This window comes from Clupea harengus, chromosome 26 (assembly GCF_900700415.2).
Source record: "Clupea harengus chromosome 26, Ch_v2.0.2, whole genome shotgun sequence".
Lineage (NCBI taxonomy): Eukaryota > Metazoa > Chordata > Actinopteri > Clupeiformes > Clupeidae > Clupea > Clupea harengus.
This window is the reverse complement of record NC_045177.1, coordinates 9252560-9315059: the sequence shown is the minus strand read 5'-3', so window position 1 is coordinate 9315059 and position 62500 is coordinate 9252560. Positions and strand designations below refer to the sequence as shown.

The following is a 62500-nucleotide window of genomic DNA, read 5'->3' as shown; positions in this document are numbered from 1 at the left end:
GTCAACAGTTACTTTAGCGTATACATGGCCAGACAATGATTCTGTCACTATGTGTTTGTGTGTGTGTCATGTTGTGTTGTGTGTCATGTTGTGTGTGTTTGTGTTGTGTTGTGTGTGTGATGTGTGTTGTGTGTGGTGTTAATGTGTGTGTTGTGTGTGTGTGTGTGTGCTGTGTTAATGTGTGTGTTGTGTGTTGTGTTGTGTGTTGTGTTATGTTTTGTTTTGTTTCTTGTTTGTGTGTGTGCTGTGTGTTGTGTTGTGTTGTGTGTTTGTGTGTGTGTGTGTGTGTTGTGTGTTTGTGTGTGTTGTATCATTTGTGTCAAGGCTCTAGTGTGCGTGAACACGATCATGAAAACATAAGTGCCATGGTTCAGATACAGTGGTAACAACATGGCAGCTGGCTTGGCAGACACTGTGGAGAATGTAGGCCTCAGGGCATCTATCCTGTGTACATTTCCCTGCGCAGATAAAAAGCTTGTTATTGAGCCGATACAAATCTCGGTGTCGGCTAATAATCCCCGGCTATTTCTGCCCGCGTCACACCCACCATCGCCACGGCGCTGTCTAATCACCCCCCACTGTGCTCTGTCAGCATGGCTGGAGGCCACTCTTAACATTTCAGCCAGACCCCCACTCACTCTCCCCTTCACTTTCTCCTTCTCTCTCTCTCTCTCTCTCTCTGTCTCTCTCTCTCTCTTTCTCTCTTTCTGCCTGTCTCTCATGCGCACACTGAGCCTGTGTCCGTGAGAATGGGGGCTCAATGGCATTGATAGCTACAGGGCTTGGAGTGGTGTGGGCTTGGGTGCCGAAAAAGAGCAGATGGACATTTCTCTTAGTGTCCCTCTGATTTGTTTGGAGCTAGCCCTCCTTCCTCTGTGTTTCTCTCTCCCTGGTTGGCATTTCAATACGAGTCGTATCGTTCTTATCGTTCTGATACATGATATCAGTGTGAGCCATTGACAAACCAGTACTTCAGCATTAATCCACAAATACTTCACTGAGTGCCACTAGAATGAATGTGGATGATATGATATGATAAAACTACATGTGATATGAAAGTAAGTCTGAAATAGCCTTTATTATTAGACTCTGTACCCAGAAAAAAAGTGTATTTGATTTATGGTGACCCAAACCCCATCTTTTTAAATCATACAGCAATGTAATTTATTGAGGAAGTCCACTGTAGACATACGTGGAAGATGAGCTGAGGAGATGTAAACCCCTCACCGGGGCAAAGTCCACGTTTTTAAACTGAGGAATCGATTAAATATGGAGTTGAAAGAGAGCAAACGTCAGGAGGAAGGACAAATAAGCCCAAAGCATTGTCAATATTCCAACTGATTAACCTTTGAAGAGTGGATGGAAAACAGGCTGAGTCTGCATCAAAGAACAGAGAGAAAGAAAGAGATAAAGAGAGAGAGAGAGAGAGAGAGAGACGAGAGAGAGAGAGTGCAACTGCATGAGAGAAAGAGAAAAGGACCAATGCATTTGTATGACAGGGTGGAGAAGAAAGCAGAATTTTCCGCGATGACTCATCAATACCCGTGGCCATTGTTCAATAGTCATGAGTATTACCTGCCATCGATGCACACTGGGCTCTAAGATACACTCCACATTAAGCAGCCGTCTCTTCCGAGAGCTGTGGTGATCCACACTGACGCCAGTGCTTTTATGCTCGCCCTGTTTCGAGACGAGCGGTCGTGACTGCAGAGAACAGAGGCTCCAGGAGGAGACCTGCACTGGCTGCTCTCGCTACGCACGCCTGTCTGTCTGTCTCTCTCTCCGCACGCCTGTCTGTCTGTCTCTCTCTCCGCACGCCTGTCTGTCTCTCTCTCCGCACGACAGTCTGTCTCTCTCTCCGCACGCCTGTCTGTCTCTCTCTCTGCACGCCTGTCTGTCTCTCTCCACAGCTCAACACAGTCACACAACCACTGCTGTGCTCTTTGGCTGGTTGGCAAAATAATCATCGCTATGGTGATTCATATATGTTCATACCCAAAAGGGTATAGCCTGCGGTATAGTCGCAGATCCAATGTATAACATTCTCAGCAAATCGAAATACTCGATGGGATTTTTTCAAATCAGATTTCATCTCATCACACACAAGAATCTTTTGAAAATTCCCATTCAGACAGAATCATTTCCAGAGTAGCCGATAAGACCACTGCATAGGTAAAGAAAACAAAATAGTCCCAGGAAACCCACATGTGACCAGCAAGCTCAATTGACCAAGGTTCTACAATGATAAATACTGGCGTTTTGAACAAGCTCACTATATGACCCTGACTTACAGATTTCCAGTCAGTATACATGCACTAAGTGATTACAACATGGGGTAGTTCCTTGTTAGACTGCACTGGAGTCAGCTTCCAGGAAATCAGCAGCTCGCTTTTCAAGGAAACTGAACTGGCATTCTGCCTTTCTTGATAAAAAAAGGCAAAAACTATTTTCTGCTGAATGGGTCTGAATGGGATGCTGATGTGCAACATCTTGTCATGACCTGTTTCAGAACACAACATGAGCTCGCCTGGTTCCTTTCTAACCTGAGCTGCCAGTGCGGATCAACTGCAAGACTGTATGTGGTACTGTCTGATAGCAGTGGGGCTTACAGGTCATCAGCACCATCCAGAAAGAAAATTCAACTTTGACCATTTGAACAAGTGGCTGAGTAGCACACAACGCTTGAGGAAGACTGGTGTCAAAGGGGAAACCTTACAGCAGTATGATGGCTAAGGATTATGCATGAATGAATAGGCATGACACTGGTTTTTCCCTCAGCTACATTTAGATTTCCATCCCCATAACAAGAAATCTGCATAATGTCTAAAATACCCATATCTAATGTGGATCTAAGATAACTCAAAAAAGTTTCTATATGGCTCTCCAGTCCTCTCACAGTTCCACCACAGAGCTGTGGTTGTTATTCACGACAAATATGAACCGAAAAAAATGTGTTCCTCATACCTAGCCCATGACCACCATTACGGACATATTTTTTTAATGTGAGCAAATAGTTCCTCATTCCCAGCTATTGTATCTCAGAAATCCATGGCAAACATGTGGAAGTTTTAGGATTTAATGAATGCACATCCATGACAGTTCACATTCATGAATGTGTGTATATTCTGTACATAAACCTTTCAGTAATTCCCTTTAAAAACCTCAAACCCTTGCAAGACACAAATTTTCCTGTTGACATCAATACTGCTCAAGAAATATTCTATTCTTGTCTGTAGAACAGTGTGGTGGGTGTGAATTCATGACTGCATCTCATGTCAACCAATTAAAATTAAAATTATCAATCCTCTTCTCAGTAGTGTATAAATGTGTATTATAGGCACATCACATAAGTATTCCTATCACCACAAAACTCACTAAAAACCTCTGTCCTCACAGAGCAAATGACATTTCTCTAACTCTAGCATTTCTCTAACTGGGTTTTAGGAGTATAACTTTTTAATTTGTATATTATTAACCTGCAAAATAAAAAAGAAAGAAAAGAAAACGAACATAAACGCCACTGTCTTCAGCAGATAGAGACTGTTTCTGGAAGAGGCTGAAATATCTAAATCGCACAAATGCTCTGTAAATGCTTGTGGATGGTATATCAAGGTAAAACCGTTCGCGTTTAACACGTGAATAATTGTGAAGAGGCTTCTTTTAAGGGTTGATACAGTGGACTTGTTTAGCTGTAGGTTATACAATTTCGTGGATCAGTTTTGGTGAGAACAGACAGTTTTAAAAATATTGTTGGTGACAACTTCTCCAGCTCACAGCCTCGGAAATGTGAAGGCACCGTCGCTGGTACCTTTAAAGATAGGCTACTTAAATGACCGCGGAAGAGTGTGTGACTTCATAAGTCTCAAAATGATTGTTAAATAGCCGTCCTTTAGTGACGGAATGTCACGATTCCTGAAAAGGAAATGTAAGCTAAGGTTTTGGTCTCCCTTCATACGGACTCCTTTGGTAAGGAGTGAAGGAAAAAATGTGGTTGGTTTAGTGCAGGGGAAGACTAACAGGTAGGTACTGGCATCGAAGACAGGTGCTGTACCTCCACTTGTTGTGTGAGTTGTTACCTTCACATTTAGATTACTCAACGTGTATCAAGGATCCAACTAAATTTAACCTGACAAACAGATTTTTAATTGTGTTCCCTCAATCCCCAAAATACTTCACCACTTTCGTGAGCTTTGTCAAACCCCCCTGTCATACACACGGATAGCCCCCGTACATGACCTAAACGGTACAACTTACTGTGCTTTGTTACCTGAGCCCTTGAGTTATTACATTTGCAAGTGGATTACTACATTGATGTGGCAAACACTGACTGAACGGTGGATTGTTGTTAGATTATTTGACGGTTATTCCCTTGAGAGAATCTATGTTAAATCAGTGTGAAAGTGTTGTGCCAGAAGCACGTGCATAGTGTTCTGTCAAACCTCAACACACGTGAGCATCGTACCCTGCTGTAGAGTGGTGAAAAAATAGTTTCAGAGGTGTCCATTTTAGAAATCGTGTTACCATAGTCTGCCACAGCGCCATTAGAGGCTGCGTTTTGCTCCTCGCCATAAAACCTTGAAAGATCGCACCAAGGCAATGTTTTAACACTGATATTTAATGTACGCTACAAGTCATCTGCTGGGGTATTTTATTCACTGAGTTGCGCATTTTAAAGGTCAAGTGAAGGGAAAACAGACTCGTTTTGATTAACTGATTTCAAATGATATTTCAGGCATATTAATTTCCTGTCTTATTTGACCAGTTTTGTATTAGGGTCTGCAATCTTTGTAACCTTCTAAATCAATGTACAATGGTTAGACATGTTGCAATTCTGTTGCACTGGAACACTGCGACGTCGAGTGTCAAGCTACGTCTTTTAAAGGAAGAGGTTGCTCATGAATATCTTCATTAGTGTATTTACCAACTCCCAACCCTACAGACAGTAACTCTCCAAGCAACAGTAAAATGCAAAGTCGGTTGTGCCGTTAAGAAGATTTCATCAGATATTTCACAGCCGTTTTCTGTTTATTACCTTATAAGGAAAGGCAGTCGTGCCTGATTGCAATAGGCTGAGGATTGCCGCCTGAATAGTCGGTGGTAGTTTAACCCCTAAAGTGCTGAATTTTATTGAAAACGGGATCATTCTCGTTCGTGTCGTTGGTTATTTTCCGTCATCTTGCTATTCAAACTGATCTCCAAACATACACATTGTAGAGACATGGCTTTTGACAAGTACGTGACTGTTTTACAGTCGGCCTTAACTAGAGACTGCCTCGCTCGAGTGTGTGAAGGATAGTGGTGAGCGGACCAGCCAAGGTTTTATGGAAGAGTGCAAGCCTTCATAAAGGCTGCCTGCCTAGTTAGTGTTTCATGGTTTGGCGATAATATGACAATGACAAGGTCCTTTTGCAACGTGTAGAAAGTGCATCGGGCAGAATGAAATTAATCGGAGGGACATCGCCTCAAGGTGTTCGTGCGCCAAGCTGCGACTGAGGCAGTATTGCCAAGTGCTAAACCAGCTGGTGCCCGTCAGGATTCAGATGGCAGAAATAAACGCGCTTTAGGAAATGCCAGTGGGTTTACAGACCAACTAATATGACCTACATATCCTTCAATCCACGGCTCTATAGTCAAGCCAAGACCACTATTCTTCTTTGGTTGGGGATTTGATAGGCACAGTATAAGTTATGGAGAAATTAAAGCGGTAGACCTATTTCACTCCTAATTGTCTTTCCATATGAATATATATGTATATATATACACAGTATATTCGTTATATATATTCCCAACCTGGTATACCCTACCCTACCCTACCCTACCTATGAAACACCTAATTAAAGACACACTATTTAATAGTGTAGAGCCTTTCACGACCTATGTTGCAAAAGACATGCACGACTAGGCTATACGTCAGATCTGTTTGTAGCAAAATACATATAACACTTATAACTGTCCAAATTCATGAAAGTAGTTCATGATAGTAGCCTAGGCTATTTGGACATTAACTACAGAAGTACGTGATAGGCCTATCCTACCTGGGAAAACAATCCTTAGAAGGTGAACAGCTTTTAAAATTGGACTTTGTAGACTACAGGGTAGTCCTTATTCAGTTACACTTCGGCACTAAGAAAGGTGTAGGTGCCAAGACTAAAACGCACTTAAGTGTAGATTCTGAACCCTATGAATGCCTCGATTGTCGTTTGAAGAGGGGGCTGACCGTGAGATTAAAAAATAGATTCATTGTGTATTTACGCGTTGGGCTGGATATCGTCATTTGGTTATAAAGGGGATCCCTGTCTGATTCAGTAATATGTCTTGGTCTATCAAAACCTTACAATTTGGCCGGTTCATGTATCTCAGTAAGGTTGCATATAATGCAACATCGTATCACTTAGATAAAAAAAAAAACACTAAATCTTCCAACCATCGAACCTCCCTCCTCTATCTGACGTCACGCTAATGGTTATTTGCATGAACTGTTTTCCACAGCCTTGCCTATTCCACAGTCCACACTGTGTCTCGCGGAGAGGAGGTAGTGCTACGCGATCCAAGGAGGGGGACCAAGAGGAGTCACACCAAAAGCGTACACATGTTTTGTTTCAAGGAGGAGGGAAATAGCGATCGAGTCGTTTGAGCAGCCGTTCCAGCCTTCCTTCACCAAGCATTGCAAGCGTATCGAAAATGGAGTTACCCGCCGCGGGAGAACACGTCTTTGCGGTGGAGAGCATCGAGAAGAGAAGGATCAGAAAGGTTTGAAAATGCACAATATGTTAGCCTATTAGGACCATGACTACTTCACACCGTACAGTATGTAGCCTACCATGATCGCTAATCTACTGTATAGTTATTTTTCGGAGGTACTTTCGACAAGGAATACAGCAGGGCATAACATAACTGGAAAGCTTGAAAGAACCGTTTTCCAAAGTTTTTTTTCTCTCCAATTAACACCCCTCTGTCATCGTTTCTACAGGGTCGTTTCGAGTACCTGGTCAAGTGGAGAGGTTGGTCTCCGAAGTAAGTTGTTGTGTTTTTCCAGTATTGTATGCATTTATAGAGTATTGATGTTTGCGTTCACGAGAAAGCATTTCTACCATGGCGACGTGGATTTACAGGATTTACATTACATAGCGCGCGGGTGTGTGTGTGTGTGTGTGTACGCACGCGACATAACGCGCAAGTGTATGCATAATATGAAATGCCATCACTTAGTTACTTTTGTCCCTTCTAGTCGCGATAACCTTTCAACTGAAAAACATTACTTTTTCAATAACAACGTGTAACATTTCATATAACGGCACTGGGCTACGTTCTTCCAGGCGCCATGTGTATTGTGTATTTCACCATCGTCAATGTTTTGCTCATTTGTGCAGCGCACATGTAGGCTAGACATATGATACATGAAATAGCCCATTCAGTATCACACATAAACAAGCCGTACGTCAGTGTTCTGATACATTCCAAACAATCCATTAACCTTTTAGATGACAGCAGCCGCAGTAGGTGTATTTCGGTTGGTAGAGAGAGCGATTGTTGCTGACATTCATGCTCCTCTGCCTCGCTCTCGTGCTCCCCCTCCCTAATCTATTCTCTCCCTCTCTCCCTTTTTCTTCTATCTTTTTCTTTTAATAGATATAACACGTGGGAGCCAGAGGAAAACATTCTCGACCCGCGACTTCTTGTCGCTTTCCAAGACAGGTGAGACGGTTACACGGACTCGACTATTTGCACTGACCTTGTAGTCAAGCGAGGAGGGGTGACGCTGTCAAGGCTACGCTCGCTCTCTCTCTCGCTCTCACATGCAGAGGGGATGCACGTGCGCATGCGTATAGTAAATATGACTGAATTTAATGGTGTTGCTGTGCCAAGGAGACTCGGTCTTTCTCTTTCTAATCATGAGCTAAAGAGTAAGTGTAAACACATTCAAATCAAATGCCCTGCACGTAGAAGCAGCTGCATTGATCAAGCAAACACCAGATACCACTTAAAGTTATTTTAGTGATGTAATTTATTTGGCCCATAACGACCAGTGTTATAGCTTGAGGGCTGAATAAAAAGGCAAATCCCCTGTTAAGTGACCCACATACAACACCTCACATGAAAGTGCCTCAATATGTTTATTTGTTATGCTTTAAAGTTAAAAAGCATTTTCTCTCCAGTTGTCGGTGCTTTATTGTTTCATGTCAGAGGGGGGGGGGGGGGGGGACAGGCAAGGAATTCCATTTCAAGATCTAAATGAAAATGGTTTGCGTGCCCTTGCATCTCATCCACGGTGATAGTTATTCTATCCTGCAGATGACAGTTCAGTTAGTATTTTGTTCCTGATGGGACCAGTGAACTAAGCCTTAAGTAAATTGGCCGGTCTTACGTTCTTGGGAAAGAGGCAGTGTGTATTTCCTGATGGGAATTCCCTGCTTGACGAGTGTGGAAGTCTCACGGTGTTATCTAGTATGTTGACACTTGTACTTACTTCCTTCCCACGCACAACTGAACTGTTCATGCATGGTCTGTCTTTTTCACCATTAAATTGGCCAAGACAGCATTTTGTTGTGGCTAATTACCTTTCTCCCTTGGGAGTTTAAGGACACACTTAAGGAAATATTCATGTCAGCCTAATTAGCTTATGGCTATGATTTGATGGTATGATTTTATGATTTACCAGTAGGAAATTAAGAAATTGACTTTTTAAAAGATTTTCACGAAAATATGAATGTGCTTCAAATGTCCACTGATGTAGGCCACATTTTCTGTTTGTCACCCAATAGGTTAGGTACAATATATCCGGCCTTTATGTCAATGTTACAAAATACGCTTTTGGTTTTTAACTTGAACATCGATCCTTCATATTCTTTCTGATATTAACTGAGAAGGCCAGTGTGAGTGTAGTTTATTTGATGAATTGTCTGTGAGTGGTTTGCCCAGACCATAGTAGTCACATTGTGAGTCATAGTATTTATGTTTTTCACAGGGAGCGACAAGAACAGCTGACAGGATACCGCAAGAGAGGCCCAAAACCGAAGCACTTATTGGTTCAGGTAAGATTCCTCCCCTCCTGCACCTCTGAACAAGGAGCTAAAGACTGATTGCTTAGATATCTGATCACAGACAATACATATATTTAAGATGCAATTGTCCATTTTGTCAGGCAATTTAGCACTTCATGCACAGTTTGCAGGCAAATATTTTTCACAATACAAAACAATATTATATGAACGAAAGAATTGTTGTGGCTGATTGATATTTTTTCTTGTTTCAGCTTCCCTCTTTTGCTCGGAGATCAAGTGTCCTCTCAGGCCTTCAGGAGACATCTATGGACGATGTCAAGCTGCACAAGGTGGAGCCGGTGCAGACGCAGCAGTACCAGCTCAACAGCAAGAAGCACCATCAGTACCAGCCGCACAGTAAGGAGAGCCACCAGGCGGAGCAGCAGGTCAACAGCAAAAAGAAGTTCTACTACCAGCTCAACAGCAAGAAGCACCACCACTACCAGCCTGATCCCAAAATGTATGACTCTCAGTTCCAAAAGGCCAAAGTGCCAGAAACATCCCCACCCAGCACTGGCTGGAGTCTGCCCGCACCCCTGAAGCAGAAATGGGTCCAGGACAAAGACTCTGGGTGTCTAAGTAAAGTGAAGGACATAACCATGGAGCTCAAAAAGCTCCCAGCAAGCCTGGACAGCGGCAGGGTGACTGAGGTGAACTCGTGCACCAAGGAGGACCCGCCGCCCAGTGGAATTAGCGGCAAGCTGAAGATTGTCAAGAACAAAAACAAAAACGGACGCATTGTCATTGTCATGAGCAAGTACATGGAGAACGGCACCCAAGCGGCCCGCATTAAGAGCGGGGAAGGAGACGCCGACAAATTGTCTCCGGACCACAGGGTGGAGAACTCGACAGAAAAGAAAAAGGCCGTGCAGAGGCAAGGGTCAGACCATACTCACAGAAAGGACAGTAAGGACAAGGGCCACGAGAGCCACGCATCGGGGACAATCAATGGCCAGTCCACACAGAAAGACTCTTTAGCAGACAAGTCAGCGGCAGTGGAGACAAACGAATCACAAAGGGTGAAGGGCGGACAGGATCTCTCTGAAGATCAGCCTCTACAGTTGACCACTAAGCCCAGGTCAAGCCCTTGGCTGCTCCAGAATAAGGTTGCATCCTGCCTGGATGGAGCTTATACAGAGCCCCCCCAAAAGCCCTCCTTGTCCAACAAGCGCCGCCACTCTGAGCACAATGAGGACCAGGGTGGGGGGAAAAGGTTCCTGAGCTCCAGGAGCATCAGCGCTCCGAGTACTGTGACCTCTCCCGCCCAGAACCATTCCATGGATCTAACTGGCCCCCAGTATCCCAGCAACGGGCATGACTTTAACTTCCTGGGCGCTAACCCAGAGGAGCCCATAGATTTGAGCTGCGTGCGATCCAGAGAGGAGAGAAATGAGGTTGCAAAGATCCAGACCACCACTCCAGAGGAACTGGAGCCTATGTCAACAGCAGCAGGATTACTTCCTACATCAGCACCATCATCAGGACCTACGTCAGGAGCTACGTCAGCACCATCATCAGGACCTACGTCAGGAGCTACGTCAGCACCATCATCAGGACCTACGTCAGGACCTACGTCAGCACCAGCATCAGTACCAGCATCAGGACCAGCACAGGAGGATCCTGCTCCTGCTTTTAGGCCTTTCCTTGGAAACATTATCATCACTGATGTCACGGCCAACTGTCTCACTGTGACTTTTAAGGAATACGTTACAATTTGAGGCATGAATTTCAGGACTAGAAGACTACTGACTGATTTTATAAATATGTATAAATGTATATCGGCCTTGAATTCCTGAGAAGAATTATTGAGATATTTTCAGAAGCTTTTGGTTATAATGTTAAAAAAAAATCTTGTTAGTATTCATACTTTGGGGTTTATATTGATTAGTTTTTTAATTCACCCTGCCTGTAATCACAATGTAGACGACTGAAAAAGTTGTTTTCTTACCCGGTCATCTCCCGTCTCCTTATTAGTTAGGCTGCTGGAGGTGCAATCTAAACGTTAAGCACTTACTCATGTAAAGAGTTGTGTAATATTTGTATCTTAACTCCGTTTTGTGTTACATCTTTACTATATTTATATCAGATGTCATCAGAAAGGAGCAAGGTGTGGATTGCTTCATTCACTCTGTCTTTCTGTATGAGAGAGAGAGAGAGAGAGAGAGATAATGGGGTTGTTTGTGTGTGTGTCTGTGTGTGTGTTGTGAGCATGCTTGTGTGTGGACACTTGCATATGTGTGTATGTAGTTGAGCAGGGAAAAGCAGTGAAGATGCAGAGTAGCGATGCGAAACCTGAAAGCTTTGTGTTGCAGGGACAGATCAAGCAGTAAGAGAGAGGGACCATGGAATTAAAGCTTCTTGTCAGATGCACAAGTTAATGTGAAGGATCTTGGTATCAAAATGCACTTTGCACTGTTCTTCTAAGGTTAGAGAGTGGATGATTAAAGTGGTTATCAAGCAGTGAAGTAAAGTTATATGTTGACATGTTAAATGTTTGTCAAAGTTCAAACAGCCCACTTACAGATGAAAATGCTGTTTTAGATGCAGAAGTGACCAGAGGTTAGATGCTTCCATTGACCCCCAGAGAGCATTGTAATATTACCATGTCATTTTTTGTATTTATTTTTCTTTCTACAGTATAAAAATCTTGAAAGCTTCTAATTTAAAAGAGTTTTTGTTCATTGCTATCATAGTCCAACTATAACTTCAGTTTGCTTAAGTTGTAGATGTGAATTTTTTAAAGCAGCGTTACTCCCTTTATATAACATGTCTGCTTTAGTTACAAGTACGTTTAAAGATGCAGTACGCGATTCTGGCGAAAGGTTGTTGATATTTCTGTTCAGTTCAATGAGGTTGCACTCTCCTTTCCGTGCTCCTGAAGCAACGTGTCGATTGGCTGGAATTGTTTAAAGCTCGGTCCGAGCCACGATCTTTGTTTCCCATTTACAGTACCAGGACTGTGTACGAACACCGGAGTTTTTGTTGTTGTTGTTGAGCGCACGCACTCAGCGGAGAGCCGATGAGGACCATGTGGAGCAACTTGTTGAATTTGATGAAAAGTCTATTGGATTAGAATCGCGGACTGACCTTTAACTCAAGTAGTAACAGTGCCTTAATTTGACTTTCAAAGGTAAACATAACGCATAAACATAAGCTGTGCATTCTGTTGCTTGAAGTGTGTTGTATAAGGTCCTTTTACAGGGTCTGCAATGTTAAAAACGTGTTATGTTCTCCGCTTCGCCCCAAGATCAACAAATTCCCATGTTGATGCTCTGTTTGATATGGTATCTCCGCGTGGAACTTGGATCATCAAAGGCAACGTTTCGGCGTTTGTTTTCCTTGCCGGAGCGTGTCTACGCAACCAAATTTTTTCAGGTCTTTTGGCTCTGGCAGTTGTCAGCACCTGGTAAATAAGAGGAATTGTAACTGATTCTGGTTTGGAGGGGGTGAATACTTTTTGTTCTGTTGAACAAATAATAGTAGGCCTAGGCTAAAATCCCCATCTGTAACATAATTTGCAATAAAAACTACGACAATAGCAATTTGTCTGTTACTACATATCCCATGGGCCCACCAAGACTTAAAACCACGAGACTGTTTTGCACTTTTACACGTGGCCAACTGAACTCACACACTCTCTCTCTCCCTCTCTCTCTCCCCCCATAGCTGTATGTGCGTGCAGCTAAGGTGCAACCAGTTCTTTTGAGACGTCCAAATTAGGCATTGAATGATGTTTGAAAGCTTAATTCAGAAATGATTATTGAACGGCCTGTGTATCACAATCTAAATGGCTCTTTGGCTTTTTCGCGCAGCACTGATGCTCTTGACCTGCGGGAAGGCTTTCTTAATGGTCATAGTTTTTAATTGAATCTATGCCTATATTAATTTGGCTACTGGCTTATGTCTATCTATTCCCCTCACATTTCTTTGCATTATCCGCATATGTCAGATAGATCCGTGGTTTTGCAAATTCATGTTGACATTAGTCATTATTATATAGGCCTAATTGGTCTGTACGAATTATCGTAAGAATTTTGGTTCCAAAAAATAAGCAACATTCAAGTTATTAGCCTAAAGCAAATGCAAGCTAGCACATACAACATATATCTGTAGATTACTCTATAGTTAGGGCTATAGTTTAATTAAAATGCTCTGAAGTTGCTGTAATAGGCCTACTTCTTCGCACTACAAGTCTTCATAGCCTACATTAAACCAATGAATGGTCCACGTAGGCTATAACTAACGTGGTAGTCAACTGATTGTCAGATAGTCAAAAGGCACCCTTAAAAACCAAACTGTTGCATTCCTGAAATTGGCATTAGGTTCTAGGACATACAGGCTAAATGGCCAACAGGCAATCCACTTCTTTGTTCGTAAAACGCCTTGCAATTTTGCTTAGTGATGATAACGATGGTGACACTCCTAGGAGTTGATCGTAGAATGCATCTAGGGAAAAGACTGACGACTGACGACAGTTAAATAATGCGCTTAATACAAAAAACTCACCCAACAGTTTGCAGTGGCTACTTCAGTGGTGGTATAATCTCTAGAGTAATCAAGCCTCAACTCATTGTCCAGTTGAAGTATCCTAACTAATATTCTACCAAAATATCAGCGCAGTCATGACGACCGTAAAGTAACATAACTGCAAAAAAAAGTCCTCGATGTTTGTTGAAAACAAATTCCTGACAGAAAAAAACCAGAGGGACTCAAGATTCCCTTTATTTTACATTGACCAAGGGATTGTGCAGCATAGCTTATGATGTCTTTTACAGTATGCTAAATAGATCAGTGTAACAAGTTATTGGCAGGGCTACCTCAAACTTCTTGGTTGGATAAACCAAGCGAGGCTTCAATGACTAACTTCAAATTAGTATAACAAACTAACATGGCGGACGAGAGCGATGTCTTCGTCGTAATAACCAAACTGCCAAGATGTTGTCTAAATTCGAAAATGCCGTAAGACATTCGTATTGGACCGGAGCCTACAGTGTGATGAAAGCTCGAAACCACCGCAGAGGAAACTTCATCGACCATTTCCTTTCGCAACAGTCGCGCAACTGCATTCGATAACTATGTTATTCTGCTCGGAGACGAGGGAAAATGGCTGTCTCGAATAGCCTATCCAGCTTTTTTGTGATCGTAGTATAAGACCCGCAGGGACTGTCATTGTGGAACCTTCTCACCCCAGTCACGATCATATCGCTGAAGTCTATATATATTAAATTAATACAATTATATTTGGATATGACACTGAGCCATTCAGGTCATCAGAAAAAATGGATTGCGTAATTTCATATTGTTTCCTATAATCAACTCATAGGCTGATATTTGTAGGCTATACTTCGATAAATTCTACAGGCAGATAGCGTATGTCTGTAGAGCATTTAGCCTATGATTAAATAAGCATTAGTTTAAAAAATATATATCTTTGTTTATGTCTTTCTTTTTCTTTCTTTCCCGCATTCTTTTACTTACTCTATTTCTTTCGTTCTTTCTCTCTTTCCTTCTTGCTTCCTTCCTTTCTTCCTCTTTTTTTCTATTTGACACCATTTGTTTTTGCTCTCTTTCATTCTTTCTTTTTTCTGTCTCTCTCTCTCTCGGCCTTTGCATGATCAATTCCTTTACATAATAGTGTTTTTTCTGTATTGTCATTTTCTGTCTATATTTGTTGTCGGGCCATATAACAATGTTTAGGCGCCATAAAGAGCAGTGGCTTGAAAGGTAATTACAAACTCACATACAGGAGACATCTCAGATGTGTTCACACATCAATGTCATACTTAGAACTGTCAATTCGGGTCGAAGTCGATGAACCTCGCACTGTCCATGAATTTCATATCCGAGCATAGCATTAACTTTTGAGAGGGATATGGGAAAGTGGGAGTGGAGGATGATCAAACCTCTAAGCTGTGAAATGAAGACCCTGATAGTGAATTTTGCGTAAGGAATCACATAATCTGCAGGCTTATTCAGTTCTGTGTAAATCTTGATTTGCCCCATACAGCATGAATAAATGGCCAAGTACGATGCAAAATAATTTAGACAGGTCAGTGTACCCATCCCTAAGAACAGTGGAGCGAGGCGTGAGGCGAGGTAGATTTTCTGTTGACGATGCAAATTGTGACTGCACGGCTAGGCTTATATATGCGCGTGTATTGTGCACGTTTTGTGTAAACTACACAAACACATTCTCTCTCTCTCTTTCTCTCTCTTTGTGTGCGCCCGCGCGCGAGTGAGTGTGTGCGTGCGTGCGTGCGTGTGTGTGTGTGTGTGTGTGATATAAGAGGGGAGAGTTGAGGGCAAGAGAGCGAGCGAGCCTGCAGTTCGCTGCTCGCTGTCTCAGATGTTGTGTATTTCCGTTTATAAATCGTGCTCCTCTTCTGCTTGCTTTGCTTGCAGGCTATGGGTAATGGCGGTTGCCCAGAAACGAGAGAACCAATAATCTTCCAACATGTCGACCGCGCGCACCCATATACGGCTGTAACCAGTACTGCACTGCAGACGTGCCGAAACCAATAGCGCACCACACCATAAAAGGACTCCCGCAGCTTCGCCCCAGTTGACTGTGCACGAAATTCATTACTGTATTTCCCCCCCTGCACATGACAAAATATATCATCCAAAGCATAAATGAATATAATCTATCTTTAACCACTGGTACAACGCGGTCAGAAATGTGATGGAAAGGTGTTTATTCGAGCACGGCGCGAAGTACATGACGTTCCTTTGTCTTTCGACGTGTTCTTGCAGGCTTCATGACCGACTGCTTTCCAGTTGTTGAAATGCAAGGCCATGCATAATAGAGTTACCTATGACCATATGAAAATTATTCCTATAGCTTATTCAGACGAATTTGTGGGCTTTTTATTGCAACAAAAGGTAAGGTGAGAATTCATATAAAATCCCGTCTCATCTATCTTTCAAAACGCAACTGGCTAGGCAAATCTGAAAGCGTATGCAACAGTCTACATTCACTTAATCCCGAGTGTATCGTCAATAAAACACTATTACAGAGCAATCTCAAAACAACAAAAAGTGAAAGGTCTACAAAAATGATCCCACTGCTGGCTATTCATCAATCTAAATATGCCGTAAAGGACTGGTAGGCTGAAGTTGTAATTATCTTACCATCTTTGCTGATAATCACTATAAAAAGCGCTTAAGATGTACACGTGAAAAAAACTGGAATTAAGTGAGCTACTGCGTGTTCAAGAAATGGAAGCATTATCATATTTTTCATTAAGATCAATATATTCATAAATTCGTCCTTTTCAAGAAAATGAATGTGAATCAATTGGGATAACTTAATTTTGCCTGATGCAGTCTTTTCCCACTGAATAATCGAAATATGCTACCAAAATTCTATACATTTTGTATGGACACATTTATGAATTATTTTCTAGTGTTTTCTAAGCTTTGTGACGTAAACCAATTCATCCTGCCTCAAATTGCTCGTTTTGACCAAGTTTGTATCCAACTTTATAGCCCTCATGTCAACACTCTAGTCTCTGGGCCTGAAATATCTGAAGTGAATGTAGCCTAGAGGTATTGTCAATCTTGTACAAATTAGGCTGAATGACCATTTGGTCTTTAACTGACATTAACAACAAGCCTATGACCAAAGACAGAATATGTGCATGAATCATTATTATATCTAAATTAAATTATCATATGGTACATTCTTACATACATATTAATATGTAATACTAACATATCATTATTGCTATTATTATTATTGTTGTTATTGTTGTTAATTAGTATTATATTATTATATCTCGGATATTCCATAGCCTATACCATTTCCTGAAAATTCTGGTGCATCGTAGCCTAGGCCTAACTCTCACAATAATATAGGCAAATATTGGCATTTGCCAAACAAGCCATTTGAAACCAATGACTATGTTTTTACATTTTAATTCTTGCGGTTTAGCCTATTTTACGTCATCAAATCTTTTTTAAGGTAACCTAACGGGGAAAACGGTTTGAATAGTATATTTAATATTATTACTATTAGTATTATTATGATTGTTGTTGTTGTCACGATTTATTTGTGTATAGGCTAGTATTGTTTTCCAGAGGTTGATGCTTACGAGATAATCGTTCATTCTTTGAGCCAAACCCTACAATGCATTCATGCACATCCTGATGTGATCTAAAATGATAAGGATAGCCTTATAGCCTAAAATAGCCTCAGCTATAGCCTTAGGTGGTTAACCGTCTCATACAACTTAGCAATCGAATATTTTTCCTTCCCTACCTAGGTGATTTCTCACCTTTAGTGTCCTTAAATAATACGATCGGTCACTTGCTTTGAACATTTCCAAACAAATTTGCTCTTGTAAATAGGATTAGATTACATTAGGCGAAATTCAACTATGAATCACTAGTTCACTGAGTTTTATGTCTCCATCGAAAAAAAAGATAGAATATCCCGTTTCAGATCCCTAGCCACTTTACCTTGATTTAAGAGGTTACAGCTTAGTGGGTAAACCATGCCTAGGGTTAGGGTTAGTAGGCTTTAGTCAAGCGGCAGCCTGTATTGCGCAGCCTATAGGAACGGAACATTGCTAACTAGAACCATAACTTTTCAACACGTTATTTCCACTAGGTTGTGAGTCATGTTTCAACAAACTGCGCTGTAGCCTAGCTGTTGGCGTAGGCGGTACATATTTATTTTCCCATTTTTTAAACCTTGATGACAGAAGGATGAAGAAAAGTTAACCTTAGAACCTAACCTCAGAACTTCTGTACTGCAATAAGCCTTGGAAATGTGCCCAATATTATTGAATGTCTTAGCCTCAAGTAGAATGGTGGAGCGTTTTCTTTCTCATATTGCTCTTAAGAGTTAAACTTAACTTGACGTGCGGCTCAGGCGTAAACTTGAAGGAACAGGTAGCCCAGAGGAAGTCAGAATTAAGTTAAATTTAACATGTTTCTTGTAGCCTACCTCCATGTGAATACAAATAAATCATGAAAAAAACGATGTATATAATAAACAGTATTAAATAATAAACATATTTTTCCCCATATTTATATAGTCATTATAAACACCCTGGACTCTACACCGAACATTCCACAGACGCACTTAGAACGTGCTTTCCACTAACCCATTTCCCTCCTGTCAAGAATGTTGAGCAGAGATGCTCCTCCCTCTCACTTAGCAACCCCGAGCACGTAGCAACAGCTAAGCCAATGGCCTTTCATTAAACGGTTCCACCGACAGTGCTGCCTCGGCAACATATTAAAGAACGTAGTGACGTCTTTGCTGCTCGTGAGTATTATGGGCTGTCTGGAATTCTGAACCGAGTGGAGAGAAAAATATCCATCCAGCAAGCTACCAAGCTGTCTACCAAACTAACGGTGGGGAGACGTAAACATGGAACTGTCGGCTGTTGGTGAGAGGGTATTTGCTGCAGAATCTATCATCAAACGGAGAATTCGAAGAGTAGGTGTACACAGAACTATCTCGTTGTTTTGCCTTGAACGCTCATCTTCCATACCAATGTTGCATCGCTAACGAAGTATTATTTTTCCTTTTCTGACGATACGTAGGGTCGAATGGAGTACCTTGTGAAATGGAAGGGCTGGTCACCGAAGTAAGTAACGTTAATGCTAACGTTAGCCAGCTAGCCTCTTATCTCCTTAGCCCTGTCGGTTTCTGTGGTAGATGTCAGCTTGCTTTTCGTTTGCGGATACCCAACGCACTGTGTATGGCAGCATGGACGAAGTAACAACCCACCGGGCCAAATCACAGGCTGATGGCAAATGTATCGCTAGCTCACATGCTAGCGCTAACGGGGTTGGCAACCAACCCAGTTAACAAGCTGGCAACGATTCCAGGTCTTGTTTACTGGCGGGCGTGCAATGCACAGTTGAGAACGTGGAATTTGTGAAAATGGTGAAGAATTGTGCAATGTAAACATCCTCTCCTTCCACTTAGGTACAGCACATGGGAACCAGAAGAAAATATTTTGGACTCCCGCCTCTTTGTCGCGTTTGATGAAAGGTAAATGCCATGTTCCAGCAATAAAACTGACGGACCGTGTGTTAAAACACAAAATACAGCATATGCCTAGGGTTGGTAGCTTGTCTGCTGGTAACATGCAAATGCTCGTACCCCGCCTTTACAGAGAACGCGAGAGAGAGCTTTACGGGCCAAAAAAGAGGGGTCCCAAACCGAAGACATTCCTTCTTCGGGTGAGTAAATCCATTACTGTCTGTATGTAGAACCAGACCTATGTACGGTCATGTCAGGCAGTTGGGTGTAAGGCAACAGCAAGCACAGATAAAACATTCTGGGCATCATTCCAAGCATGTGGCATGTTAACAGCTTGACTGACCACACCGCACCCACATGTGTTGTGAGGAATCCAACCTCTAGAGTTTAATTTGGTTTCTCAACAAAACAGTGCTATAGTCCTTGCCTGCATGAAAAACAGTTGTGGAATTAATTCCACCTGTCATACGTATGCCTGTAGCCTACATCATGAGCTACACCATTCACTTCATGGACATAAACACATTTCACATTCAAGATTAGTAGCCTAAGGCTAAATACTCACTTATTTCTGTAGGCTTGCGTTGTCGTTTAAACACAAAATATATACCTCGACAAGAGTTCTACAAAATAATGCTAAGCCATCAGGACTGGAGAGTCAAGTTATTATTTGTTCGGCCCCAATTGGTCAACCACTTCGGTGAAGAAGTTTTTACTATTTGATTCTGCTCTGGCAAATTTCACCTGCTTTATTGCGAAAGCACTCAAAGAGATGCTATCCTATGTAGCTTCTTACCTTTGATCCCGCCAAGTGTGAGGGTTTCGGAATTCATTTCTGTGTCGGTTCCATATAGCTGAAGACTAAAGCTGATGAATTCAAAGTCATCTCATTTGTTATATTTTAATAATATTGTATCATCTATATTTAATAAAAGTGCAACATGTTTTACCTCTCCAAACCGAATACATGAAACATGAAACATTTCTGTTATTATTTTGCTCAATAATGAGCCAGAGCTTGAAATGTCTCCTTATTAATGATGTGAATCATTTCTGTGGCTTCAGGCACAGGCAAAGGAAAAAGGCAAAACCTATGAATTCAGGAGTGAGGCAAACAGGGGAATCCATGTCACCTATCCCAGCCCAGAGCCTGTGGTGACCCCCAGAGCCAGGGAGGGCCTGAGAGCTGTCGTGCCTACAATCTTCCCGCCCAGCACCGTCAACCGAGGGGAGAGCGTACGAGTCCGACAGCCAGAGCCCGCGCACGAACGCCGCCTTCCTCCTGCACTCTCACGGCCCACGGGGGACGGTTTCGCACCCATCCCAAAGAAGAGAGGCCCCAAACCCAAGCTGCGCTTCAAAGACGGCCTGCTCACGGGTCCTCCTAGGGAACAGCGCCTCAAAGACGGCCTGCTCACTGGTCCTCCTAGAGAACAGCGCTTCAAAGACGGCCTGCTCACTGGTCCTCCTAGGGAACACCGTTTCAAAGACGGCCTGCTCACTGGTCCTCCTAGAGAACACCGTTTCAAAGACGGCCTGCTCACTGGTCCTCCTAGGGAACACCGTTTCAAAGACGGCCTGCTCACTGGTCCTCCTAGAGAACAGCGCCTCAAAGACGGCCTGCTCACTGGTCCTCCTAGAGAACTGACCAAAAGGAGAGCCGAGGAGCCCCCGGTGTATGGCGCCTCCAAACTGGCCAAACACGCTTTGGCAGATGGCCAGGACAGGGACTCCGAAATGAGGGTGATCAAGCTGGCTCACCGGCCTCTCCAGGGACCGCCCAGTTACCCCCCAAAGCCCCCCACGCGGCTTATGCCAGCAGGCGGCAGCCGGCAGCACTGCCCAACAGGCCGCAGCAGCTTGCATTCGCACCGGCCAGGCCTAGATGCTCATGGCAGTAGGACTACGGACTGCCTGGTCCGTCAGACCCCCACGCACTTAAAGCACTTGGCACACTCCAGCCTCCAGAGGGAGGACGCTCCAGCTCAGCGCCAGCCCACACTGATCGCCAAAATCCCGATATCCCACCTCTTGGACGGGCCGGAGGAGGACGCCCGCTGGAACCCGTGCCTCACTAACCTGGAGAAGGTGGTGGTGACAGATGTGACCACAAACTTTTTGACAGTGACCATCAAGGAGAGCAGCACAGATCAAGGATTCTTTAAGGGCAAAAGATGATTCGCCTTGCATTTGACCAAGAAGACCCTGCCTGGTCATATTATCATTTTCAAGAATCAGTTCTTTATAGTGTCCCCTGTCATTTCCACATTTTTTACATAGTGTATATAAAGAGTTTACCAGATTATGTGTTTTGTGCATAACTCTTCTATATGTATTTAATTTATAGTAATGCAACTGTTTGAAATTTTCAAGAATTACATGTACCAAACATGTACAGATATATATTTATGTATAGAGTGCTTAGGTAATTCCTTCTCAAGCACCTGAATTTGCTGGCCATTTTGTGCAGATTGTTGTGTCCTGAAGCAGTAAGAGGCCGTTATTTAAAATTCGAATTATAGATATGTTTGGCTCTTTGCAATTCAGTCTCTCTAATGCCATGTATTGCTACGTTGCCTACATGGGCATTTTAAGAAATAAATGTACTTATGACATGTGTGAGGGGGGATACCGCAGACATCGCTATGAGCAGAGACCCTTGATCATGTCGGCTTCTCGTCGTTATACCGTGTCCAGTCACCGATATGAAAAATACTATTGTAAATGTAAAAATACAAATACTGACACTACGGCCTATGTAAAGTTGTAATACGTGTTTTGGTCTCGCTTGGCCTGCAGATTTCCATGGGAATTCGGTTAAACATATTTTTCTTTCTGTCGCCTAATGTGGCCTCTAACAAATGGTCTAACAATGACGTCTGTATCTGTTACTTAACAGCTTGCAACATTTTCTGTATGTGTGAGTTTGCATTCACCCTTCAGTAAACTGACAGGCAAAACTGTTTTGAAACTGCTTTTTTGTCTTTTTGGAGGTTTAAAGGTGACGTGTTAAGTTGAGTCTACTTCAATATAAAGACTTGTGTGAAGACAACGATTGGACTATTCTTGCCTTAATGTTGTTAAAAACGTATCAGGAAATGATAATATATTATCGATCCACGCAGTGCACATTACTTAGGTTAGACATGCCATAGCAGAACTAGATCTTTGTTCAATCAAACTTTATATAATGTCTATTTTTTCTTCGGTCCTCTTTTAAATGGTAGACTTGCGCATTTCGTTAAGCTAATAATCAAAGACATGTCTATTAACACAGCAGAAAATAAACTAATTACAGCATTTTTATCAGATGAGATTTTATATATTGGTGTTGGAGCGCAATTTATCATGAAATTACTATATTTTGAATCGACTTCCTATGAAGAAATGCATATTCAGTTTTTTTCTGAAGCAACTTAGCTCTGTAGTCAAATGTCTTGCACTAGGAGTCTTAACTCAAACTGAATTTTTTGAAACTTTTGTCAACAAGTTAAAGCAAACATATAGCTTATATAACATGAAAAACAATACAAGATGAGTATTTTTGCTTCGCAGCTATAGGAATTTAAATTGCATTGGAGGATAATGCTTCAATTTATGATTAAAGGACTGGCTTGGAAACGAAACCGACACATTTCTATATGAATCATATGGGCGTTTTCGTTATTTCCCTTTGAGAAACACACGGGAAACGCAACACAAGACTTTTTAGCACGTCTTGTTTTCTTTTTATGTTCCACCATGACAAATAGATTAACCTATATAGGCTAACTCAAGTATGGCCCTTATCGTGAATTGATTTTTAAAGTTATAAGGCAAATTCGGGTTTTTGTGAGAGACGTAGGCTTTAGTCAAACGGAGAACTGGCAAATATTCTCAGACCAAACACAAAACCGTTTGGCCATTCTTTTAGCCTTTGTCTTTTCTTCCCAACTCAAGTCCCAGCAACTTACCAACGACCAAAGAACGCACACATTGAATTATTTTTATTTGTTTTCCAACATGCTTTTTTTTTATTTATAACCATACAAAGTTTACTTTTTCAAAATCAGATCCATCACAATTTGCTTGAAGGTCTATTGTGGCGTCAAGAGAGCCGATACAATTCTACAAGTACTCTAGGCTAAAGATGGCATAAGCTGATTTAACAAAAGTCTTTATTTAAGGATTGCAAATTCCCCGTAGAGGCCCTTCAGCGGACATCTCAATGAATGAGGCATGGAGTGAGCAAGATAGCTTCTGCCTTGCTTCTCTCCTCTCACCGTCATCCCCTTAGCGTTACAGTCGTCATGAATATCACAATCAGTCTTTCACCGCTGTAAATTAGAGCACAAGAAAGAAAGTTACATTTGTTTTATCTGATATAACGTAACTGCATTTTCATTTCTTGACATAGATTAAGGCTGTGATATGATCATCGATACTTTGACCGTTTCATTTTTATTTTTATTTTTTTTCAGACGGAATGTGAGAGATTTTCTTTTCTTTGAGTGACTCCCGTCACCCCCTTCGTGAGCATAACGTGGCAATATTGTATTGAAAATGCTTGTTGGTAGGTGGGAGTTAGGAGTTACGCACTGAGAGATGGTTAGACCTGGTAGCCGTAGTTGCGGTCACAGCGTGGGAAGCAGTTGGGGTTGAGCCAGTGCTCCAGGTTGGTCTCACGGGCCCTCTGCTCCAGTCGCTGCATATGCAACATGTGTTCCTGAGAGTGTGTGTGTGTGTGTGAGAGACAGAGAGAGAGAGAGAGAGAGAGAGAGAGAACGAGAACATGAAAGAAAGAAATTAAAAGTTTGTCTAAGGATATATCTGACCAAAGTCAGTCAGTCAGTCAAATCTTCAGAGTTGCACAAATATGCTATAATGCAAAGCTGTAAGCTGTTTTTTAATTATTGTTATTTAATTGTTTTACTTATATGATGATTATACGTTTCATTTACAAACTGCAATAACCCCTCCTCTGCTGCACCATTAGACAGACAGAGGTTGATGAAGCTGCTGTGTAATATCTTGCATTTTTAATCAAACATCCTCCCACATTTCCCCACCCGCATAGGCTCATCAGGGTGTCCAGCCTTCATGGGACGCTCCTGTCTCTTGGTGCGAAGAAGCTGTTTGGCAAAGCTCTCTTTGATGACTGGAGAAGCATCTGCTGGAGCACAGAGGGGCATGCGTGTTAGTCTTGGTAAGATGCATCACTGGGTGCTGGTTCCTCTGGACCCATGAGCACTCGACCCATGTTCTGTTGGCATTTTCTTATGAGCCGTGCGGTTTCAACCTGTCATGAATTTGCCATTTATTATGAAACTGTGATTTACATTTACATTTACATTTACATTTAGTCATTTAGCAGACGCTTTTGTCCAAAGCGACGTACAAGGGAGAGAATATTCAAGCTACGAGCAATAGAACCTGGTGTAACAATAAATAAATACTACTTTGTAGCCTCTTGAATGGTATTTGTCAATTGACATGACAAAATGACAAAAGGACATTTATTAAGAGGGTTCACTGATAGTCATCCATCAACTGACCTTTGATATTGTGAGGCCAAATAAATGATTGATTTTAGATTTAGCAGAGCGGGAACAAAGCGTCCACACATCCATGTGTGTTATGCCAATGAGAAGCTATATTATGAGGACAAAATAATTAACATAATATTTATTTTCCTTTTTTTTATGAATTTTACTCAATGCATACAGCAATGTTAGGAATTAGCTTTCCCAATCAACTTTATGCATTTTGCCTGTTTTAGTTCCGAGTCTTCAGATTTTAAGCAGTGGGAGACTAAAGTGAGACACCTGATCATTTCATTCATGGCTAGGACTTTATTTGTTACTTAGATGAGGTGCTTTAAATCATGTCATTAATACTTTCAAGTAAGAGATACAGAGGCAAACCATTCATGCCTCCAGACCTTCCATATGCACGTATGCATGTGAACCAGTGTTCTCTCTCCCTCTCTCTCCTTCCCTGTCAATCTCTCTTTTTCTCTCGCTCTGTCTTTGTCTCTGTCCTTTTTTCTGTTTGTGCGTTTCACACTCTTGTGAGAGCAAAAGCCAGAGGTACTTTCTCTCTCTCTCTCTCTCTCTCTCTCTCTCTCTCTCTCTCTCTCTCTCTACCCCCCGCCCCACTCTCTCACACACACACTCTTGGTGTGTCCCTCTCTGCCTGCACGTCACTAACCAGAATGCCATTAGAGGCTGTTTTTTGAGGGAGCAACAAAGTGCCCATTCATTCGCCCCTCTCCCCAGGGAGTCTGCCTGGGCCAGCATGTGACCCAGAGGGCCAACCTGCAAGGGGGTATGAAAATGAACTCGGCTCGGTCAATACAGCCAGTGCTCACAGAGCAACGTGGCACAGCAGCTTAACACACATTTATTTTGCAAATAGCTCATGTGTACCCTTTTTGTACTGTTTTTTTTTTTTGTGCAAGGTACTTCAAGTATCTCTCAATGAGTGTTGATTTGCAAAATTGAATACATAAAATAATGCACAAGCATTAGGTCTTAAATCAGTTCTGAGATCTCTATGAAATATATAAATAGACCATAAATAAACATGAACACTGTATAGGCTATTAAAGGATACATTCAACGTAGAAAGCTTCATTCAGAAATGAAAACAGACAAATATTAAACATATACTTTGGAGCAACAGCGCTGAAACACCACTGGATCGTTCAAAACGAAATTTGTACTTTTTATTGTACATTATAAGTGCGTTTGGTTTGGGGGTAGCGGCCAACTGACAATTACTTTCCGCATCAATATAAATCATTTAAAAAACACTCCTGCCGGCCTGTGATACATTTCAGGGGTACTATTTTAGTTTACAGTAGGTAATATCGTCTTAGATTTTAACTTTGTATTTTTTGCAGAACAGTAGCCTATTTCCTAAATATTTCACGTTTCTCTCGAGTTATTTGTAACTCTCAATGTAGCCTGTGGATTTAATACAATGTACAATTATTGCAATTGAATTACTTACCCGTAAGTGAGGTCAGAAGGACCAAACAAAAAAGATAGACCACAAACTTCATGTTTCGTCTTGCCTCTTCTCTCGGCGCAACCCCTGCACTGAACTGCTGTAAGGAATAGGTAGGGGTATAGGTTCACCTCTTGCGTCATCACATCGGAAATTGACACACAACTGCAAAAACATCTGTTTAAGGTCACAAGCAACCATGCGCAACAAAATGTCTATTTAATGTAAGACCATCTGGTATACTGACGACCATCTAAAATTGGCCGAGACAATTTCATTTTATTGTAAAACTTATTACAGAGCATTATAGAGGATCGTGTCTGAACACGAGATTAAAATTCCATTAAATTATAACTCTGAACTGCTCAAAAAGCCACTAGGGGGCGCGCGAATGCCGTTTGTCACAAGGCATTGTTGTCTTCAAATGCTGCTGTGTCTGAGAAACAGACTCAAACCCTAGTGTGCACACAGGATATTTGTGCATCCCTAAATTATTTAGAATAATCATGGTCATGCTATAAAAAACGAAAACGCAATTCCACAGCATACACTTCTGCATATTAATGTGAAGGCAAAACAACTTCGACATTTTTGTTGTCTCCACTGATGTATATAGGCCGCTATGTCAAGGGACAGGCCTAAGGCTCAATTCGAATGAGCAGCTGTTTGAAAACCATAATTTATTGTATTAAGTTACATGGGCAATGTACCGTATTTATCTGGCCTCGTCAAACAATCCAATAGCAAATTCATGGACTGGAAATGGAAAATGTTTGAACTATCTTCCTAGGGACGTTGCAAACATCTGGGAAATAGGCCCATATTAATGCATAGATGAATTGGTGCCCAAGACAAACAAAGGCATATTTCCTTTTTTTGGTTACGCTAATACTATTTTACACAGAGAGTGGTCATGACTTTGCAGATGTCAATATATCCGACTCATTATTTTTTGCATATAGCACGAGATGCCCCTGATGCGACTTGTGACCAGGTTCTGATGTATGTCGGCAGAACTTACACAGATGACACAGATGAGCGTAAACAAACTACGTCATCATTTCCGTTTCCGCACAGTGGTAGCTTTGACAGAAACAGCCAGAGCAGTTCGGTTAGCTATGGGGTCCGCCTATGCTCTAGTGTCTCATGTTTAGAATCAGTACAGCACAGCACAAGTACGGTATCAGATATGCAATAGATGTTATAGTCAAGTATTCAGTGGTGCTCATGTTTTTATCGGTCTGAGTTTAGCGGAGGTGATGGTGAGAGCTGCCTGTTGAGACTAAGTTAGCTAACGAAGATGAACTGCTCATTTTAGAGAAGCTATACTGGCTAGCACTATCGAATTTGGCAGTTTCCAGTGTATTCCAATTGAAAAAATATAGTTTACGGCAATCTATGTGTAGGTTTATGTTATGTGCCGGGTTTCGCCTGTGGCTGCGAGTGGAAACCATAGCGTTACAAGCCAAATATGCATTGTAGATAAATGACCAATGTTGAAAGCAGTATTTCGTTTGACATCATTTATTTTAAATAAGCACTGTGTCACGCCAGTATTTTTATAACCGCTAAACCAAGCGATATGTTTACGGCGTTGATGTATTTAATCCCTTGAAATCACGCCGGTTAAAACCAGTGTTTACATAATATTGCAAGCGTTCAGTGTCGCGAACACTCCCCACATACAGTTTCGATGGAGACGGAGGAGGAAAGTGTCAGCGGGCAGCTTGATACCACCGGGAGGCGGGAGGAATGGACACTGCTCATTTGGACCTCCCTGGCCGTTCTGGTACCGGTGGTTATCACGCTGTGGTGCAGTGCTCAACGCTCCAAACGGAAGGTGTACATGAAGGACTTCTTACGCAAAAGCAAACATGGATGGCACTACACTGATCTCTTCAACAAACCCACCTACTGCTGCGTATGCTCTCAGCACATACTCCAGGGAGCATTCTGTGACGGCTGTGGTATCTGCGCCGACGAGCAATGCTTACGACGGGCCGACCGCACCATGTTGTGCAAAGAGATTATGACTCCGGCTCAATCGGACGGGACTCTAAACCATCGTTGGGTGCGTGGAAACGTCCCCCTTTGCAGCTGCTGTGTGGTCTGCAAACAGCAGTGCGGCACTCAGCCAAAGCTGTGCGACTACAGGTAATCCATGACTTTCAGTTGGGTTTATCCTCAAAGTACCCATGCTAGCTACCATTCCCTTAGCGGCAGAATGACAGACCTGTTGTTAAGAGCCTTAGCAGAACCATCAATTAATCTGTCATTAATTGTCAAGAGTATGATTAAAAACTGTACTGAGGGGAAGGATAGGTTCTCTGACAGTGTCACAGAACACCAGGGAGATTTGATCGTACGGAATTGTAGATGTTCCCTCCCGTCATTAGAATAAGGGATTAGCGACTGGCTTGTAGGCTACTCTCTCTCTTTTATCTGTTCTGTTAGAGATTTATTCAGGTGATGATTTGCCTAATCTATTTTTAAAACAAAAATATGGCTCTCTCTCTCTCTCTCTTTCTCTTTCTCTCTCTGTGTGTGTGTGTGTGTGTGTGTGTGTGTGTGTGTGTGTGTGTGTGTGTGTGTGTGTGGCGACTGGCAGGTGTGTGTGGTGCCAGACCACTCTGCATGATGACTGTAAGCCAAGCCTGGAGGATGGAGAGCGATGCGACCTAGGAGAGTTTCGCTGTCTCATCATCCCACCTCACTACCTCTATCACGTCAACAAACTGCGCCGCAGACACCCGGACGAGTACAGCAAGGTGAGGGGGGCCGATGTCTTATTGGCTCAGCCTGGGCGTCCTTAACAGCAGGATGGCTTTTGTGTGTGTGGTGGTCTCTATATACTGCAGTGACATTGCTCTGTAGTGGTTTGTAAGACTGTGTTTGAGTAAGGAGTCACCTTTCTATTGTGCGAGTGTGTGTGTGTGTGTGTGAAATGGTTTGAGTCTGCACACTCCACAATTGATTCTAAAAGATAGATTTGACTTTTGAATGAAATTAACTGAATACAATTAAAATGTCACCGTGTGTATATGTGTATTTATGTGTGTGTGTGTGTGTATCCGTGTGCAGCTGGCTGTGGCCTGTGGCAGTGGCTGGACTCCGGTGCTGGTGCTGGCCAACACACGCAGCGGGAACAACATGGGCGAGGCCCTGCTGGGAGAATTCCGCACCGTGCTGAATCCTGTCCAAGTCTGTCTCTGTTCTTCTGCTCTCTCTCACTCACTGTCTGACCTTTGCCCCCATAAGGACATTCTCTAGTCTTAGAATACTTGAATAGAATACTAAGAATACTTAGAATACAAAGTCTGTGCGGTGTTCTTTAGTATACTGTGACTGTTTACATAGTGTGGCTGCACGTGGCCATCTGGCTAATCACAGGAGTGGGTATGGAGGATCCCTCCGCTCATTTAGCTTTGCAGTTGTGTTTGTAAGATCATTTAATGCAATCTGTGCTACTCACTGCTCACTCTCAAACTGTCATTCTCACACACTCTGTCTCGTTCTCTCTCTCTCTCTCACACACACACACACACACACACACACAATCTTTCACACTGATTGATGTGATCTGTCAGTGTGTGGAGAATGACGTTTGTGCTTTATTCGGCTCTCCCGCTGCAGGTGTTTGACCTGTCAGAGCTGCCCCCCTCCAAGGCCCTGCAGCTGTGCACCCTCCTCCCCCCGGGCAGTGCCCGTGTGCTGGTGTGTGGGGGCGACGGGACCGTGGGCTGGGTGCTGGACGCCATCGACGCCATGAAGCTTAAGGTGAGCGTTCTGCCTTGGGCAAGTAGGATAGACTGTGGAGTTAGTGTAGACTCTGCCTAGGGTATGTAGGATAGACTGTGGAGTTAGTGTAGACTCTGCCTCGGGTAAGTAGGATAGACTGTGGAGTTAGTGTAGACTCTGCCTCGGGTATGTAGGATAGACTGTGGAGTTAGTTTAGACTCTGCCTCGGGTAAGTAGGATAGACTGTAGAGTTAGTGTAGACTGCCTTGGGTAAGTAGGATAGACTGTGGAGTTAGCAGACGTCATCTCACTATTCGGTGCGAATAGTACTGTGAGTGTACGACCTGTGACTGATGTGTTACTCAGGAGGTGACTAAGCAAACCTGCAAGAACCCTCTCCAGAGAATGCTCTGTGGTTCATTAATGCAGGAATGATGTTCTAATGGCTATGGCACTCTTATATAGTGACTACGATTCATCATAAAGATCATTCCCCCCCCCCGCTTGTTTTGGTGTGCAGGGCCAAGACCAGTTCGTTCCGAGGGTGACTGTCCTCCCCCTGGGCACAGGGAACGACCTGTCCAACTCTCTGGGCTGGGGGGCCGGGTACGCGGGGGAGATCCCCGTGGAGCAGGTGCTGAGGAACATTCTGGAGGCTGAGGTGGTGAAGATGGACAGGTACAGGAAGTCATCTGTGTTTGTGGTCTAAATGATTAGGTCATAGTCACAATGTGTCCCCCTGTGTCCTATGTCCCCTTTCAAGGATTTAGGTGCCTCAGACGTGACGTTTTTTTATGGGGTGAATAGCAATTGGCATTGGATGACATTTGTGTCATTTCCTTAGCTATGTCGAGTGTGGATATTTGTACACACTTTATCTGCTCAGACATAACAAACTGTGACTGTTGCTTTGTCTGTTACTACCCTTTCAGATGGAAAGTTCAAGTAGTCTCGAAAGGCCACTTCCTTAGGAAACCAAAGGTTAGTGTTGCATGAACTGAGGCGGTTCCTAACAGCACATTAGTCATCAGTGTGTTCAAATTAGAAGCGTCCTTTCACCCTTGTTTCAAAACCAACAGAAAAGGCTGTAGTACCATTTTCGTTTCGGTTTTCTGCATTCTCATTTGTTAGTACTCTTGTGTAATTGAGAGAGAAGAGAACTGATCCTGAGTAGCAAGAAGTCCCTTGAAAAAGGAGACTGCTGGTAACTCTCCTCTGTATTTGGCCTCCGCAGGTTCTGTCAATGAATAACTATTTCTCCGTGGGTCCAGATGCCCTGATGGCGCTCAACTTCCACACACACCGGGAGAAAACGCCCTCCATCTTCTCCAGCCGCATCATCAATAAGGTCAGCCGATACAATGACCTTAGGCACTTACGGTGGAAACCCATGACACCGTTATGAGCGACGCGATATTTAAATCCCATGCATTTCAATGGGAGCCAAGCCATTGTGACGTAGACCACCGTTTTGGGAGAAGCGACCGATAAAAGTTGGGAAATGTTGAATCCTATGCAAATGTGGAGCGATTCTTCCCGGCAGCGGCCAATCAGATTGTTCGGTGTCGTCTCTGACGGTTTGAAAATGATATTTCCACACGCTACAACACGCCCACTCAAAGCGATGGAAGCGTATCGTGTCGCTGTCATGGGTTTGCACCGTTATGGTTTGGGATCAATAATGCAACTGCCATCATATTTACTCTTACTATAATCCTTAATGTACAATATTGGCGACTGAAAAATAATGGAACTGTAATGATTACAAATATGCTGTTTAATAATATACCCCCATGCCTCTTATTGCATTCAATGTTAGTGAAGTGTTGGTGATTATGTGTGTTTGTTTTTTGGTCAGGTTAGCTACAGAGATCATTTTATACATGATTCGGTCTTATAGATAGATGATAGATAGATAGATAGATGGATACTTTATTAATCCCGAAGGAAATTTAGGTCATCCAGTAGCTTATACACTTAACTTAACTCACAAACATACATACACAAATCACAGTAGAATCACAGTAGAAAAACAATACAAAAGAGTAGTTTCACCGAAAAGAGTAGTGTGGCTGCTATTTAACATAAATGCTTCATCTGTACATTGGCTGATCACAATGGTCCTTTGTTGTAGGCTGTGTATTTCCTCTATGGCACCAAAGATTGTCTAGTGCAAGAATGCAAAGATCTGGATAAGAGGATTGAGGTAAGATTGGGTTTTGGATCTCGCTCAGCCCACCTACGAATCTCAGTCATTTCCAAAACTATATCTCAAGAACATGTTTGTTGGGTATACAAGTCAGACTTAATAATTCAATTGATTTGTATATAAACATTTTTAAGGTACAGTGTGTAGTTTTAAGTGGCATCTAGTGATAAGGTAGCTGAATTGCAAACCAAATTGACATCAACCAGCTAACAACAAGCTAACACAAGTCAGGTAATCATACACTAATGGAAACATAATTATGAATACTATATTTAATTTCTACTGATAAATGCCACTAAAAACAACTACACACTGTACCTTTTAAGTCACGTTCGACATATTAGAAAAAAGGTGAATTTATTGGATGTTAGATATGTCCTCACAAGTTTCCCCATTTTGATGTTCTAGTCATGCCATAACATGTGGCCCCAGATTGTCCGTTAGGACCATTAAAGCCTTGTTGCCATGACAGCAAGATGACTCTACTGTGCCCTGTCTGTGTGTAGCTGGAGCTGGACGGGGAGAAGGTGGCACTGCCCAGTCTAGAGGGCATCATCGTATGTAACATTGGCTACTGGGGCGGTGGCTGCAGGCTATGGGAAGGCATGGGGGACGAACCCTGCCCCCCTACACGGTGAGTAAGAGCACATGGAGGTCGTATATTTCTATACAACATTTCTAGGGTTTAATCAGAGTTGTCTGAATCAAAGTTTGACTTACATTAATATACCTCATATTTCAAGCTAGCTTGGCAAATCATCAATACAATGGTAAAGGAATGTGGTTGACCCTCCCCCCTTTAGAATAACTAGTGTGAACACGTACTAGCTTGTAGCCTGTAGCTAGCTGTGTGGAGATTTGTTAGATTGTGGTTGGTGAGGTGATCCATACCCCTTTCCGTTGTTTTCTCATCAATGTTGCCAGCACTAGCCTAGCCTAGCCTAGCCTAGCCTAGCCTAGCGCTAACGTTGTCAGATGTTGCAGGAAGAACAGCATTTACGTTCCTTTTTTTGTGATCTTCCCACAGTCTGGATGATGGCTTGCTGGAGATAGTGGGGGTCTACGGCTCGTTCCACTGCGCACAGATCCAGGTGAAGCTGGCCAACCCTGTCAGACTGGGCCAGGCTCACACGGTTCGGGTGAGATACTCTTCCTCTCTGTCCTTCAGCCGCACGGATGGATGACAAATGAAAGCCTTCTTTTTGAAAAGCAGCTCACAAAACACTTTTGAACACGACTATGGGTTTAGGCTAGTTTGATTTGTTTTACTTTCCTTGAGGACCTAGAGTACTACATGTTTTATGTTCTCTTCCTTATTATAGGTAAACAAGCCTATTTAGCACATAAAATAGTATGGCATTATCAGGCTGGTTTTAGAGGGGCAGTGTTGCATCTAATACTAAGGTAATATTGGACTAGGAGGAAAGACTAGAGAGGTCAGCTATAGTTCAAAGTTGAAGCCAGTCTGTAAACTGTGCTGGCCATGGTGTAAAATACATAACGTGTGAAAGACAAACAGGAGAGGATATCTATAGATGCAGCGATGACCTTGTGGCACTTTCTTTCTCATTCTCTTGAGTCTTAAAGAACCTTTAATCGGTTTATACCCATATCAACTCTTAACACAATAATGGTTCTCATCTGACACAGTTTTTCCACGACAATGAAAACAGGGGATTTTATATAATATAAGCCAACCCCCTGAAGTCAAATCTCCCCAAATCCGAGAAATGCGATGCCCCGACAACAGAGACAGTAGTAACCTACGGCAACACTAGAAACAGTAGTAACCTACGGCAACACTAGAAACAGTAGTAACCTATGGCAACACTGAGTGCTTTGTTTACAGTGTATTGTTTGTTTCATTGCTGACATTCCAGCATTGGTTTCACCAACACCTTAACTTAAAACTTTATCGGCTGCGAAGGTGCCCTTGGAAGTCTTGAGTCCTTCAGTTGAACTGTGTCTGGTAGATTGATGCAGGGACAACCTGTCCTCCTTTCTGCCACCCTAATCTATCACACCTAGCTGTAAGATCTGAAACGGCTGAATCATCTGCATCAATCATGTGAGCATCAGCAAGGCTGTAACTGAAGCCTGGAGGAGGGGAGGGGAATATATTTAATACACTTCACTTAGTGTCAGTTTATTCAGTTGAGGTAAGCTCAAATCAACTCATCGTTGTTAGTATAGTCTTACTAATAGATTCCTCCCATTCTTATCCCCCCAAGATGATAGTGACAGGAAAATAAGACCGCCTGCTCAAATGGGAAAAGCTGTGTGGACAGCAGCGGGTGAGAGAAAGGAGGATGTTAGGGAGTGGGAAGAGGTCAGGTGGGGAAAGGATGGGGAGAGAGAAGGGATTGTTAAACCAAAGGGGCGTGTGGCTCTTTAAGCGTTTGAAACTGACCTGTGGTGTGTGTTGGCGCTGCTGCAGCTGGTGCTGAAGAGCTCGCGGATGCCCATGCAGGTGGACGGCGAGCCGTGGGCACAGGGCCCGTGCACCATCACCATCACGCACAAGACCCAGGCGCTCATGCTCTACCACAGCGCCGAGCAGACCGACGACGACGACGAGGACTCCAGCGCCGACGAGGACGGCGAGGGAGGGGGGGCGGCGGCGGCGGCGGCGGCGGCCGCGCCGGTGACTTCCGACCGTCGCACGTCCGGAGACGAGGCTGAGGTGGTGGTGTGAGGCCCTTCTGCGTGATGCTCTCCCGTAGGGAGCAGGAGCTCCGTGCGTCCCGTGCTTGCCAGCACTCATCGCGCTTCACAGCCATATTTGGGTCCTCTATGTCAGATGGTTGGACAAGGGCGCAATTTCAGTGCTTGTCATAGGCGCTATTTTACATAGATACGCCCCATGCCCACGCCTGACATACCCCCCACCCCACACACACTCACTCACACACACACACACACACACACACACACACACACGTGCAGAGCACACGCACTCACACACACACACACACACACACACACACACACACACACGTGCAGAGCACACACACACCCACACACACGTGCAGAGCACACACCCACACACACACCCACACACACACCCACACACACACACACACCTGGACTTGCCCCTGCTCCCTCAGCTGCCCAGGCAAGGCCACAAGCTGGATGTAAATGTGCAGCAATGTCCATAGACAAGGTAGTTTTTATTTTGTCTTCTGTGCTAGCCACAGCTGAGGTAGGTTATGAAGAGAACTACAAATCCCAGTGCCATTAAATGTAATTTCCTGCCCTGGGGCAGCTCTACTGATCACTCATCCGGCCTGCGCTCCTGATTTTCATACAGTCATAAATGAACCATGCTGTGTCCCTGGTCTATGGCTAATGGTGGAGGGAGAGGATTGTAAGATGGAGAAGCCGCTACATGAATGTTTGCATTGCTGCCTTGTGCTCATAGTCTGCTTTAGAACGTCGTGTGGGAGAAAACATTAGATACTGTTTTTCTTTTAATAGTCTTACAACTTCATATAATCTTTATTTGTGATGGTTTTCCTGCTGACTATGTTACTCCAGATATTTATTAGTTTGCTGTCACGAGCTGCACTGGATATCCTATGTGTACACACTGTTTTTCCTGCTTCTCTCCTCTTGAGTTGTATTGAGGTAGTAGGTTTTGTCATGCGCTCCTAATGCAAAACACACCCTCATAAAGCCTGTGACGTTACTCACGCAAGTATGCCCCAAGTAGGCTTAGAGGCTAGGATGGCAAACATGTCAACCCGTCGTGTTGTTTACTCAGTCCTAGAGTAGATGTGTTCTGTCTTGTTTACACTTCCTTCTAAGTAGAGGTTGCACTGAACGGCGCCTACTCTACGATTCTGCAGATAATAGTTTACATCCACCATCCTCTTCCTCTCGCATTATCGATATGGTATTGTTACGGAAAGTGTTGTCATAGCAGCACTTTGAATTATTGGTGGTTTGTTTTGATATAATATCAGCCATTTATTGTTTGCCAAACTCCATTCACTTCACTTATGGACCACAAGGTGGCAGTCTTGGGTTATTTTTCAATCTGACCGTGTGGGACAGGGTTGACATTTGTAAAGATGTCAAAAAAAGTTCCTGTGATTTCATGGCTTTTTAAATTATTTATACATTTTATAAACATTATCCAAGTCTGTACACTGAAAGGACCCTCATTTCTGACAGAGCGGAGCTCTGGGGGAAGCAACGCTGGTATGTGATGATGTTGTAGAAAATATTTATGACCACTGTCATTGCCAAGTTGATTTGACAAGGTGTGGTGTTTGTGCTTTCTAGAGACTCCCATGGCAAGCGATGTCTGTCTTAAACAGACTATCTGTAGGCCTGGCATGAGCTTTAACCAAATCTATTGATAGGGCAAGTTGCAATTATCATCATCATCATCACATTTGAACATTTAAGTCACACACACAATAGCACCACATTGGTTTGTCTTAATGTAATTATCTCTTGTGATGTTACTCTGAATGGAACTCGATCAGCACTAGGTATTAAAAGCCTTTGCGGAAATGTGCACATTCTCTTACATATGCTCGGCCACATGCACGTGTCCTCCTGCTGTGTTAAATGTCGTACGATGTTGTTGTCCTGCTCGTAGGCACATGGCTTTGGCTTGTGCCCGTCCTCCGTGTACGACTACTCTGAATGTGGGCGGCAGGAGCAGGCCGTGTGTTTGTCGTGCAAGTTTTTTGGAGTACAGCAAAGTAAAAGAATTCATGTGAATATGGCCAAACACATTGAATCACAATGGCTGGTCTTTTGACCAGACTATGTCAGTCCACCAAAAATATCGAATGTTTACGGTTTGGTTCCTGGTCCCAGGTCAGTGTTGAGTGTCTGAGTGATGTTGTTTTGGGCCGATATTCACAGGGTTCTAAACCCGAAGATGGAACAAGAACATCAGACAGACAGACCAGTGCCCATTACTCTTTTTATTTACCACTCCAGTATAGACACGTAAGAAGTATGTATTGTTATAATACAATTACTTTGGATGAAGTTACAAGATAAAACAGCATTGCCATACTTAAACTAGACCATTTCTCAGCTTTAATGATAAGATGCACAACTGTAAGCGAATTTGTGAGGAACAAACCTTGTGTAAAATAACTTCTAGGCCCAATCAAACTTCAACTATTTAATTGGAAACATTCCACCAATCAGACAGATCCAAGGGCCAGTGGTAACTATAGTAACCACTACAAACAGAGACAGGTGTGTGTCACTGTCTTCAACAAAGTATAGATTTGACAGGAATGATGGTTTCAACAGTTTCAATGATATATTTGGTAAGATGAATGTAAGAATTGATGTACATTTTGGAAACAAGTCAATAAATATTTTCATATTTATGCGCATAAATTTGGTCTTTACTTCACCATTAGCAAGATCAGAGTACTTTGTTTGAATGCAAGCTAACACACACACACACACACACACACACAACAACAAACAAGGCTGACTTCAGTCAGTTTATTGTGGCACAATGCCACATGTTGTATTAGGTGGCGACACAGGACACACACACACTCACACACACGCAGGCCGAGGTCGCCGTGAATTTCTCCTCTGCATTTTTCCCATCCCGGACTGTCCTTCCTCCAGGACCCCAGGAGCAGTGGGCAGAATCTGGATTAACTGAACAAGTATCAAGTATTAACTGTGAAATTGAACAGAACAGCACCAAACCTTGTTTGTGTACTGCATTGATAAGACACACACACCCTCTCCCTGCTGTTTTAGATTACACCAGCCCCATGTGGAAATGAGTCTTTACAGGAGTAGGCACACGCAAGCTGCTTTGCAATGTGCTGAAACACTTAGTAGTACGTAGTAAACGTAGTAATGTAGAGGAATCACAATTAAACTCTCCCATCACATTGTGTGCCCACACATTCCTGTAAGACAGAAAAGCGAGAAAGTGCCACATGTGTCCACAGTGGTGTATCAGTGGCCTTCTTCTTTGCTCCTCTATAAAGAAGAGACGGGAGCAAAGAGCTGCGGTCTTGTGACCTCAAACAACCCACACGCTCCAACTTCCTCTCTGGTGAGCAGTCGGCCGGTCGGCTCAGCCAAAGCCAAACGCAGCATTCCTGGAAAAACTACTCACTGTTCTTGGCAGCTTGACAGCTCTGTGTGGTGTTATCAGTGCAGCAACACAGGCTGAAGTCTTACCATGGAAAACCACACTTTGTTCACTCACTTTAGATGAGTAAGTGAACAAACCGATGGCATGTTTAAAATGGCTGATCTGTATAGAAAGGCTTGCTATTACCGGAGATGGGAGAATGACCATATCTGGGTGCATTGACAGAACTCACAGAAACACTGCCGCCATAACCTCATAGCGAGCGATCTGCCCCCGGCTAAAGGTCACTCGCGATGACAGTGGCCGTCCTAAAGGAAACGTTATCAGCCACTGCGGAGCAGTGTCACGTGAACAAACGGACCTTGCATCTGGTGTGCCTGGCCCTCCGGACAAGACAAACATCAAATAAAAACAACTCCAACCACTCTGAACTATTTGTCCTGGTTATTTTTGACCCCGCCTCTTTACTCAAGCCGAGGGTGGAATAATGGGGAAACCACCACCACCACACGTTCACCTGAACAACAGCGAAGGGTAAAAGGGTCAAGTCACCACCAGAACGAGGCGAACGCCAACACAAGAAGTGAACTGCCAGTTTGTGTTGCCTCTACAGCACAGCTGTGCACACCACCACACCTCGACCCCCAGGGCTGCATTTCTCAAAAGCTTTGCTGTGCTTGGACCACCACACTCAACCTGATGGAGTCCAACACTAGTCTCTCAGTAAGGATGGTTGTAGGACAGCCCTTTCGGGAAATGCAGCCAGGGTCTATAAAGGAAAGTGGAAAAACGCATCGCCTTGGTCACCAGGCCGGATTTCAGCTTTTCCATTGTGCTTCTGCACACAGATGACCACAGTAAGGTGTTAAAGAAGAGACTCAATCAACTGCAGACTCAATGGCGTTAACACATCTGCCTCAAAGAGACAAGAAGATTTCATGGGACCATTTCAGTTCTCTAGGTGCCAATATTGTAGGTAATGGATGATGACAAAACATTCCCTCGCAATGAGTGGGAACACCCTTAACATTCTTTCTGTTACAAACACGAACTTTCCATAACAGCCAACAGCCAACAGCCAATATTGGATGGAAAACAGCTGGCCAGGCATTTACATGCGCAGAGAGAAATGTTCCTAATGCGCCCTAAAACTAATGCATTCAAATGCTACAACACCAAATCACTTTGTTTAAATAATCAACAACAACAAATATAAATGTTATACATCTACAACTGTGTTAAACACACACATTAATATTATTTTTAGTGATCACATAGAGCACTAGTATTATTCATAGATTTACAATAGAGTATTACTCATAGATGTGGCTATGTTTCACATTTTTTCTAATTCTGAAGCAAAGGTAATACATACAGAAGTATATGTAGCATGAAGCTGTGTAGACATTGAAAATACCAAACCTCACTCACTGTATTTCACCCTATCTATTCTTTAATCACCAAAAGCCTGAGATGACATTAAAATATAATTTGCAAGAAACACAATATACGTTTTATAATTCCTTGTATGAAAACATTTGCACTGAATATAACTATTTTGAATTCAATGCATTTTTTTTATTATTTAAAGAATCTTATTGGAAAATGCCCAACTCTCCTATTACACTGCTAGTGTATGAGTATTCCTTTGGTTTTCAGAAAATTGATTTCAAATCAGATAGAAGCCTGCTAAGTATGCCTCCTGCAAATCAGATAGAAGCCTGCTAAATATCCCTCTTGCAGATTGCAATTCCCCATGAATATGTGCATGCATCCATATTATAAATCACCAGGACAGAACCTGCATGCTTTTTGAAGTGCTAACGTCATCTATTTTTGTTGAAACATCAGCTGTTATAACAGGGGACCATGGCTTCACATTCAAACAGAAGCCATTAAGAGTGCACACCGAGTGTGCTGCCGTGGTCTGATCCTAGGCGGTCAGCTTACACAGCGAGATGGAGGCGCCGGCCGAGAACATCCAGAAGGCCGGATAGATGGGCCCCTTGAAGGGGAACACGAAGGTGTGGAAGGGGTAGGCGCGGTCGGCCACGGAGTAGAAGGTGGCGGAGCCGCCGTCGCAGTCCAGCAGCACGCCCACTCGGCCGGGGTTGGGGTTGGTCAGCACCGTCTCGGCGCTGTTGTGCCACGCCGACAGCTTGGTGTTGAACCACTCCACGCACCAGGACTCGGCGTTGCGGCCCAGCCGGCTGGTGGGGCCCTTGCGGTCCAGGCGGCCGTAGGCCAGGCCCAGGCTGCAGAAGGAGTTGCTGTTCATCTTCAGCTCCCAGTAGTGGCGGCCCTGCGCGAAGCCCTTGGAGCACAGCACCTGCGTGCAGACGGAGAAGCGCTCGGGCCCGTCGGGGTACGGGCACGGCTCCTCGGCCACCGACGCCACGGTGTAGTCCTCGGTGAGGGCGATGCGTTTGTGGGCCGTTTTGGGGTCCATCTTCAGTACGGTGCCAACTGTGTGCAGACACCAAGGACAAGGAGGATTACAACTACAGCACCTACAACTACAGCGCCTTCTGAAGCCTACACGTCCTCCTCGATGCCATAGTCTATGTTCCCAATGGTTATGCTGATTGTACGTTATGGACATCTTTTTTTCCAACTTACGTTTTAGGAGCTCACTCCTTTTCTCAGCAGTCGAGATGTCGCGAGGAATACTTGCATTGGTTGCTCCTGCTGGAGAGAATAACAAAGCAATCCCATTTATGATCTTTTAGTCTGTAAAGCAAACTAAAAACATAGTCAGGGTCAAAGTTTTTTCAGTCGCATCATGTGATTTATCACAACCTTTGTGTGAATCTAGCAGCATTTTTTTTTTTGATGGAACCTCAAGCGAACGTGACCTTTTGTCAGAATTCAGAACAGAATGGTAGAACGACATGAAGCAAAGCTGTTCAGTTCATGCGAAGGCCTGTGTACCAACTAGAAATTCCAGCAAAACTGGTTCAACCTTATATCCAGGTAATGACAACATATCACTTAATTTGAACTATTGTGTGCGAGTGATAGAATCTTTCATATCATACTGTAGTTACTGAAAAACAGACAATTGACAACAGGTTTTATGGGTTAAAAGGGCCACATTGTTTGCCAATAGTCCTCGTTAAAAATAAACGTATTCTCACTTCTTAACCATGATACTTTCCTGGATTGTAATGCTTTTAAAAGTGATGAGTAATCTGACCTTTGATGGGTAATAGCGAAGGTCAGACATACCATTATTAGCAGGAGCACCTTTACAGGAATCGCTTGGGTTTTTGGGGAGCCCAGTGCCTGGTTGGTTCGGCTTCTTCCCGTGATCTAGGGGTGGTGGAGGGAAACAGACATGAAACAGACACAAACCGACCAAAGACCTGCCCGTCCCACACAGCTATCTAATCATGTCCTGCTTTGGCTGCAGAAGGAGGGGCTATCGGAATGTACTCTGCCTGAAAGGCAAATAAACGTGGCCTCTACTGTATGTGACTACACAATGGCCACAAGGCAAACCAATTAGGTTACAGACAGGAGTGACATTTGGTGCTTCCAGAAGACATCTCTTATGCCAAATCCAACATCTTCCAAAATGAATTTCCAGACATACCTTTTTCACGATTCCGCTCTGATTCTACAAAAAAAAAAAAAGCCATTTCAGTACGCTACAATGCTGCAAAGTGAGTGGCATTACGTTTGGAACAATTAGGCGGAATGGTGTACAATACGATGAGGTCTTACTTTCTCCCCTCGCCTTTTTCCCCTTCGTGTGGTCTGGCCTCTGGTCTGAAAAAGTAAATAAAGCAGTCAGACTGTGATTAATGTAAAAGACAAAACCTGGTAATGTGGGGAAACAAATCAAAATCATTCGTACGTCCCAACATTTTGTTTTTGTTTTCCAGCATTTTACGAGCTGTTTGATCCACCTACTTTCTTTTCCTGCTGGCTGCTTATTCATATTTCATTTCACATGATAATGTTACACCAGATTGACTCTGACCATCATGACTATGGCTATAGATAATGTTACACCAGATTGACTCTGACCATCATGACTATGGCTATAGATAATGTTACACCAGATTGACTCTGACCATCATGACTATGGCTATAGATAATGTCACACCAGATTGACTCTGACCATCATGACTATGGCTATAGATAATGTTACACCAGATTGACTCTGAACATCATGACTATGGCTATAGATAATGTTACACCAGATTGACTCTGAACATCATGACTATGGCTATAGATAATGTTACACCAGATTGACTCTGAACATCATGACTATGGCTATAGATAGTGTGGCTACTATGGTCTGAACATCATGACTATGGCTATAGATAGTGTGGCTACTATGGCTTCCACTCAGAGCCAAAGCCATCTGCTCAGGCACCTCTGCTGGTCAATTTAAGATGCACACATGTATGGAACTGTATGCAGGCTTTATGTTCGTGACATACTTGGAGGTACTGGTCCCATTCTCATGGCGCCAGGTCTGAGGGATGCACCTGGACTGGGAGACCTGAGGTGTCTGGGGGGGAAGTCTGAGGAGACGAAGAACACGAGTGGCCAGTAAGGAAAGCGATGTGGGATCTCACACTGATTCGCTCGATGACTTTGCATCAGCTTCCAAATAAGGCCATGTACATTCACAATGAACTTACTCAAGTAAACATCCTCCACACAATGTTATTACAATATTATTATGCCATTGGTTATGGATTTAACCTATTGCATACAGAAATGAGTCCTGGATTGTATTTAAATAACATTTCTGTAAAAAAAAATAGCTATGTATGAATGAAGCAAAAACTATTTAAATGACAGTTTTAGTTTTCTTTTAAAAAGAAAAGAAAGAGAGTGCTCACTCCTTCCTTGGGCCATGTCTGGTCCTGGAAAGCCCATGAGCGGGACATGAGGGCCGTGAGGGCCATGGGGGCCGTGAGGGCCGTGGGGGCCGTGTGGGCCGTGAGGCGGGCCTGAGGGGGAGAGGACGAGACGTTAGCCTGAGCATTGAAACAAACACTAAACCCACATTAGACCTCAAACTCAGGCCTGATATGGGTCTGGAGAAGAATATGGGAGTCACTCAGCAGGTAATCGTCTAATCGTCAGGTAAAACCCAAACCACCACATTAGAGCAGCTGTGACAGAAGAGCAGTGAGTGGGTGTGTGAGGGAGGAAAGACACCCTAGGCTCTGATTGGTTTCCTGATTAAGAATATGTGACGTGAAGGCGAGTGTATTTCACCGTAGAAATGAACCGGTTGCTCAAACTCTGCCAAATGGAACATGAGAATATGTAAAGGCATGCAGAATACGTGTTTATTACTGACATTAACAGGACAAACATATGCGCACATGCGCACACACACACACACACACACACACACACACACACACACACACACACACACACCTGGTCTAAGAAGTGGGATTCGGTTTTCTACTGGTGCATTCAGGATTTGTGTCAGTAGTTCCTTCACAGCAACAGCAGAGGAGTGATAGGCGACCACAGTCTTGGAGTCCACGTTCATACGCGGGCAGTAAGGCTCAAATTCTGCATTGGAGGGCAGTAGAACTGAAGAGGATGCCTTCACAGGAGGGAACAGGAACAGGGATGAGTTGGCATGAAAGAGCAAAAGAATAAGACATTCCTGGAGCTAATATTTTGAGGGGGACTTTCATAGATCACTAATGTATTCTCAAGACTCTGGAAAAGCCCACAAGTCAGTTCTTCCAATCAGCAAATACCAGTGATAGAAATAATTGTGAAACACTGTTCATGATGAAGTCACGGTCACGTGACACTCGACGTACTGACGTAGGCGGACGACGTCGACGGCATTCTTCTGTTGAAAAACAGAGCGCCCGCTGAAAACCCAAACAAGGACGTCAACGGCGCCTGCCGTCTATCGAGCCAATCACACTTGCGCGACACTATGTGACAGTAGAATTTTCAGCAACAGTAGAATTTTCTCTTGGCAGCAGACACCTCCAGGTGACAGTTAAAAGTCTCGACCAAAACGTCGTTTCTGTCAGCGACGGTTTCAAAAGTATCGCCGACATAAGCATAAATCAAGCTTTAGTCTGCATATGTGTGTAAGCTACATGCGTATAAGAAGGAAGCTTCTGTCCATGTTTAGATGAGGTCAGAGGTGATAAGAAGGGTTGAACGGTGCCTGTCCTGCCATCTCTTACTGACATGCACGAGTGACAGAAAGCAGTTGGGATGACACAGGGAGACCTTAGTTCGTGTGTGTCTATTTCTGCTGACATGTATAATTATGGCGTCAGTTCTATCGGTATCAACACAATACACAATTTCATGTCAACATTAGAGGGTTTCCTGACTATAGATCATAACTGTGTATAGTTCCCCCCCCCCCCCCCCCCCCCCCTTCTGATTTGATGCCACATCACATACCTGCAGGAAGGCCAACGTATCTGCACGTGTCAGAAGGCTGTTGAGCTCCGATTTGGTTTGAGTCATCTTCTTCACATTCTGACCAAACTTCTTGCAGAGAGAATCAAGCTTGGCCTGACCACTCTCCAAGTCCTTATCTACAGCCTTCAGGGAATCTTGCTCATCCCTGTCGATAAGATCCCTTATGACCTGATACTCTGCGCTCACCATCTTCTTGCGGGCAGCAGCAGAGTCCTAGACAAAACAATTACAAAACATTGATTGATTGGTGTTTATCTCTGAACATATGTTAGTGTGGTCAGTATACACTTACCTGTAGCTGAACAATTACAAAACATTGATTGATTGGTGTTTATCTCTGAACATATGTTAGTGTGGTCAGTATACACTTACCTGTAGCTGAAACTGCTGCACCTTCATTTGGGCCATAACAACGTGGTTCTTGTCGATCTTTCTATCCAGCACACTCAACATTTGCCTCATCTCAGACTGTGAATGAACAGAGAAACACGACCTTAACGTTCATCATTATGTAGTTCACATACAGTATTTACATGGCTATTCATGGTGTAGCCTAATGAGCCTTGCGATATAATAACCTGGGCATGTACAAGTTGTATATTGTAAATGTAGACAATTCCACTGGTCTACATAAGCTGAGTTCGCTTACATATGTATGTTTAGGGTAATTGTGTGAATAAACAGAAACACATTTTGCCGCGTGTACTGCGTTTATGAGAATATCCAAGGTCTTATAGGCTATATGAAGTGTGCATGATTTCACTTCAAGGGTCCTATAGTATATTTCACTTGCCGTTAACTGCTTCCTTAAACCACTATGTACAACTTTGTAAGACCTGTAATAACCATAAGTTGACAGACCTCTTTCTGTGCCCGTCTTTCCTGTGGTGAGGTATACTCGCAACCCCGATGCAACTGCTGCAGACAGGTGCTGCAAATACTGCAGTCGTGATTTTGGCAGAAGAACTCCACGATCTTGCAATGGACCTGACAAATCCGCTCCTGCAGGTCTCCTAGCGGGTCGGTCAACTGGTGCGAGCGGAAAATAGGATTTTCCTGGTGCGGTCTTATATGCTCTTCACAGAACGAGGCCATGCATGTAAGACAGGTTTTAAATGCTTTGACCTCCATACAGGTATCACATTTGATCACTTCTGGTTCCTTTATGTTGACTGGTTCCTTCATGTTGACTGGTTCATCGATGGAATGGACTGACGATGGCGATGAAGATGACTTCTTTTTAAAGGTTTCAACAACAGCGCTTATCACCGTGTTTTTCTTCAGCTCGGGTTTGCTGGAGTAGTGGCGCCTGCACTGAGGACAGAATAGGAGGAAGCTTTCTTTCCATGCCTCATCCAAGCAGCCTTGACAGAAGTTATGACCACAGGGAAGTGTTACGGGGTTTTCAAAAGTACACAAGCAGATACTGCATGTGAGCTCTTCCTCTAGGCTGAGCAGTGATGGCATAAGCTCAGCCATTGTCGTGCGCCGTCTTTAGAGCGTCTGCATAGGAAGGAGAGAAACGAAACTTAACTCAGAAACGAAACTCAACTGAGCTATATGGCTACGGAACAAACTGTGGAGACAGATCTCAAACGAAATAAAACCTGACTATATTTGAACGCGACTAAAAATAACCATACGTATTCTATAGGCTACTTGGCTCCCTTAAATTGTAACTAACGAGTGCAGGTGTATCTTACAAACAAATATGAATTTCCAGTCACAGTGAAATCATACGCCATTAAGGGCTAAGCTCAATGCTACTACGAAATTACTTGATAAAGAGACAATACTATTAGAGACTAATAATTCTACACATAATGGAACATAGACGGACCCATCTGTCATGTTTAGTTAACTTACCCTGTGAAGTTGTAGACCTAACGTTGCGAAGTAGTCTCAGACCTTGGGCGACAGGACGTGAACGCTCCCTGTAGAAATGAAGGCTAGGTGAATACTGTCAGCTGAGTGAAATCAGGAAATATTAACCCTGTAGTACCGGTGACGAACGTTCACTTTTAGGTGTTGGATGATCTTCTCACACACTATTCTATTTCTTGAGTATATTGCACACCATCAAATGAATATACATGACATTTTAATCAGAAGGACCAGTTCTATAAATGTTTGTAAAATACATATAGTAATTTGGATGTAGTAATGATCCATCTTTGAAAATCCTCTCCAAATGTATATCTTAAAATCGTCAGCATTTATTTTCACAAAAGCATATGGGAGCAAGACAGAGAAAAATATAGAGTGTATGAAATACTGAATTGTGTGGGTTATTTAACAAAAAACTCCAAAAATATCCTTATCAATAGTATGCAGGGCGTTCTGCTATCGAGCCCCCCTCCTGTGGAATAATCTTCCTGCCTCCATCCCAGATGCAGACACCCTTTCCATATTCAAATCGAGACTAAAGACATTCATCTTAAGTGCATCCCATAGTCATGAATAGTGCATCAATAACCTGTCACCTGTCGCAACATTTTTTATTTCTTCTTGTTAGCCATGTCGTTGTATTCAGGATTGGCCTACAGACAGCGCATGTTGTGCTTACTATGTTTGTATAACTACACACCCCCATGCACCAAGCCAGCCAACATAACTAAACACAACTCATCACAACAAAACACATCCACAAACACACAACTTATTTCTTCAAATCTTGAAGCTGCTGCTTCAGTGAGAGGCAGATGACTGAGTGCGATTTTCTTAAGTTTATTTCAATCTTCAAGTCTTCCAGTCAACCCGAGAGGTGTTCCATTTCCATTTTTTCATACACTACAATTCCTTTCATATTAACGTTATGCTTTCCAATCGAAAACTAAACACTTATCAAAGTTAAGCCAATCAAAATATTCTGCTCACTTCCAAGACAATTGTGGCTGTGTGCTCTTGTGTGTCTGTGTGTGTGCATGTGTGTGTGTCCTTGATCCATCTCCAACATGCAGAGACTCCTCCACAGATACTGGCTGTCCTTGACCGCCTGCACTTGCAGTGACGAACTGCACGTAGGCCCTCTCTGCCTGACCTTACTTGCTGGTTTGTGCAGAGTTGCTCATGTTCACCACATTCGCTGTATTACAATCATTATATTTTTCTACATTACCAATCTGTATCTCTATATCTGATTATCAAACTGATGTTTACTAACCAAATGTTCTCTCTCTCATGGCACGACCTTTGTTTGCAAATGCTGATGGCTGTGTAAACATTGTTCCTCATCACCATACCCATTAAGTACATATACGCAAGCGATATACGCTTATTAGCAGCCAAGCTCTACCCACTCACTCTGTCTCTTTCTTCCCCTCCTAGTGTAGACTATCTACGCTGCGAATGAACTCTCCACCTTAACTAATTGCAGAAACCCTCGGCCTACACACACCCCTACCACACTGTCATGCACTTATTCTACCCCATATTCTGTGCTAGCATTTACCTGCAATGTAAATAATTTCCACCATCGACATTTCTGTTCCATTACTCTACGTACCCTTCTATACTATGTTATGTTTGTGTGGATTGTGTACATTTTCCAAATGTATGCTAGCATGCTCATCCTGATTTCATCTGCCATGTTTGTGATCGTTTCCCCTCCCCTTCTGCCCCCCCCCACCACTTATGTTTCTGTCTCTACCTGTCTACCCAGCCTGCACCAAGCAGACACCACAAGACTGTGAAGAAGAATACACACACTCACACATACACACACACACACTCACACATACTCACACATACACATACACATACACATACACATACACGTACACATACACATACACACACACACACACACTCACACATACATACACAAACTATATTGACGGCAATGCCTGCCAGCTGCCATGATACATATTCTTGGAAGTCCATCTGGCTGTGGCTATCTAACCCAGGCTCAACACCAGATTCTGCATTGCACTGCCAGTCTTGAAATGATAATAAACTATACTGACAATGGCAATGTCCACAAAGTGCATTTGGTCCAACCTATCAATGCCCCCCATGTATTTGTCACTTACCACAATAGGCAGAAGTACAAATCGTTCCTCAGTAATGTAGATAAATCAGTGGAATCACGTGCGTTGTTGTTAGATTCCAGTGATATTTCTCATTCTCGTACAGATATCTTGTGTATGTCCCTCCACCACTACCAGGGCCGTAGGCCCAAATTCCAGTAAGGTTAGATTCCTCCTGGCGCCTGGGTTCTTAGGCTGAAGGACATTGATTGACTGTCATGGTCATGTATGTGTATGTGTGTGTGTTAGAGATTGTTATGCATTTCATTCGGTTTACGTAATGCCACCAGTTAAATTAGCCTGTGCCCGAGGCTCAGGGGATCAGAGCGACTCGCGGAGCAAGGAAGAACCATCTCCTGAAGACGACCCCCGACACGCACCCGCGTGTGCCCGGCGACTCTTAGAACTCTGCTCAACTTAGAATACTTAGGCTCAGAAATGTACTTAGTGATATTTCTTGTCTGCTACAATAAATATCTTTGGCTCTGATCCGAACCGCTCCAGCTTCCTTGATTGAGACAACCAACTAGACCACCTTTTAGAATTAAGTGTAGTAGCCTAAAAATAGAAAAGAATCTTACATTGTGGAGATTGGACAGGCAGGTTACTGCATGAGTATTTCTATGACATCACCCTCTGTTCTACACCTCATGTCCCCACGACTTGCCCTTTCGCTCCCATTTTTTAAATATTTGTTTAAGTCTTCCAGGATTGTTTTACGGTTGATTATACATGTTCTGCATGCGTTTAGGCCCCATTCTCTAAATTTAACAATGTTGGTTGGTGATGAGTAGAAGATCTTATCAGTTATATCATCCCCAGGTCTCTTGGTAGGCTACACTTCACCATAACTACACGACTATATGACTACAGAAACATAATATAATTCATACCCACAAACAACAAGCTTTTGCTCCAGCAGTGTACTGGTAAACAACTGTGGAAATCCAGCTATGGTTGTTTGCCACAAATTTAGTCTCAACATTTTAATTTCAGTATAGAAGATGCTTGTTCATTGCTGTGTATGATACTCACATGTCTCTGTTTATTTATATGTATTTGCTTATATGTGTGTGTGTGTGTTTGTGTATTGTAGAGATTCAGTGCTCGCTCAAAGGCTTGTCATGATGTGATTGTCATCAGTGTCAGACTTGTGTTTGATCATGAACTGGTGCTGCCAAAGTACCTCGTCCACTTTGAGTACATTTCACAGGTAGGGCCACTGCATTTGGACACATCTAATACCCAAGCTCATACTTAAGCTTATATATAGAAACATGTATATATATATATATATATGTAGCCCTGTGCTATATTTTCCTTTTATTTCCTTCATGTAAAAATATTTACAAATGTTTAAAAATGTTTAGAATCTACTATGCCGAAATGTATTTTATTTTTCAATGGTCTGTTTTTTATTTTCATTTGATGACTGATGAGAAGAGAAGAAGATTGACCAGAACAGAGCTCCTTGTCTATAACTTTAAACTGGTATTATCTATGTCTAGGCTATAGGACGAGATTTAAACGAATTTCAGTTGTCGGCAGATAATTAAGACACAAGCGACTGTGTTCTTGTACAGTTTAATGAGTTTAAAGAATGTGAGTAACCTACCTTTTGACGCCTAGCCTGGGCACCGTTTTAGCTCGTAGTGCTCGAGCCAGATGCAGTCACCATGGTCCACGGTGCACGGGACGTAGCCGACTTTGCTGAGTTGCTGAGACAGAGGAGGATTTCTTTGCCGCTCGTTAAGTCAAGACGGATGGAGAGAAAGGAGTGACACTAGCGCCAACAGGTCGACACGAGAAACGGGGATCCACGCACGCTTCCACACACCTGACTCCCCACTCTCTTCCCTTCCAACGCCTCAAGGTAAACCGTTCACATTTTTGTTTGCTTTCGAGCGAAGCTGCCGTTTCGTTTATGGTCACACTGCACCCAAGCAACACACATATATTTGACTGTGTCCTATTTCACTATTTGACTGTGTTCAATTTGCATTTATATATATATATATATATATATATATATATATATGTGTGTGTGTGTGTGTGTGTGTGTGTGTGTGTGTGTGTGTTATATGCATTGGAATGTTTTAATATACGTTTATTTGCCATTTTGGTAGTATTTTTTATTCGGTTTATGTACCAGGGCGCTAGGCTCATTTTAGAAGTGTAGTAGCCTGAGTTGCTAGCTGGAAGGCTACCTAGCTTTTGGCTAACTGTGAAGGCGACCTACCCTAGGTTTGTGCATTTGGGTTTAAAGGTGCAATGTGGTGACTTATTTCTTTTAAATTCTTTGTTTCTGAGTGAACAAAGGTCATTTATTTAAGGGCTAAGGAAGAAACATTTTATATCACATTTTTTTTTTTTTGTAATTTAATTTAATATTTTAAACCGTAAACATTTTCTGTATTTTACAAAAAGGGAAGATGCTTTATTTCATTGCAAATTTCTGTACTAGTAAATTAGTCTAATTTAGGATTGCTTAAGTTAGTTTGAAAAGTATTAATTCACGTAACACTACAAAACCTAAAACAAAACCATATGGGTTAACACGCATATAGTGCAGTAAATTGTTTAAAAGAACTTAGGGAGCGCCCCAACATATTGTCTACTACTAATAACCTGAATTGTCCAGCATGATGTAGACTCACTATAAAAATACATAGACTAATAATTTCCTAATAGACCTTTTAAATAGCTCCTCTGCATGTTGTTGTTGGACCACACAGGTCACAGATCCTGCTGGTATTCTCATATTGTCAATCCCACCTATACTGTTCACTCTTCAGGAAAAGGCCTCTTCCCATTCTTGCATTTGTGACCTGAACAATATGCAATTACGCAATTGTGATTTTGTCCATTATATCTTCATTATTGCAGGATGGTGCTTAGAGCTCATCGGCACGTGATGGTGACCTTGTCCCTGCCGACGACCCTACAATGACCTCTAGCGACCTGGCTCGGGATGATGAGGTGCTGGCTATGGAGCCCCTGCTGAAGCCACGGCCAAAGCTTCTGAGCCAACGTTTTCAGACAGATCACTGTAAGAGACAGTTCACTGCACACTGTACAGTAATGGCTCTCCTTCTGAAAGCACAAAGGTTTAAAAACGTGTGGATTGCAGCCAAAAAAAAACACCTCACAGAGCACCAGAGCTTCAGACTCTGTTGGTTCAGTTCAGTTGGTTTTTAACTGACACCTGTAGTTAGGCTAACGCTGCTAAAGCTCAGAGCCATCACTAAAAAAGTAGGTGATGACGTCTGGTTGGGGTCTCTTAACCCAAATTTGTCATCACCATCCTGTGATTCCCACCAAGTAATGTGTATTTCCAGGGATGGTGCTGAAGTGGACCCCCGTGTGAACTTCACCAGCAATGGCTCCAATCTGACATTAACGCAGTCCTATCTGAGAGGGCAGTTGGAGACATACCTGAGAAAGATGGAGGTGGAAGACATGAAGGAAGAGACACTCTGGAAAGATGGAGGACAGGGCTTCTATTAAGGAGAAGGAGACCGCTGGAAATATGGGGCAGGAGGACAGCGCCTCTGTCCAGGAGGCCTGCAGAAAGATGGACAACGAGGACAGGGCCTCTGAGCTCAAAGACTATTTCACTGCTCTTGAGGAGAACCGCAGAAACATGCAGAATCTCCTGCAAGAGCAGAAAGAAGAAAGATGGAGTTGAGGGCTCTGGAGAGGGAGAGTGTGCAGGAGAGAGAGAGGAGGCCCTGGAGAGGGTGCAGGAGAGAGTAGCGTGGGAGAGAGAGATGCAGGAAAGAGAGGAGGCCCTGCTGTGCACTTTTATTTCCGTTGTTGTCTGCAAGGACAAGGTCATGAAAGACCTGAGGATCCAGATGGACAGACCGGTAAGACAGGCTTTTTGTGTTTCTGGGCACCAGATATTGCCTATTGCCTTGAGGAGGCATTTCTAACTGTATAAAATATACAAATAACTTGATATGTGGACAGTGGTCACACTCCAGGTACTTTTCTCTCTGTTTCCCAGAGCTGCACTCTTTTCTGTGGCCTTCCTTGAATGATGTTTAACTTTGTGACATTGAAGATTTACCTGAATCATTTCTTGTGACACTGCATGGCTTTTTATGTTTTTGTACATACTTATATCTTACATTCAAAGACTGGTTTTGTATTTTTCCTCAGGATAATTCTGAAAGCACTATGAGTGACCTGCAGGAGGACCGGGTGAAAATCACTGAAGTAAAGAAACAGGAGAAAGCCCTTCAACAGGCAGAGAAGAAAGAACAGAAGGCAGAGAAGAAAAGAGGATTTTTCAAAAGAATCCGATCATTCTTTTTCCGCAAAAGGAGCAATTAAATAATTGTAATTATATATTTTATTAATAAAGCTTTTTAATTTATTTGACAAGAATATTGCATGTGTTCTTTTTCCATATTTTGCACACTTGTTACAAGTTATGACATAGCCCGACACCATCCCATCTTCACCCTGGAGATCAAGAGCACTACAATAGCCCACACACAGGCTTCTTAGCCAGCATACACATTCTTCATTGAATAAAAACTTTATAATTCACAATGGTTTTACAGGAGGGACATACCCAACACACACACACACACACACGTCTACTATTTTACACTCGGGGTCATCTATACTCTAGGACTCTCCAAGTACTAAATATTCTCATTAGATCATCTTTTCAGATCTTCATGAAGATTTTATATTTGAAGTGCATAAGGAAAGTAAGATGACCTTCTCTGTGAGCATAGTAATAACTAATGTATACATTGTGTGCCTTTGGTGTCTAAAGGCATTAGGTCTACTGCAGGCATTTCATCCTTACCTGGTTACATAAGGAAACTGGAATATGGTCCATTATCTTTCCTCCACATTGTTCACTGTCCTTACATAGATCTATGAGGTGTTTGCTTCCCACGAGACCTCAACACAGACAGGCTACACTGTGGTCAATTATCATTTTTCAATGACCAAAAATGGGGCTAGTATCAGATAGAGAAACAACAGTATGAAACTTAAACAATAAACACCTGACATCATATTATAAGTCGATCAGACCGATCGAGCAAAACATTTAGACATGCCTGTTGTTTCGCGCCCTCTAGTGGAAGTATCACTGAGCAGAAATTTGACTCACAAATTCCAATATGGCTCCGCAGCAACGGTCTTGGTTACCCGCCGATGCCAAACATTGCGGGAGATATGCCTTGTGGGGTGCACCTGTAACATGAAGACGTTTAAGAAGAGAAAACAGTATTATGCTTTGCCACAGACAGATCCCGTCCAACACCTGTGTCTAGTCATATTTGACAAAAGTAAGCTTTGACTCGATTGTGTCATGTGTCTGTTCAGTTAGCAAGCTAAAAGTTACGTTATTAATTGCTGATATCGAGTTGAAATAGTCATGTCCTACATGTACTCCTCACTGACCCTCTCCACATTGGAAGCTGTAATTGAATAGGATGTATGGTGTATTCCTGCGTTCCTGGAAGTTATGGAAAGTGTAAGCATTCGCTGGGCTCTCCGAAGGCTCTTAATTATTCTGCTAATGAATAGATCCTCTCCTGAGGGACCAAACCATTAGTATGTGCCAACGCTAGCGGCTTTGGGCCGCTCCAGTGAACTCAGGTCGTGTGGGAAACTCAGAGAGAGGGGCTTTCTGGCAGACTGAGGAGAAGGGGAGGGGAGGGGAGGGGAGGGGAGACGATCAGAAACTTGAGAGATGAATTCACGTATCTGGATGAGCATGCTAGCATACATGTGGTAAATGTACACAGTACATACAAACATAACATGGTTTATACATGATACATGCCAGATTGATAGTGGATAAGGTGGGGGGAGATAATTCAAGTATTGAAGCACAGCTTAGTGAGTACACAGTGTGCTCATAAGGTCACTATTAGAAGGGTAAGTAGAGTAATGGAACGAAAAAATATGTCGATGGTGGCAATTATTTACATCGAAGATAAATGCTAGCACAGAGTATGGGGTAGAATAAGTGCGTGAAAGTGGTGGGGGTGGGTAGGTGTTAGGCAGAGGGGTTTTACGAGTAGATCAGGTGGAGAGACTACAGCTGCATCCCACAACGGAGATAGTCTAGACTAGGAGGGGAAGAAAGAGACAGAGTGAGTGAGTGGGTAGAGTTACCTATACGCGTGTATGTACTTAATGGGTATGGTGATGAGGAACAATGTTTACACAGCCATCGGCATTTGCAAGCAAAGGTCATAAGAGAGAGAACATTTGGTTAGTAAACATCAATTTGATGAACAGATAAAGAGTTCATCAGGTTTCATGGATAGGTAAAGTTGGGTGTCATCAGCATAGCAATGGAAGTGAATGCCATGCTTCCTTATGACAGCAGTCAGGGTCGTTTCAGTGCTGTGATGGGCTCTAAATCCAGATGGGAAGTCTTCTTGGATAATGTTTTTTATGTAGAAAGGAAGTTAGTTGCTTTGCTATCACTTTTAAATTAGGTGGGTATGTTCAGACCAATAGCAGACTGTAACACTTTGATGGTTAGGACTCTAATAATTAGGCTGGATTTTGTCCCCAATTGAATTTGCTTGGACATCATGTGTTAAGCATTATTTATTTCCAGGAAGAACAGCTGGGTTATTTTCTCAACTATTGATACGCACAGAAGTACCCCAAGTAACATATTCTAAGGTATAACCATTATAATTAGTATTTGCACTTATTTGCACATTTGCCTGAGTCTGCTTCTGTCTAGAGTGAGTAAAATGCCATTCAATTTTTTGCCTGTTCTCTGCTAAAGCATTGAAATGTTCCTCGTGGACTTCAAGTGAGAGGGAGATATCAGCTGTGTGGTGCTGAAGTAGAGGAGCAGGGAGAGAATGCAGAACACCAATTAGTCCAGAATTTGGAATGAGTGTTTGTGTGTGAGAGAATGGAGAGGGAGAGGGAGCCCTATTGGGAGAAACACTGTATGTGGAAAAATGAACAAACCATAAGCCATACATATGCCTTCATACAGACATCCTCATCCTCAGAGGAATGCTTTGGGTTCTCCTGTCTGTTCCCAGTCTAGGCCCACTAGTTCCTTCTGAGATGTGAAAGACACTGCTCCCCTTAAAAGCCTTCTGAGATGTGAAAGACACTGCTCCCCTTAAAAGCCTTCTGAGATGTGAAAGACACTGCTCCCCTTAAAAGCCTTCTGAGATGTGAAAGACACTGCTCCCCTTAAAAGCCTTCTGAGATGTGAGAGACACTGCTCCCCTTAAAAGCCTTCTGAGATGTGAAAGACACTGCTCCCCTTTAAAGCCTTCTGAGATGTGATAGACACTGCTCCCCTTAAAAGCCTTCTGAGATGTGAAAGACACTGCTCCCCTTAAAAGCCTTCTGAGATGTGAGAGACACTGCTCCCCTTAAAAGCCTTCTGAGATGTGAGAGACACTGCTCCCCTTAAAAGCCTTCTGAGATGTGAAAGACACGGCTCCCCTTAAAAGCCTTCTGAGATGTGAGAGACACTGCTCCCCTTAAAAGCCTTCTGACATGTGAAAGACACTGCTCCCCTTAAAAGCCTTCTGAGATGTGAGAGACACTGCTCCCCTTAAAAGCCTTCTGAGATGTGAGAGACACTGCTCCCCTTAAAAGCCTTCTGACATGTGAAAGACACTGCTCCCCTTAAAAGCCTTCTGAGATGTGAAAGACACTGCTCCCCTTAAAAGCTTACTGTTGGCAGTTCCAGTCGCTGTCCACACCGATACCTCAATAATCCCAGCATGGGTGAGCCGTTACCTCAATAATCCCAGCATGGGTGAGCCGTTACCTCAATAATCCCAGCGTGGGTGAGCCATTCAGTTCACTCTCAGAGGTGGAGCAGGCATATCCACAGACCATTAGATGTAACAATGTTGCATTACATGTGGCAGATGTGGCAGTGACTCATTCCAGTGCCTGTTGTACACTGGGCTGTTGTCCTTCACTCAGTGGGTGGGGGACACAAGCACTCAATCACCTACCACTGTTCTCCCTCTTGTTCTTCTAAAATCATTCATCCGTCTATTCGCCACATACCCTCAGTTTGTACCCTCTGTGTCTCAAGCAGAGAGAGACAGGGAGAGAATGAGAATGAGATGGAGAAAGAGAATGAGAATGAGAATGAGAATGAGAATGAGAATGAGTGTGTGTGTGTGTGTGCGTGTGCGTGTGCGTGTGCGTGTGCGTGTGCGTGTGCGTGTGCGCGTGTGCGTGTGTGTGTGTGTGTGCGTGTGTGATTCTGCACAGCCAGCACTCCTGACTGATTCTTCAGAGTAGCTGGCCAGTTAGATTACATTATTTCTGTTTTCCTTGGTTTGGAATGTGGGCTATTTGTCTGGAAGGCAACAGTGTCAGATAAGCATAGCACTGGTCGAAGAGGAAAGGAGGGATATATTGACCCAACCTTTAGGTTGTGAGGAGATACTACAGCATTGGCCTGCAGCTATACGCCACTGATAATGGATACTACTACAAGGTCCTCAGACAGGCCTTGGGTGGAGGAGGGGGGAGTTGAACACAAGAGTGAGCATCAATACAGTACAATCAATAGAATCACAGTTCAAAACTTGTCCAAGTTGAAAAGAGTTGTTGAACAGCAGCCGAATGAACTTCTGAGCACAATCAGGATAGAGACACCAGCACTTCACTTTGTTTTCTTCACAATTATCTTCACCTGTCAACATCCGTTATCAGTATTCCATAATTAACAGGGAAGCATTTGACTGAGTAGAAATACTGATGCTTATGCACTATGCAGCTGAGAGGGTTTATAGTATATATTATACCATACTGTGCAATGTTTGTCTGACGATAAATCACCCCTCCAATTGCCACAATAGATGCGGCACAGCTATGTTGGTTGCATTTCCCACACAGTGTCCATTAATTGAGAGCAGAAGATACAATTTGTTATCTAAACTTATATTAAATAGGATTAATTGACAACTTACCTTTAACTCCAATTGTAAAACCAAGTTGAGAAAATAAGTTATTACAAAAAAAACACAGGTCACAGTGTTCAGGCATCTGCTTTCTAATGAGTACTTCCACATGCACACACTAGGTGGCACTGTTGGGTAGAACATGTTGCCAGAGAGGTAAAATGCAAATACATTCATCTCTAGTGCTCAGTAACACAGTCAAGTGTAGTGTGTGTGCATTAGCTCTTAATGTTCTAGTTTCTCGATACTTTTAATAAATCACAGACACTTAGATTGGCCACTGGTGAGGCATTCTGTCCATTTCTCCCACACTTCTGGAGTATCCCCTGAGAGGTGAGAGAAAGAGAGAGAGAGAGAGAGAGAGAGAGAGAGAGAGAGAGAGAGAGAGAGGTGTTTGGGAGAAAAACATGACGAGACTCCATGATACCATGCAAATCCCAGCCCGCATTGCTTTGCAGTTATCCAAGAGAGGCCCTTCTGTCCACAGCCCCAGACATTCTCACACAAAGGCTCTCTTCAAAAATTCACCAGGTTTGAAATGTAATCCAGACGCTTCTCACAGAGTGCCACTGGGGAAGTAGCCGTGCACCTTCATCGCTTTCATTCTCTGCTATGAGAACTGATGCAGATACAGATGCTGATTTCGTAAGGGGACTTCAACTCACATGAGTAAAAACCCATATTACAGTATCCACCATTGTGCAATATACCCATTATTTGGTTTGCAAAGTGTGGTGAAATGTACTAGTGTGAATGGAACTTAGTCATCTTAGTTCCTTTACGAAATATTTGCCACAGAGTGTGTTGCATAATGTAAGACAACCAATTGAAATGCCACCAGTGACAAGCTTGACTTTGTGAAGTTCCAATTAGCATTTGTCGCTTAGCTTCGCAGTAAAGCTCGGACGGGATATATTGTCACGCTGGAAAATGAACCCCAATCAAGCAAGGATCCTGTTTCCAAGAAGAAGTGAGGTAGCTCTGTAGCTGCTTGTGCTCGGGCTGATACTGTTGTTAGCGTGTCTGGTCGAAGGCCAACCTGCAACCCTGATGCATTATTGATGGGCTCCATTCACCTGGCGTGAGCCTGCACCTCAGCACGGGCGCTCTCCCCAGAGAAAGACGAGTCCCTGGCGTGTGGACGGGTTCTGCCCGGTGGACTCTGTCGGGGACGCTACTACTCCAGTGTTTTTTTTTTTTCTTTTTGTGTGGAGGGTCTTTCGATGGAAGGAGGAGTACGGTGTTGGGCGATTCAACGTTTGCAGATATATCTGAACCTCCATCTGGCGCACAGAAGGTGATAGATTCTGTTGGCTGGAACCACCGCTGAGCACAGGAGGAGGAGGAGGAGGAGGAAGAGAGGTGAGAAGCAGCTTGTTACAGTCACACGGAGAGAGGAAATTAACACTCACACTCACTCACACACACACACACTCACACACTCACACACTTAGACACACACACACACACACACACACACTTACACACACACTCAAACACACACACACACACTAACTCACACACATACACACTCACTCACACATACACACACACACATACATACACACACATACACACCCACACACACACACACTCACACACACAATTTTGCATTCATCTAAGTGAAACACTAAGGTGTTACTGTGTTAGTAAGATAAAAGCAAAGTTCCATTTTGATGTGTGTGTGTGTGTGTGTGTGTGTGTGTGTGTGTGTGTGTGTGTGTGTGTATTGTGGAACAGGCTATTCCAAGGAATCAGAGATACAGTATGAGAAAGTTGGCAGATGACGGAGAACATGAGTGCAGCTTACGGAGTGAAGCAGGGAGGCTGAGAGTCTGTGGGGATTTGTGGATGGCCTAGTTCAGCCACTCACCGAGGGAGAGAGAGAAAGAAAGAGGCAGTGACAGAAAGAGAGAGATAGAGAGAGGGAGGGAAAGACAGAGACGAAACGACAACAATGTAATAGTAACAAAAACAGAGTAATAGTAAAAAAAAAATGTAGGGTATTGAAGTGAAATTGAAGTATTTTCAATTGTATATATCAAACTTGCCAGGTCCAAGAAGGTCTTAATAATTCATTGTGAGCTGTTTTCAATGTACCTTGTCTGTCTGAAAAGGTAATCTAGAACCTCGTCAAGCTATAGCAATTTAATTCTGCTGAATATATTGTTGCCAACTTGTTGAGGTCGCCTGTCTCTTGGGCTCTCTCTCTCCTTTGTGTGTGTGCTTTACGCAAAACAAACACAGGGACTTTCGGTGGAGATACTCAAATACGTTTCCACTTTACTTTAGTTTAGTTTTCGCAGCCAGTCAAAACTAGGTCACTTCAATGCTTGTGAAATTGAAATGAAATGGTGTGCGGTGGTACTGAAGCTGTAGCGAATTGTATGAAATTGGTGCTGAATTAAAGTGCCTCACATTGTTAAACTGTACATGCAAGTTTCATGTTCCAGGTTTTTTTAATCATATAATAGACTGTGTATATAGAGCCAAGTTGTCTTCTCAGAGGGTGACACGCAGATCCCCAGATGAAGGTTTTGTGATTGAAGAGCACATTTAGGTGTACTCCCCTTACAGCCCTTCTTGTGCCTGTTACTGAAGCCAGACCTTTGAGAGTCTCACCTCCACTCCTCCCCGTGATGCCCAGAAGGTCCCTCTCTTACCCACGGCAGACCTCACCGAAACTCAGTTTGGAATGAGCAAGTTGGACGCCAGCCCGTGTAGCACAAGGTTCATTTGCTTAACGAGGCTGATGTGAACCATACACAACATACTCTTTGGTTTTGTACTGGGGATATTTGAGAAAGAAAGTTGAAATACCTTTGGGTTATGGACTGTGTTTTGGGATACCCTTAAAACAAAAACAAAAAAACGATTTGAACTTTGAGCGAAGCTTTGATGTGAACAGTCACACAGCACTGGTAAGCAAACTTTTGTGTGTGTGTTGTTGCCAAGATGCTAACAACCCTTGAGGAAATGATGCTATTCCAAGTTAGCTTCACTGTTCTTTTGTTGTTTTCTGCCTTGTTTCGAACTGTTGCTCTATTCTTTAAGATGTCCTATCTTGTTTGAAACCATGTGAGCAGAGTAAAGGGACTCTTTTTCTCTCTGGTTCTCAGCTTTGAGTATCAAAATTTAGCCTCTTCAGATTAGCACTTCAAAATGTCTTCAGGGATAACCAGCAAGCAGGGGAGACGACTGAGAGGAATGACTTTGCTAGAGCTTGATGCTATGATGAAAGTCAGTTGGTTGTGAAAGTGTGCACGTATAGGCACGGAGATCTGTGAGGGTAAACCACATCTCTCTCCTCAGAAAAGACGGTGCCAGAGAAGCAGAGGCATCTACAGCTGAATAATTCATCACAAAGAAATCGTTGACAGTTCCTACGAACAACCATGAAAGTTCTGTTGTGATTTGACATTTGCTTTTTCTCAACTTTTGAGCGCAACATATCAAGAGACTCCAACAAACACAGTCGTGCTGAGCGAAGGTCAGGTTTTGTGGCAGTCGTAACGACTAAAGACGGATGATCCTCACTGTTCTCCTACATCCTGCCTGAGGACGCTTGTAAAGATGTCTGATTGTCTTGGCATTGTTCGCTCAACAGCACCCATTCTCCATTGGCAGGGGACAAAGTAGTACCTGCTGACTGGATTACGGAGGGCTCTTTAAAAGCTGGTCTCTGTGTGTGGGGTTGTTAAGGGCTCTCATCGTCCCTGTCTGTGTGCGCCTCTCCTGCTGTGTCCTCCGCTGGCTCTGTGTTAACGAGGTTAATTGGATCGCACTGTGGCCTTGTAAGGGTGGCGTCTCAGAGGGCCTGTTCCAAAACATCAGGAGGAGTTCTTTTGTGGCCATTATTCCTGTGCATCCATGTGCTTTGATCCACAAATGGCTGCATGGTTTTCTTATGTGTGTGTGTGTGTGTGTGTTTGTGTGTGTGTGTGTGTGTTTAGTATGAGGATGTTTTGTTAGTATACACTTTCTGCTCCTGTCTGTTCCTTCTATCAGGTTACACAGATGAGGAACTATGCAGTGAGTACATTTGCTCCTCTGCAGTTACACACAGAGTGCCTGCTTGACCTCGCTCTGCAGTTACACACAGAGTGCCTGCTTGACCTCGCTCTGCAGTTACACACAGAGTGCCTGCTTGACCTCGCTCTGCAGTTACACACAGAGTGCCTGCTTGACCTCGCTCTGCAGTTACACACAGAGTGCCTGCTTGACCTCGCTCTGCAGTTACACACAGAGTGCCTGCTTGACCTCGCTCTGCAGTTACACATAGAGTGCCTGCTTGACCTCGCTCTGCAGTTACACACAGAGTGCCTGCTTGACCTCGCTCTGCAGTTACACACAGAGTGCCTGCTTGACCTCGCTCTGCAGTTACACATGGAGTGCCTGCTTGACCTGACTCTGTCCTTTCCATCCAGCCTGGGGTACAGCCCAGAGTAAGGCCCAGAAATGGAAACTAAAACCTGAAGCTTCGTAGAAACTGCTAGCCATGTTTGAATCTTACCTTACCTCACAAGTGGTACCTTGTGATTTACCATCTATTTGTCTTAAGCTATGGCTGGGCTAGGTTAGCCTCCTCTTTTGAACCATTACATTTAACTCAGTTTTGGCATTTACAGACTGCAGCTGTTGTTTGCAGTCCAGCCATGTTTTTATTCCTCAACGTTGTCCTTCCTGTTTTCCTGGTATGATGCATGAAACAGCACTCCATGTAGATGGCCAGCCTAGCCCAGAGGATCTTTATAGCATGTCAACATGCCGCTCGGTTCATGTGCTTTCATGGGCTCCCTGTGTTGACTGTAAATATTGACTGCAGGTCTCCAGGCTGCCACCCACTGTCTCTGCTGGCGTTCACGTGGAGTTCACTCTGGTCCCTCACTCTCAAACACACACACACACACACACACACACACACACACACACACACACACACACACACACAGTCCAAGATGCACACTGGTAACTCACACACACACACACACACACACACACACACACA

At 43.3% G+C, this 62500-nt stretch overlaps 5 protein-coding genes across 10 annotated transcripts; 3 read left to right on the top strand and 2 right to left on the bottom strand.

Annotated features, from left to right (window-relative positions):
• Positions 1-6077: 6077 nt before the first annotated feature.
• On the top strand, positions 6078-12579 carry LOC105892293 (E3 SUMO-protein ligase CBX4). Of its 2 annotated transcripts, XM_031563975.2 has the most exons (6): positions 6078-6750; positions 6971-7014; positions 7630-7695; positions 8966-9032; positions 9254-10523; positions 10560-12579. In XM_031563975.2, exons 1-6 carry the CDS (start codon positions 6682-6684, stop codon positions 10757-10759), a joined length of 1716 nt encoding a protein of 571 aa, XP_031419835.1. In that variant the 5' UTR covers positions 6078-6681; the 3' UTR covers positions 10760-12579. The 2 variants fall into 2 exon arrangements, with proteins under 2 accessions (XP_031419835.1, XP_012673995.2); XM_012818541.3 differs by having other exon boundaries at positions 6079-6750; positions 9254-12579.
• Positions 12580-17981: 5402 nt separating this feature from the next.
• On the top strand, positions 17982-22012 carry LOC105892295 (chromobox protein homolog 8). Its single transcript, XM_012818543.3, has 5 exons — positions 17982-18489; positions 18597-18640; positions 18985-19050; positions 19175-19241; positions 20107-22012. The coding sequence occupies exons 1-5, from the start codon at positions 18421-18423 to the stop codon at positions 21217-21219; spliced, it is 1359 nt and encodes a 452-aa protein (XP_012673997.2). The 5' UTR covers positions 17982-18420; the 3' UTR covers positions 21220-22012.
• Positions 22013-23030: 1018 nt separating this feature from the next.
• Positions 23031-26228, bottom strand: c26h17orf67 (chromosome 26 C17orf67 homolog). 3 transcript variants are annotated; one of them, XM_031564029.2, is made up of 4 exons: positions 26035-26228; positions 24090-24193; positions 23636-23746; positions 23031-23357 (listed from the first exon to the last, which is right to left on the bottom strand). In XM_031564029.2, exons 1-4 carry the CDS (start codon positions 26084-26086, stop codon positions 23352-23354), a joined length of 273 nt encoding a protein of 90 aa, XP_031419889.1. In that variant the 5' UTR covers positions 26087-26228; the 3' UTR covers positions 23031-23351. The 3 variants fall into 3 exon arrangements, with proteins under 3 accessions (XP_031419889.1, XP_031419888.1, XP_012673991.1); XM_031564028.2 differs by having other exon boundaries at positions 23620-23746; positions 26035-26219; XM_012818537.3 differs by having other exon boundaries at positions 23620-23746; positions 24090-24190; positions 26035-26211.
• Positions 26229-27084: 856 nt separating this feature from the next.
• Positions 27085-34926, top strand: dgke (diacylglycerol kinase, epsilon). The gene is made up of 11 exons (XM_031564009.2): positions 27085-28185; positions 28640-28799; positions 29113-29232; positions 29665-29808; positions 30290-30447; positions 30702-30750; positions 31004-31117; positions 31904-31975; positions 32485-32612; positions 33006-33117; positions 34416-34926. Exons 1-11 carry the CDS (start codon positions 27725-27727, stop codon positions 34671-34673), a joined length of 1776 nt encoding a protein of 591 aa, XP_031419869.1. The 5' UTR covers positions 27085-27724; the 3' UTR covers positions 34674-34926.
• A 1980-nt stretch (positions 34927-36906) lies between these two features.
• Positions 36907-46622, bottom strand: trim25 (tripartite motif containing 25). Of its 3 annotated transcripts, none has more exons than XM_031563607.2 (13): positions 46383-46622; positions 45378-46019; positions 44889-44984; positions 44496-44729; positions 43488-43662; positions 43320-43346; positions 42938-43048; positions 42530-42613; positions 41805-41849; positions 41674-41697; positions 41307-41390; positions 40698-40763; positions 36907-40544 (listed from the first exon to the last, which is right to left on the bottom strand). In XM_031563607.2, the coding sequence occupies exons 2-13, from the start codon at positions 45993-45995 to the stop codon at positions 40012-40014; spliced, it is 2097 nt and encodes a 698-aa protein (XP_031419467.1). In that variant the 5' UTR covers positions 45996-46019; positions 46383-46622; the 3' UTR covers positions 36907-40011. The 3 variants fall into 3 exon arrangements, with proteins under 3 accessions (XP_031419467.1, XP_031419466.1, XP_012673990.2); XM_031563606.2 differs by having other exon boundaries at positions 40698-40766; positions 46383-46620; XM_012818536.3 differs by lacking the exon at positions 43320-43346 and having other exon boundaries at positions 40698-40766; positions 46383-46619.
• Positions 46623-62500: the final 15878 nt, after the last annotated feature.

Bases quoted from the DNA above. Each gene is read 5' to 3' on its own strand.
- LOC105892293 (XM_012818541.3), top strand. From the start codon at position 6,682: ATGGAGTTACCCGCCGCGGGAGAACACGTCTTTGCGGTGGAGAGCATC. The intron at 6,751-6,970 runs GTTTGAAAATGC...TCGTTTCTACAG, and splicing joins AGAAGAGAAGGATCAGAAAG to GGTCGTTTCGAGTACCTGGT. The intron at 7,696-8,965 runs GTGAGACGGTTA...TGTTTTTCACAG, and splicing joins CTTGTCGCTTTCCAAGACAG to GGAGCGACAAGAACAGCTGA.
- dgke (XM_031564009.2), top strand. From the start codon at position 27,725: ATGGAGACGGAGGAGGAAAGTGTCAGCGGGCAGCTTGATACCACCGGG. The intron at 28,800-29,112 runs GTGAGGGGGGCC...ATCCGTGTGCAG, and splicing joins ACCCGGACGAGTACAGCAAG to CTGGCTGTGGCCTGTGGCAG. The intron at 30,751-31,003 runs GTTAGTGTTGCA...TGGCCTCCGCAG, and splicing joins ACTTCCTTAGGAAACCAAAG to GTTCTGTCAATGAATAACTA.
- c26h17orf67 (XM_031564029.2), bottom strand. From the start codon at position 26,086: ATGAAGTTTGTGGTCTATCTTTTTTGTTTGGTCCTTCTGACCTCACTT. The intron at 24,194-26,034 runs GTAAGTAATTCA...TCTGTGCTCCAG, and splicing joins CCTTCTGACCTCACTTACGG to CAGATGCTTCTCCAGTCATC. The intron at 23,747-24,089 runs GTGGGGAAATGT...ACACACTCTCAG, and splicing joins ACCCTGATGAGCCTATGCGG to GAACACATGTTGCATATGCA.
- LOC105892295 (XM_012818543.3), top strand. From the start codon at position 18,421: ATGGAACTGTCGGCTGTTGGTGAGAGGGTATTTGCTGCAGAATCTATC. The intron at 18,641-18,984 runs GTAAGTAACGTT...CCTTCCACTTAG, and splicing joins TGGAAGGGCTGGTCACCGAA to GTACAGCACATGGGAACCAG. The intron at 19,242-20,106 runs GTGAGTAAATCC...CTGTGGCTTCAG, and splicing joins CGAAGACATTCCTTCTTCGG to GCACAGGCAAAGGAAAAAGG.
- trim25 (XM_031563606.2), bottom strand. From the start codon at position 45,995: ATGGCTGAGCTTATGCCATCACTGCTCAGCCTAGAGGAAGAGCTCACA. The intron at 43,347-43,487 runs GTGTGTGTGTGT...TCCATTTGGCAG, and splicing joins AATCCCACTTCTTAGACCAG to AGTTTGAGCAACCGGTTCAT. The intron at 41,850-42,529 runs GTATGTCACGAA...TTACTTTTTCAG, and splicing joins AATGGGACCAGTACCTCCAA to ACCAGAGGCCAGACCACACG.